Raw genomic sequence first — 72089 nt, 5'->3', positions numbered from 1 at the left:
TATGATGAGCTGTCAAATCATCTTCTTGAAAATGGTTTTCAAAGGGGAGCCGTTGACAAGACACTCTTCTACAAAAGAAAGGGATCAGATTTGCTGCTGTTACAAGTCTATGTGGATGATATCATCTTTGGTTCAAAAAATGAACAAATGTGTATGGATTTTAAGGGGTAATGAAATCCAAATACAGCATGAGCTCTATGGGAGAAATGAACTTCTTTCTTGGCCTGCAAGTTCAACGAAAGCTGAGGGGATTTTTATTTACCAAACTAAATATGTGCAGGACATTTTGAATAAGTTCAAATGTCATGAATACAAAACAGCTTCAACTCCAATGGACACAAAAGAAAAGATGATTGCTGATGAAAAGGGGGAGCCTGTGGATGAGCATGAATATAGAGCCAAAATTGGGTTCCTGATGTACCTAACTGCTACAAGGCTTGACATTATGTATGCTATGTGTGTCTTTGCAAGATTCCAGTCAAATTCAAAAGTCTCCCACATGAATGTTGTCAAAAGAATTTTTAGATATTTGAAGGGAAGACCAGACTTAGGAATTTTGTATCCAAAGAACCAGTCTTTTGATCTGATTGCCTACACATACAATGATTATGATGGCTGTAACATGAGCAGAAAGTCTACCTCAGGCGGATGTCAATTTTTGGGTGACAGGCTAGTGTCATGGCAATGCAAGAAGCAGACAACTGTCTCAATCTCAACTGCAAAAGCTGAATACATTGCTGCATCTACTTGCTGTGCACAAGTTCTCTGGATTCAGAACCAAATGCTGGACTATGGTTTGAATTTTCTGAATACCCCTATTTTTATTGATAATACTGCTGCATATTTTACTGTTAAAAATCCAGTTCAACATTCTAAGACTAAGCACATTGAAATCAGACATCACTTTATAAGAGATTGTAGTGAAAAATGTTTGATAGAAATGAAAAGAGTTGACACAAGTGATAATTTGGCAGACCTATTCACCAAACCACTTGATAGAACCGGGTTCAACTTTCTTCTGAAAGCCTGGGAATGATCAACTCTGATGAGGTCTAATTGATGACGTGTGCTATTTGTGTGCCTCTCTGTGCTAATTGATTATATAGTTAGAGATCCCACAAATTGAATGTTGTGTGAATGTGCATGAGTATGATACTTGTTATGTTGACTGATATGTGCTTTAATTGCCTATGTGTGCAAAGTTTGGTATCATTGTTGTTTATGAATGCTTATTAATTGATGTGTGCAAAGTCTGCTAGGTAAGTATTTTCCTTTGGAAAATACTCCAAGTAAAGCCTACTCGGAAACTGTTCCCGGGCACACTTCTAGGTTACCAAGTCTAAAGGAAGGCAGAGCACACAGTCTACTCGGAAAAGTTTACTGCTACAAGGCCTACCCGTAAGACTTGTTTTACACTTAGTATAGTTTTGAATATGTAATTTGAATGTGTTTTATTAATTTAGGGTTTCTAGAAGGAATGACAGTTGTTAAGTAGGTGTCAGGCCTATAAAAGGAATAATTTAGGGCATGCCTCCTGACGGACAACCTCATTAATTCAGAGAGAATATTTGTGAGTGTGACGGTTGTCCTAAAATCATACGGATATAACTTTCCCATCAAGAAACCCTAAATCGATTATCGTTTGTATGATTTATATTATATAAATGAAAATCTTTTGAGTGAATCTTGTGTGTTAGTTACCTTTGATTAATTGTTCAGCAACTGCATCGTTTGTTATTGATTCCGCCTTTCGCAAACGGTTTTCTTTCTAAAAATAGCAACCCGTCATTAACTCTTTTGTCAACACATTAATTTGTGTGAGTTATGACTTGATTTGTTTACGATCTACCAACAATCAGGGACCTGACATTCATTGTTTATTTATTTTTCATTGCAAGCTTCAATGGTGATCAGAACCATACCCTTTTTAGTTGGTTCAATATTTGAAGGACCATCATTCACTTTTTAGTATTTTCAAAGATAAAATTAATGTTGCATCAGTAGTCATAATTTTAAGATTATAACTTTTACCTACTTCAGTTTTCGTTGTCCTCCTCGGTATCAGTTAATGGAACATTATTATACAAGTAGTTATCCATGCTAGAAAGAGTTGTTGAGGTTATGTATCTAATTGCTGGTGTTCTGATTGGCTTCTCAAATGCTCCATGATGTTTCTGATACTCGTGTGTGTAAATCACTGCAAGCAATGCTGTCGGACCGTTGAATAGTTCTTGTTTTCCATTTTCTTTTATACCTTTCCAATCATTTTTTGTTCTTTTCAAATTATGAATCATGTAGCTGCACCAATTCATTTATGAGATTTTTGAAAAGTTATCAATCGATGTGATGAACATTAAATTGACTGTTGTAGATTTTGTTATCAACCCAATGCATGTGTTGAACGACACTAGGAAATTCAGTATAAACTCTTCTTTTTTTCCATTATGTTTTTTCATTCTATCCAACACGTTTTGAATACTTATCCTTGAATGTTCAAATTGATTTCTAAACATATCTGCACAAATGCTTGAGCCTATTCTTGGTTTGTTTTTTTCTACCACTGTTTCTCCACCAATTGGTATCCCAAAAGCCTCATGAACTAATTGTGGTGTTAGCTTAACAATATGGTTTCCCATATTCAATTCATTCTGATCAGGATCGTAGTTCATAACCAACCAATATGCCAATCGACCAGGTATTGTGGCAATCTTCATGGTTTCCCATATTCAATTCATTCTTCAACCCATTTTCTTTCTTTTTCATTCATCACTTAATTGCTTCAAAGATATTACCTGGTGCACACCTCATCCAAGGCTTTGTATCTATATATTCTTGAAAAGGTTTTCTACAACGTGTTGTTTGAGGGTTTGGCCTTTTGGCTTTTTACTTCGGTGTTTCAAAGTTTGAATCAGAATTGTGTAACTCAGTTTCTTTTCCCTTTTTTATTTCTTATTATCATGTTGCTTGTTTTCCACCTTTTTCTTTTTGAATTTCAATGATTTGATTGGTGTTTCAAAGTCGGAGTCGGAATTTCTTTCTTCAGCTTGTTTTGTTTTAACTTTCTTATTTGCATATTCATGCTCTTTTTCCACAGTTGCATCTGCATTTTTTTTTTCTTTTCAACACCTTCATACAAAAAAGTATAATCATTGTTGTCTAATACAATTTTTAATACGTTCTCATGAGTTCTATCTCCATTATTCCAACTTAAAAACACTTAAAATGTTTTAAATGCTCTCACACGTTCTGTCGATAATTTTTATTCACCCAACCACTTTTACTAAACAAAACTAACCATCAACACGTTCTGTTTCAAGTCAAAAAAAGTCTTAGTAACAACTTATGCTAATTTGTTTGTTGTTACATATAACAAACAACTAACAACTACAAACCTAATACAATATACGTTATAGGTTAACAAATTAGAAATGTATTACCAGATTTTTGTACGTTTTGATGTCTGTCGTTGATCGCTTTCGCCCTTCGTTCTTTATCCTTAACCATAAACTTCGTTAAATTAGGATTTCCGGCCGGGCTCGCATTCAACTCCATTTGTTTTAATGGTGTTTCGAGGTACTCCGTTTACTGCAAAAACGTATTGACGAATGGAATTGGGGGTTTTTGAAAACTGATTTGGGGGGAAATTGGAAAACTGATTCGTGGAAAGGGAGATTAAACTGAAATATTATTTGGAGGGAATTGCCCTTTTGATAACCGGTATATTGTCAATTTCCCTTTAATTACAAGTTTGCTACTGCGTTCTATTGTACGCTCTAGATTCTCGCGTACCTAATGTATGATAGTTTATTAGTGTACATTAATCACCCCTATATATATAATTCTAATATTATTAAATAGAACCACAGCCCATAAATTCAACACAACAGTAACACAAATACTATTTTTGATTTATGTATATGTATATATATGTGTATGTGTATATGTATATGTATATGTATATTTATATATTTGTATATAATATTATATCGGGTACTTCGGGTATATAATCAGGTAAATGGGTCTGTATTATCAGGTAATCGGGTATATTAGAAATCTCAGACCCGTCCAAAACCTATGAAAAACTTCAAAACCAATCCCAAACCCTAATGAGACGGGTAAGACTCGTCCCATTTATGTCGGGTTTTGGGTATTCTCATCGGATTTGGGTTTCACCATTATCCCTATTAGAATTGTAATGGAAGTTGTGCGCACTTATAATTGTATGTACATCCTATTCATGCTAGTAAGTGATTTAAACCTACTATTAGTTGCAATATTAAACCATGACCAACTATGGTATGCGTAAAGACAATCCGTGATGAAAATCAGTTGTAACAATAACTAATTACACAAAAATGATTAAACATAAATTAATGCATATAACTATTATGACTAAGCAAGAGTTGTTCTCTCTAGTTATGATTAACATTGTAGAATGTGGCCAAAAGATATGACTTCAACCTAATTTGTACATATGTTTTCACGTGATTGTGAATGGAGTTGTGAATGAAACTTAATTCTTCTTATCGTATTTTGCACGATCGTGAGCAGTGGCGAATTCAAAAATTTTTATGGGGGCGTAATTTTTAAGTGTCATTTGACTATCAATTTATAATATTTTTTTCCAGTCGTGTCATACTAAAAAATGATAATCAATCTAAATTTCATATAACTAACAAAAAGTATGTAAGACATCATTACAAATGCATAGTCAATGAAACAACTAGAAAACTTTAACCGAATAGTCATAGTGTTTGTTATCTTTTTAGGATCATAGTATAATAATAACTATTTCATCAATATAAAATAGATAGATGAAATAATAACGTAAAAAGAAAAAAACTAAATACAATAAGAAACTAAAAATGAATAAATGAAATGCAAAATCAAAGCAAAATAAAAGAGTTTATTTAAACTTTTTTTTTTATTATTATTAAATGTTTCACATTAAAAAGAAAAAAAATTGACATGGGATTTGAAAAAGAAAGAAAGAAAAGTATGTCACACCGCACAAGACAACGTCATTGCTTCTTGTAATGGCTTTGAATGGATTTGATTAAAAAAACGAAAAACCACTCACACTAACAAAATACACCAAAATGCCTCATCATATTCTTCGCAGCCTCCAGCCAGTGGTTTCATATTCTTCGCAGCCTCCAGCCAGTGCCGAAACCACTCGCTTTTAACTGGAGATCCGAACAAAAATTTTCTTTCAAATTTTACAATCGTAAGTTGGTAGCTCTTTTTAATAATGAATGTACAAAACATGATAATTGAATTGGTCTCTTTTAATATTATTTTAGTTTGTATTTAACGGATGTGATAATTAATGTTATGTTTTATCTATTAAAGTGTGTTTATATATTATTATAATAAAATAATAAAACTTATTATTATTAAATTTAATAAACCAAACAAGACGATAATAAATAGGAATATACTTTAATACGAATAGTTTATAAGATTAAATTAATAAGTAAAGGAAAATATAAACAATAAAATAAAAAAGTTATTTAAATTTGACTATTGATATATGTCAGCTTTTGCTTTTGTGAAGTTACTTTTACATGAAAGATTACTCATCTTCGTTTTTGATGGGGTTTATCAAAGAAAGATGCAGGTTTCTTAACACTCATCATCTTCATTGAAAAAAATTATGATCAATCAAAACTCACTATTTTCTTTTTCTCAATGGTTTCAAAAGTTTTAGGGGGGCGATTAAAACGTTTTATGGGGGTCCCTCGGAATTTTTACGTAGGATAACACTAAAAAGGAAAAACTTAATGTGGGCGGTTTCCCCCTTCACTGGACTTTAGGTCACCCCCTGATCCCGAGTCTCCTGTTCTGGAATGTCAAATTTCAATTAACGGTTAAGAGCTTAGCCGGGTGACATCATGGTGGCGGGTTGTTGTGGAGGGACTTTAAACCTCAAGTTAAGTGTCGCATTGTTACGGCCACGTAGGCAATGACGGTTTAACTAACACACCCCTTTAATGTCATGTTGTTGTTTAAAGTCTTGTTACCACATTAAAGCCCCATTTCCTTGTTAAAGTAATTACTTCCTACCATTTCCTTCTTAAAGGGGCGTTACCACATTACCTTTTCCCTCCTTTATGGCTAAGAGTTAAGCCTTATTACCACGCCACATCACTTTTGCAACCATTGTTGAAGCACCACAACCTGTTATGCCATTTGTTCATGAAGTTTTCTCCTTTCTAGTTCGCTTCTTGAAGTTGCTATCAAACCTAAAAAGTAGATAATAAGACCCTCCATAGTAGGCGTTTTGGACATCAATGACGTCCCATAGTGTAACATTCGACAATTTCTATAACCCGAAACATTGACATGTTTTATTTATATATTTTTCTTATGTAATTTGGATCTTCATTTATTATTAATTTATATTCTAAATTTAACATAGTGTTAATTTTATGTTAATGCATGGTTTTGTCGTCTCTGTCTATGTTTATCTTATGTAATTTATTATTATTAATGTAAAGGATATTTGATAATTGTGTTTTCGTTATGTTTATTGGCCATTCGTTAAGGATGTTTAACGAATGTGCCTATCCGTTATGTATTATGGTCATTCGTTATGGAATGTATAACGAATGAGCCCAATCGATAAAGTATTAATACCATTCGTTAAGGATGTTTAACGAATGAGGTATAACAATTGAGTCATTCGTTATACTTTAAGTTAGTAATAGGGAATGAAGACGAATGGTACCCATTCGTTATGAGATGTATTACGAATTTGTTCGTCTTCTATATATACTTGTATCTCTATTTCTAAATTAACAAGTGTGATTACAATTATTAACAAGCTGTTACTATGCCCGGTTATCCTCTCACACACACTTCACTTAAAATAATTCACAATCCGTTTAACGTATTGATCTATCACCTAATATATATCAAGAACTAGATCTACGAGAATGAACTGAAATGATCACATATTGGTTTCTCATTTTAATCACAAGTTTTATTTCATGTATTTACCTTTGTTGCATCTAAACCTAGTCCAAGTTCCCTTGGTCTATCGCAATGCGCGACATGCATACCTGTTTCGTTTTTCTTGTTTAATCTTTGCAATTACTCAAATTCATGTCCCATTTAGAATGTGTTATGTTTCGTGTTTACATTTTGTGATAATAGTAATCATCCTTGACCTTAAATCTTATGTTTCAACTCTTTTATTTTGATTAATTAGATGCTTTCAATGATAACATAATTAAATTATTTTAACCAATTGAAATGACTTGAAACACCCATGGGTGCAGTTCATTTATAAATTGGACTCTTCTCCCACTCGCTTAAACTCGCTTTTAAAATTTTTAGGCCTGTCTCAATTTTTTCTTTAAACGAGTTCGACTTTTTAACGTGACTAAGAAATATTGATACCCGACTCTTAATAAACAACTAAAATTAACCTAATTTTAAGTTTTATGACGAAAAGAATAAAATGCCTTTTCAGTCAAATATATTTTTTTTCTTTCAAAAGCTTAGAAACACTAATTCATAAACCAAACCATCTATTTCTTTGCTCGTTCATTCTTTTATCTTTTACATTTCATTGAATTTAGAAATACTTTACATTTTCTAGGTTCGCTTATCGAACCGAACTCGCCAGGTTTAGCCCGCTTAACGTTTATCTTCATCTTTTGCTTGCTTAAACTTTACCATGTGAGTTTTCATATCCCCTTTTCATCTTTTAACATTTTGGGGTGTAGCACGTTACAAAATTTTTATTGTTATTTCATGTTGTAAACCAAATTCACATGTCTCGTATGCATTGTTTCATATCATAATGCTTGTAAATTATGTGAATACGTGCTAGTTGTTTACTGTTTTGTTGATGGAAGTGACTCATATGCATACACATATATAATAGAGGGTCTAACGGGACGTGCCTGTGTTGCCTAATTTTTCTACTTATATTGGAATGCATTGTGGTTCTCATCTAATACTCCTAAATGTTTTCAACCCTCAAACGGTCATTCTCCTTTGTTAAACTATTAATCATGAGCTCTTGATTATCCACCTTATCCTTCAACTTATTGAATTCAACTCTTGATGGTCCATCCAATTGTAAGTAAACATCAGAAAAATTTCCAAAGGACTATTGTGATGCTTTAGGATCAACCTTTTGAGATTCTTCTTGCACACGCTCTTCAGTAATTGGAGTAGTTTTTGAAAACGTTTTAGCAATAGGAGTTTTTAAGAGTTTATTAATGGCATCATCCAAACTCACTACTAATTCAGGTGTCTTTTCATATTCTTTAGGCTGCCACCCTCCTTTACAGATATTATTTGGGGTATGCCACCCTCCTTCACAGATATTATTAGGATCTGCCACCCTCCTTCACATATATTCTTTGGGGTCTGCCACACACCTTCACAGATATTATTAGGGCCTGCCACCCTCTTACCGTCAATTCATACTTCCTTTTATTTTATGTTTATATACTTTCATACATACCCTTAACATTTCTATATCATTCATATATCCTGCATACATCATTCATACACACATTATTCACAAACATTCATATATCATACAATTACCACTTGAGGTAAGTGTCTTAACTAATCACATCGAGTATGCACACATCCCCGAAAACATAACAAGAAAATTGGGCTAGAAACTCACCTGAATGGGGTTACGTTCAGAGTTAATGGTAATCCCTTTCTCTAGTCGTGAATGGCTAACTGTATATTAATTGCATGTATCAATTAACTAATTTTATCCTTTTCATACTTTTAGATTTCATCAGAAGTTTGAGTCTGAACTAATCTGATTGAATTCTCACTTTTCTATTCAAATGGACTTTCTATTCGAATGGCAGGTTCTATTCGAATGAACTTTCTATTCGAATGGAAAATTCTAATCGTGTGACATTCTAATCAAATGACCATTCGATTCGATTACTTTTCTATTTGAATACTTATCTATTTGATTAATTTATATTCGATTACTTTCTAACATCTCCTTTAAACACGTTTTGCCCGTTTAAACGATAGAATGGGTTATGAGCCATAACGAGTTCTTTTTCTTCCTTTAACTTGGCCCAAACGTCATCCGTATTAACCATTTCATTCCAACATTTCGTTTACGTTGAATTTTATATTTTTCTTGTATAATAAGTCCCGGTTTACTATTCTACCAAGTTTCATGCAAAAACGACTTCGTTCACCCATCCTTTTTGCAAACCGAACACTACTCGTCTTACCCGAAACAAACTAACTAACCCTTTTACTATCAAGTTCATTACTTTATCAATAATCATGACCCGATCTATCATCCTACCAAGTTTCATGCAAATCTGTGCACGAAAAGTAAGCTTTTCTAACAAAAACGTACCTTTGAGGTTTATGTCTGAAATCACTCGAGAAGACCAAAACCATATCAAACGAACTCCGATTTGAGTGATTCAAGTGGCCACACGACCGGGTCACCGATCTTTCCCAGCTCCGCCCACTGCCGCCGCTGGAATCTCCTGCTACAGTCGCCGGAAAACCGAAACAGTTGCCGCAAAACTCCATTTTTAGCTGTTACGGTTTTGCTGATAAAAACCGGACTTCCCGACCTTCGATAGAAGATCTTATCAGTTTAAATCTTCATATTTATGTCATGAACACTCATTTAAAATTGAGACCGATCCGACGGTTAGATCTCCGGGAATCGTCATGTCTTTGTGGGATTTTTTCTCAAAAACGGGAATTGGAGAAGTGTGTGTTTTTGATGGTGTAGGCTATGATGTAGAAATGGATGAAAATGGAAAGGATTAGGGTTTAAGGGGTATTTATACTCCCTTAAGCCCATAGACCTTAGGCCCATATTTCCTTTCTGGTCCATAATTAATTCCATATAATTAGCCTACTTATCTTTTTATCTTTATTATTTTATTATTTCTTATATATTAAATATTATTCTTAGAAATTTTGGGATGTTACAAAAATGTGGGAAAGCTCATGGTGGGGAGTGCAGGCTTGGGTCTAATGCGTGTTATAAGTGCGGAAATGCAGGGCATTATGATAATGAGTGCAATGCAAAGCCCGCGTGTTACAAATGTGGTAAACGGGTCATATGGCAATGGAATGCACTGATGGTGAAGCTGGAGGAAGTGGAAAGAAGGATGTTGATCAATCCAGGCCAAGAACCAGGGCCTAAATGCTAACTCAGGAACAGGCCAAGCAGATCCCAGATGTCGTAATAGGTATGTTTCTAGTAAACGGTATTTCCGCGTCTGTGTTGTTTGATTCAGGTGCGAATAGAAGTTTTGTAGCTACAAAATTTAGTAAGTTAGAAAAAATGAAATATTGTCGTGTGCTTGAAACTTTTACGTAGAAACCGCTTATGAAACCTCGGTTAGGATAATGAGAATGGTTAAGGATTGTAAGATAGAGTTAGAGGGACGTGAGTTCCCTGTTACCCTGTATGTTATGATCTCAGGAGGGTTCGATGTGGTTTTGGGAATGGATTGGCTATCTGAGTTTAAGTCTCAGATAGTGTGTAAGAGTATGTTGATAAGGTTAAAGTCCTTGGATGGTGGTACGGTGACGGTTTATGCTGATAAAGAAAGTTCAGGGCTTGATGTCATTTCGATGATAAAAGCCGAAGGATTATTAAGGTGAGGGTGCGGTGCCTACCTGGCATATGATGTCAAATCTACTACTAAGACGAAAGAAGGAAAAGATGTTCTTGTTGTGCGCGACTACCCAGAAGTGTTCCCTAAGAAACTTCTGGGTTGCCACCAGAGCGAGAGGTAGAACTCCAGATAGACTTAATATCAGAAGCACAACCCGTCGCGAAAGCAAGTTACCGCCTGGCGCCATCTGAGATGAAAGAATTGATGTCCGAACTACAAGAACTCCTCGATAAAGGTTTTATAAGACCAAGTGTTTCCCCGTGGGGCGCACCGGTGTTGTTTCTTAAGAAGAAGGATGAAAGTATGAGAATGTGTATAGACTATCGTGAGTTGAACAAGCTTATGGTGAAGAACAGATATCTGTTGCCATGGATTAATGATTTGTTTAATCAACTACAAGGTTCGAGTTGGTTCTCACGAATAGACCTTAGATCATGCTATCATCAGTTGAATGTGAAAGAGGCAGGCATACCAAAGACAACGTTTCAGACGCGGTATGGATACTCCGAGTTCCTCGTGATATCGTTAGGTCTAACAAATGCTCCCGCAGCATTTATGGATATAATGAGTAGGGCATGTCGGCCGATGTTAGATAAGTCAGTCATCGTTTTCATTGACGATATATTGATTTATTCTAAGAGCGACTCTGAGAATGTTGAGCATCTAAGAGAGCTATTGGAGATTTTGAAGGAAGAAAAACTGTATGCTAAGTTTTCAAAGTGTGCATTCTGGTTGCGTGAGGTACAAATCCTGGGTCACGTAATCAATCTTGAAGGGGCTGTGGACCCAGCTAAGATTGAGGCAATAATGAATTGGAAAACTTCGCAGAACCCGACTGATATACACATCTTCTTAGGGTTGGCTGGCTATTATAGGAGATTCATTAAAGGCTTCTCCAAGATAGTCGCATCATTGACCGAAATGACCCATAAGTATTTTGTATTCAACTGGGGTTTGTTTCGGGATGAGGCTTTTGAGGAATTGAAGAAAAGACTCACACAAGCTCCAATCCTTGCTCTACCCGATGGTGACGAGGATTTGATTGTTTGTACTAATGCCTTGCATCGTGGGTTAGGTTGCGTGTTAATGCAACAAGGAAAAGTGATAGCTTATGCGTCCAGACAGTTAAATGTTCATGAAAGTACTTACCAGACGCATGACTTAGAGCTAGAAGTAGTAGTGCATGCTTTCAAGATATGGAGACATTAACTATATGGTACTAAGTGTATTATTTACACCGATCATAAGAGTTTGAAGTACTTCTTCGAGCGAAAGAGTAGAACATGAGACAAAGGAGATGGTGGGAGTTGATAAAAGACTATGACTGTGATATCAAATACTATACTGGTAACGCTAATGTGGTTGCCAACACACTAAGCCGTAAGAATGAAGAAGTCATTGTAACAGTGAAGTCATATAAGTTGATCATTAACTCAGATTACTTTGAATAGATCATCAAAGTACAGTCTGAGGTGATTATAAATGAAGGGCTAGTGAAGAAGGAAAGAATCTTCAGACAGAAAGACGAGCTAATGGAAAACAGTCATGGTGTGAAGAATAGGTTTGATCGCATGTGGATTCCTCGCCATGGAGATCTTAGGGGTCGAATCCTAGATGATGCTCATAAGTCAAGATACTTGATCCATCCAGGATCCATCAAGATGTATCAAGACCTAAATAGAGACTATTGGTGGCCGGGTATGAAGAATGATGAAGCAGATTATGTTAGTAAGTGCTTAACTTGTTTGCAAGTCAAAGCTGAACACCAGAAACCTTATGGGAAGATGCAGCCTTTGGAGATACCGCGTACAGCTAAAAATCATGATACCATTTGGGTGATAGTGGACCGTTTGACTAAAAGTGCTCACTTTCTGCCTATACAAGAGGCTATCTCGTCAGAAACGTTAGAAACTGTATTCATAAAAGAGGTTGTGACTAAACATGGAGTGCCGTTATCGATTCTGTCTGATAGAGATACCCGCTTTACTTCAAGATTCTGGAAGAAGTTCCATGATGCTATGGGAACAATATTGAACATCAGTACGACGTATCATCCTCAAAAGAATGGGGAGTCTGAAATGACTATTCAAACCCTTGATGATACGCTACGTGCTTGTGTTTTAGACTTTGGGAGAAGTTAGGATAATCATCTGCATCTTGCAGAATTCTCTTATAAAACAGCTACCATTCGAGTATTGGTATGCCGCCGATTGAGATGTTGTATGCTAGACGTTGTAGAACTCCTCTATGTTGGGGAATCTGTCACACCCTCAAAATCCACTAACGGAGTTTTACCGTCAGAGGGTGTGAACTAACAGGATCGGAATCATTAGTTATAATCAAACCATAAAACAAAGTTTCAAAACCATGAAAACGTTTACGAGTAATTAAATGCGGAAGCGTACAACCATAGAAAACAATGTTACGTCACGCAGGACGACTTAAAACCCAATGATAATAGTTTAAAATAAATTTTTCATAATTAGAATGTTTCAAGCAATGCATGTTCCTAAACCGCGCGCCCGCCTCGGCTACCTGAGAATAACATACTAAAAGTGTCAACACAAGGTTGGTGAGTTCACAAGTTTATATAAAATAAAGCGTTTAGCGTTTGCGTTCAGCGTTTTGCGTTACAGCGTTTTGCGTTACAGCGTTTTGTGTTACCAGATAGTGTTATGTCAATTATATATCTATAGGTAGCTAGCCTATAAAACAAGTATCACTAAGTGTTCGACACCGAAGCTGACTGTTTATCATTTGCCTTGCCACCAGGTCATCCAGACCATGGTATTTGTTTAGCCAAGATTACACCCACTCGACCTCAAGTCGAGTTTAGCGTTGGGTGGGGTTTGTCAAACCCAGTAGTACTACTCAACAATGACTCGCTATTATCCAATATTAAACGGTTCGATGTGAATGAAGGACATTAGTTATTGCGTTTGCCACTTAGTCTTTACAAGTGATATATAATCTATATTAACAAAATCTTAAATGCGTTTCGGAGTATGTTATCTCCCCCAAGTGAAAAGCGTTTAAAAAGTTTAAAAGGGGAAATTGAAACTCACTGTTTGCGAAGTATTCCCAAAATAATTCACCAAGATGTGCGTCACAGAAAAACTCTCTCTAGCGTTCTAAAACAACAAAGAGATTTTTCTAAGTGTCGGAATATTATCGAGTCTCTAGACCCGGCACATAATACCTATGCACATAACATGTTTCGTGTTTCGTTTGTGAATCGTGTGTGACTCTAACCAATGTATTTGTGATACGTTACATGTGTAAGCAATTAAATACATGTCATGTATTCATAAAGTACATCACTAGCAATTACTCCCCGTAAGGGCAATTTGGTCAACACATAACAATTAACTATCCATTATTCCCCATGAGGACAATTTGGTCAAATCATAACAATCAATTAGCAATTATTCCCCGCAAGGGCATTTTGGTCAAAACACGACAATTAATTAGCAATCATTCCCCTCAAGGGAAATTTGGTCAAAACACGATAATAAATTGGCAATCACGTTGTTTCATGCAACTTTCACAAAACTCAGCAACTAGTTTCTTAACGACAGAATTCTACTTGAAAAACTAGTCTATCTCACCGATCATAGCATCACAATTAATTTACCAAAAATCATCACAAAAGCATATATGTCTTAGGTTTCTAGAACATATTTTATTATATTTTTATTCCTCATAGGTTTCTCACAATCATCAAATCATTACAGCAAACTCATAACAGTCAAATTCATGCGCAACAGAATGTTATTTGAAATTCCCGTTAAATGAAAAATCCAATAAATGCAAGACCACTTGGGTTAGGTTCCTAACTCAATGAGTCAACTTCCAGAAGTGGAACCAACCCAATTGGTCTCGTAGTTCATGAGATATAACATTTACAAAACAACCTAACAGCAGGTCTAACAACTCAGCTTTGCACAACGTTTTTGTAAAATCATAAAAGTTAACTTTTACACGTCCAAAAATTACAAGTTTGGACTTTTTGAAAACTAGAACCCTGTAGTGTTAACAACCTCAACCAATTTCCACATTAACATTTATTTACAGTCGTCTAAACATCACTTACAATCTGTCCAGTACCAGTTTTGACCTTTAATCACAATTAAATCGTTTGACCAACCAAAACACCTCCAAATTTGGCGTGGTTGGACTTTCTGAAAACTAGGCTCAGAGTACTACATTGTAGATGCATAATTTGCTCAGTTTGCTTTTATATTCAACAAGTTACGCATCATTCAATCTTAACAATCACTGCTGTCAAAAACTCAGCAAGCCTAAACAATCATCTAACATGCATCCTAAGCATACGACATAACCCAAAACATGTAATACACATAATTAATCATAGAAAATCAGTAGCAACCCTCTAGGGTTTACAAACAATCAACGATTCATCAATCTTTCACCGTTCAAAATCATATATGATCCTCAATATCAACAACCAATACATAATCAATCATAAGAACACTTAATATGATATTCAATAGTTAGGGTTTCATATTTATACCTTAAAACGTAGGAATAAACCAAGGGAAACTTGAGGGGTGCTTAGAAACGAGTGTAAGATGCTCCGATTATGACGAACAATATCAAAACGAGGTGATATGTGGGTGTGTGTGAGCTGCCGATCGCAAGGATGAGGGAGAGAGAGGGCTGCCGATCGGGGTAGAGGAAAAGGAAAAGAAAAGTGAGTTTGGGTTTAGGTTTAGTATTATTTATAATAATAATATGTTACACTCAAGTCCCTCAACTTTCAATTGTTGCTTTTCTAGCTTAACTAACTAGTTCTAGTACATTGAGTTAACGTTTATAACGATGTTATCACATAACACATAAGTCTAACACATAATTATCACATAATTATTGTTTTGACGTTTTTCGTTTATTCACCAATCATTTGCGTCAACTCGTTTGCGTTTCGGTGCAATTCCCGAAAGGCTACACATGTAGTAAGTGTTAAGCGTCATTTAAACCATAGTTTAAATGTAATGAGGTAATGCGTTATAGATTCAGTGATCTTTAAGTTTGAATTGACGGAGTTGAGTTAACGGAGTTAACCTGAAATTGACGATTGTCACAGAGAGATTGGTTAGAAAGATATTGTAAGCTTGGAAGTTGTGCAAGAAACCTCTTCGAGGTTCGATCAGATCAAGGCAAGAATGAAAGCTGCTTAAGATCGTCAAAAGTCATATGCCGATAAGCGGCGATGACCAATTGAGTTTAACGTTGGTTACAATGTGATACTCAAGGTCTCTCCTTGGAAGGGAATTATTCTTTTCAGAATGAGAGGAAAGTTAAGTCCAAGGTGTATTGGACCGTTAGAATCATAGATCGCGTGGGCGAAGTAGCTTACAAATTAGATTTTCCTGAAGAGTTAGAAGGAATCCACACTACCTTTCATATTTCTCATTTGAGAATATACCTAGCTAATGACACGTCACATGTGCCATTAGTATACGTTGAGGTAGATTAACAGTTAAACTATATCGAGTATCCTGTAGAGATCATTGACCTCAAGGAGAAGCAACTTCGTTATAAAGTTATCCCTTTGGTGAAGGTGATATGGAAGCATCGTAGAGGATCAGATGCTACTTGGGAAGTTGAAGAAGAGATGCACAAGTTTTACCCAACTTTGTTTAAGTAATAGTTAGGTTTAGGAACGAAACCTCTTTAAGGAGGAAGACTTGTAACATCCTACTTTTGATAAAAACAAATAAAAGAAATTTGGTTTATTTAATAATGTGTCATTATTTCGTTTAGATAAATGGCTTGGACAATAAAAGATAAGGGATGGTGATGGGCCTTAGGTCCATGGGCTTAAGGATATATAAACCCTTAAACCAACCTAAAAACCTCATTCTTGTCTCTAAGTTTCTATGCACTCTCCAAAACACACACAAACACCTTCCTTTATCTCGGACCAAGATCCGGAGGAAAAGAACCGAGCTTGTGGGTGTTAGAGCATCGTGACGAGCAAGATATACACCAAGCTTAGATCGTGTTCGTGAAACTGATTTATTTTAGGTACATTCTATAACGAAAACTTGTTCGGCTCATTTAGTGTTCCTAGATCCAAATAGAAATAGTAAAAACAAATCAAATGCAACGTTTCCCATTGAAATTCATTAACATCTGTTGGGGGTAATTGATCAAAAATTGAGCTGTATACTTATGTCGATCAAATGCACCATTAAAACACGATGTTTGGATGTTTGGATGAGTACGGTTTTTAGTCGCTGGGTATACGAATCCATTGATACCAAATTCATTTTATTTCGTCAAGATTTGAAGGTTGCGTGCAAATATGTTATTAGTTGAATGTTTGGTGTTCTTGATGATTTTGACTTTGACAATCTGAGTCATAGATTGGATAAGCACTGATATACATTCGTTATGAATAGAGAATGACTAATCATTTGTTACGCAGTTATAACGAATAGGATACATTCGCGTATCTATATAATGAATGAACCTCTCGTTCGTCTTACAAAATTAACGAATGGCATTCGTCATTCGTTATCCATCCATTCGCCTTGAGAAGACAACGAATGGAACTATTCGTTATAGATACATTCATGTGCTCCTGTAACGAATGAGCCTTTCATTTGTCTCAAAGAAATAACAAATGGCCTAATTCAATCGTTACTCATTCATTCATCATCACGAATGTGATAACGAATGAGGCTTAACCAAAGGCCATTCGTTATAACAAATGAGTTAGCGAATAAAACAATAATTTAAGAATTCTAATGAAATTTGTGTTAAGAACCATTAATAAAAATAAATTTTTTCCAATCTGACCCCAGCCAGGGGCTCTGCCCCATGGGCCTTTCTAAGGGTTGCCTCCCCTAGAACCCGCTGCCAAGGGCGCTGCCCCCGGACCCTCGTTCGTTGAGGGTTATATTAAAATAGAAGTACGATATAGATAGTGATAGTTAATTGATACGTTTAATTGTTATGCAGTTAGCCGCGCCCAATTAAAGAGAGGAGTTACCATTAACTCGAAAAGGAACCGAGCTTAGGTGAGTTTCTAGCCCCATGTCCTTGTCATGTTTTCGGGACTGTGTGCATACTCGATGTGATTAGTTAATACACTTACCTTAAGTGGTAAGCGCATGATATGTGATTTTCTTATGTATGATGTATGAATGATTTGTGAATGCTATAGACAATATTGAGAGTATGTATGAAAGTTTATGCATATAAATATAAAGAAAGGTATGGTATGGTTGCACGGAATAAAGGGACCAGACCCTAATAATATATGTGAGGATGTGGACTAGACCCTAATAATATCTGTGAGGATAGGGACCAGACCTTAAAAATATCTGTGATGTTGGGGACCAGACCCTTATAATATATGTGGTGTTAGGGACCAGACCCTTACAATATCTGTGAGGTTATAGGGCGAAAGGCTATTTAGAATGTAACAATAGCTATGTATGTATCATGAAAGTAAAGAAAGTATGAAAGAATGAGCGTATGAATGTATGTATGAAATTAGGGTGAACAGTTAAGTATGTAAGGTGTACATACCTTCGGGTATGTATACAAGTATGTGAACGTATTGTATGTTGCTTGATTAACGGTAGAAATGGCCACATGATTATTTACTAGGTGTGACCATTGCATGTATAGAGCCACATGAATTCATGTTTTAGCCACATGAATTTTATAATAGAGTGGCAAATAGGGTTGTGGTAAGTGGCATTATGACCTATACAGTGTGGCTATAGAAAAGCAATGACCACATGAATTTAATAATAGTGTGGCTAATTATATCATATAGACACTAGATGTTATATTAAATGTGGCTAAAAATGTTTACTTGCCACTCAAACACTCCTTTATAAATTATAGTGTGGCTATTGTCTTACCTTTTGTCACACATAATGCTTTTCGTAATCTAAAGTGTGGCTACTGTCAATCTTTTCGTCACACATAGTGATGTATTGTGTGGCTAATCATATCATATAGACACTGGAGGTTATTTTCAATGTGGCTAAAAATTTGAACTTGCCACTGAAACACTCTTTTTTAGTTTGTGGGGTGACCATTGTCTTACCGTTTGTCACACATAATGATTTTGTAATATAATGTGTGGCTATTATCAAATTTTTGGTCACACATAGATAAATGTGGCTAAAGGGTAGCAATGACCACATCAATTTACTGTAAGTGTGACATTTTATATTATATAGTCACATGAATTTATTGTAAGTGTGGCTGATGGTTAATTTTAGCCACAGTTTTTTTTTCCAATTTTAAGTGTGATTATTGTCTAACCTTTAGTCACACATAATAATTTAAGTGCGGCTGTTGTATAAGCTTTGGTCACATATCACTACTAGATAACTGGGTTGTTTCCTACGCTCCTTTCCGTTGGAAACGCGACATACATTTCAACGCATGAATTTATAAATGTAACTAAACACATTAGTATAAATTCAAAACATATTTTTTCATAAGTTTAACAAACCCAATAACATAAATTCAAAACGGGTTTAAATTACCAAACCTTCACTAATAAGTTATAAATTCAAAATATTTGAAACTATTACTAATTACTGCCGACCTTAAACTTTCTCATAAACTCATCAAATTGTTTTTGCCTCATTTCTTCATTTTTCTTAAGTTCTTTTTCCATTCGTTCCATTCGTTGCACTCGTTCTTCCAACTCGTTTCTTGACTTCCTTTCATTTTCTAGTTCTTTTTCCATTTCGGCTCTAACGTTTTGAAACTAAAATTGTTAAAATATTAGCATCATAACTAGTAAAGGGTTAATGTGAGGCGAAACCTCAAAGCCAAGTAGGGGTGTTTACGGTCTGATTTTCGCGGTTTTTCGTCAAACTATATATAAACCAAACCGTTGGTAACGGTTTTTGACTTAAGTAAACCAAAACCAAACCGTATAACTTTTAAATCGAACCAAACCAAACCATTAGTAACGGTTTGGTTTCATGGACCTGAACCCAAACTGACCCATTTATATATTACACCCATCAGTATGTAATTTTCATTAAATTTTCAATTATAAACCGAACCAACCCGTTTATGAGTATTCCAAATGTATATTAAATTATAGTGTTAGCAGTTTTTATGTTACCACATGTATATGAAATTTGAAATGGTCTATTTCATTTGCTCGCCTCTGGTTGATATGTTATACCTAATTATATAAAAACCGAAAAATGATAAAGATAACTTACAAATGCGTGTTCTGACTTTTCTGACAAAAATCAAATCCCACAAGGCTATTAATGTCGAGCTCGCCCGCCCAATACTTTTTCTTGCTTTCTTTGCTGAGGTGGGTATCTAAGAATACTTCAATCTACTTAACTTTTCGACCATGTTCTTTTTCCTAATAAGAGGTAATGTAAAAAACGTTAAAGCACAAACAATTATAATTTTTGACCTAATTTTTTAAGATTGAATTTACAAATAAAACTAGCTTGCCAAGCGGATACGATGCTCATCAAACCCTATTGAACCACCCGTATGCCGAGATATACTGCCATCACTACCCTCTTTCGTGCGGTTTTCTCTCCTGCTCACGGGCTTCTTTAGCCATTTTTTTGTGTTCCGACCCTATAAAGAGAAAAAAATTATATGATACATATATTGCGTAAAATATATAAAAATAAAAACTTGAATCGACACATAGCACGACAACTATCACGCACAATCACATTAGACATAATGTGTACACAAACACAAACATGAATCGATGACTCGTTGGTGATAATAATCAATGTTAATTGTACTAAAAAGTCCTAACATGTATTCACACAACGTATCATGGCAAATCAACCAAACATTCATCATACAACTTAACTTATGAACACTTAGTTCACGAGACAGATTATAGCATGTACATAATGATTTTATTCACTAAGCAAAGACTAAGTATAAATTCTACCAAAATTTATCAGAGTAGAATATATCAATTAGGTTTCTCAAACAATTTTTATTATATTTTTCTCATGCATACAAAACTCACAATAATTCAACCATTACAGATATATACCAACAGTTCAGCAGATTGCACAACGAACGCTTGTTTTATGGTTCTATCAACTCATTAATCCAAATTGTGCAAGACCAATTGGGTTGTCTTCAAAACTCATGTTACTAACTTTCAGAACTGGATCCAACGCGTTTGGTTTTGTCATTAGGGATTTATGGTGTCGGAAAGACAGACCATAATATAACTCCCCGAATCAGCTTTGACCAATGTTTTTGTAAAATCATAAAAACTATTCAAAACTTGTCCAAAAATTACAAACTTAAATTTTCTGGAAACTAGACTCACAGTACTATATCTTAGAATCAACAATCATTCAACAATAATCGTTTCATATCAAGTTACATACCAATAAATAAACGAAAACGAATCTGTCAGCAAACTGTTGTTATCAAAACTCAAACCCTAACATATTTATGACATCTTTATGGTTCTAATTTATCAATTAATCTTTTAGCGCTGAAAGAAGATGCACTAACATTCAATTAAAAGTGAATACATACCTTTTTAGCAATGAAAGAAGATGTACTAAGCTTGAATTACAAGAAATAACACTTAAAATTGAAAATCCACAAACTTGATTCTTATGGTTCTTCACGCTCAACACGAATCCGAAAAAAATCGAGATAGAACTTATGGGAACGGACACCACACGTGAATTTCTCTCGCAAAAATAATAAGATTAGAGCCCGGAATAAAAGGATTTGGTTAAGAATTGAGTGATTTAGATAATTAAGGATGAAAGATTATGGTGGGTGTAGAGAGATGAAGAAGAAGAAGAATAAGAAGGAATGAAGAGAAAGAAAAAAAGGTAGGTTAAATATGTGGTCAAATTAAATTTAAGAATGAGGGGGTGAATTTAATTTGAAAATTTAAGGGAAGTGAAATTAATAGGAACTAAATAGAATTAATTTTTTTTATTTTTAATAATTAAAATAAAGAGTTGTTAGTGTGTGTGTATATATACACATATAACAACTAATTAAACATTAAATAATATAAGAAATTGTATTTTAAATATAAAAACATATAAAATAAATACAAGTGATATTTATAGTTGCTCTAAAAGAGTTGTATAAGAGTGTAGTAATCAGTGTTAACGCCCAATAAACCATACGCTCATTAGTGGGTCATATTAGTTTTGATCGGTGTTAGTGTCCCATTATAGAAACTATCATGTCACAGTTGCTCTAAAAGAGTTGTATAGGCGTGTCATTAGTCATGGTTAGGTGTTAACGCCTGAAACACACCATACTTTCGTCAATAGGCCTTCTTTGGCTATCATTAGTCATAGTTAGATGTTCGTGTCCCTTGGTTACGTCATAGTTGCTTTATGAAGTTTCTATAGGACTATCATTAGTCATAGTTAGATGTAAACGCCCAAAACATGTCATACATTCATCAATGGGCATTGATTGTTATTAGTGGCCATTATAGCATCTATCATGTCCCCGTTGCTACAAGAGGGTTGTATATGAGTGTGGTGAGCCATAAGCATGTGTCAATGCCCAATAACATGTCATACTTTTATTAATAGGCCATATTGGGCCTTGATTGTTGTTAATGGATAGTATGGTCTCTTACATGTTATAGTTATGTTAACAGGTTGTATAGGAGGGTAGTGAGTCATAGTTGGCCGTCATACTTTGCATTAATGGGCCGTCTTGGGCCTTGATTGTTGTTAGTGACCCATTGTAGTCTTTATCATATAATACTTGCTCTAAAAGGGTTGAATATGATTTTATTGAGTCATAGTTTGGTTAACGCCCAATGATATGTCATACTTTCATTAATAGGCCTTATTGGACCTTAACTGGTATTTGTGGCCCATTATAACATTTATCACATCATTGTTGCTCTAAAAAGGTTGTATAGGAATGTAATTAGTCATAGTTAGATTTTAATGGCTGATAACATGTAATACTTTCATCAATAGGTCTTATTGGTTCTTGTTGGTGTTAGTGGCCCATTATAGTCTTTTTCATGTCATGGTCGCTCTAATGGGCCATATTAGGGCTTGAAACCTCTTAGTGGCATATTATGGCATGTGATATGTACCAGTAGATATTTAAGGGTTATATCGTGTTATAGGGAGTCATATTAGACCATAATAAACAAAAACAAGTCATATCCTAATGGACCATATTGGGCCTTGAAATCTCTAATGGCCCATTATGCATATAATTTTAAATTGTGTCTTAAGAGGTATAACTCGCCTAACCCATCAATATACATTAAAGAAAGGGATGGCAAATGGGTTGGGTTGGGTCGAAATTGGTTATGGGACGGAACGGGTTATCGGTCGAAACGGGTCAGGGTCGGAACAGGTCAATGAAAAAAAGAGTTGTTATGGTTCGGGTCGGAACGGGTCAGGGTAAAAAGGTTCGGTTATAACGGGTCCGGGTCAAAAAGGGTCAAGGTTGGAAAGGGTCAAAACGGGTTTCGGGACGTTTTTTTTTAACAAGGACAACAGAGGAAATGTTTTTGTTTTTTTACTTTTTCCGTTTTTTATTTATATTTTGACTTTTGATTTTTTTTGTTTTTTATTTTTGAATATTTTTTTAAATTGTGTCTTAAGATGTACAACTCTCATAACCCGTCGATATATATTAAAAATAAGGGTGGCAAATGGGTTGGGTTGGGTCGAAACAGGTTATATGGGTCGAAATGGGTTATGGTCGAAACGGGCCAGGGTCGTAACGGGTCAATTAAAAAAATGGTTGTTATGGTTCGGGTCGGAACGGGTCAGGGTAAAAGGGTTCGGGTAATAACGGGTCCTGGTCAAAATGGGTCAAGGTCGGAACGGGTCAAAATGGGTTTGAAGTCGTTTTTTTTAATTTGAACAAGGACAACGAAGGAAATATTTTTTTTAATTGTGTCTTAAGAGGTACAACTCGCGTAATCCGTCGATATACCTTAAACATAGGGGTGGAAAATGGGTTGGGTTGGGTCAAAACGGGTTATGGGTCGGAACGGGTTAGGGTTGAAACGGGTCAGGGTCAGAACGGGTCAATTAAAAAAAGGGTTGTTATGGTTTGGGTAGGAACGGGTCAGGGTCAAAAGGTTCAGGTCATAACATGTCCGGGTCAAAATGGGTCAAGGTCGGAACGGGTCAAAACGGGTTTCGAGTTGTTTTCTGTTTTGAACAAGGACAATGGAGGAAATGTTTTAGTTTTTTTTTTTTACTTTTTTTTTATTTTTTATTTATATTTTGACTAAAGATTTTTTTTTAATTATTTTTGAATATTTTTTTAAATTGTGTCTTAAGAGTTACAACTAACATAACCCGTCAATATACATTAACTGGCAAATGGTTTGGGTTGGGTCGAAACGAGTTATGAGTCGGAACGGGGTAGGGTCGAAACGAGTCAGGGTCGGAACGGGTCAATTAAAAATAGTGTTGTTATGGTTCGGGTCGGAACGGGTCAGGGTCAAAAGGTTTGGGTCATAACGGGTCTGGGTCAAAATGGGTCAAGGTCGGAACGGGTCAAAACGGGTTTCGGGTCATTTTTTTTAACAAGGACAACGAAGAAAATGTTTTAGTTTTTTTACTTTTTTCATTTTTTATTTATATTTTGACTTAGGATTTTTTTTATTATTATTTTTGAATATTCTTTTGAGGATTTTTAATCTTAACATGTTAAACAACTCGTTTCAGCGAGTTTTCAGTTCGTTTCAGCACTTAACAGCTTGTTTTTATATCAAACAGCTCGTTTCAGCGAGTTTTCAGATCGTTTTAGCACTTAACAGCTCGTTTTTACAGCAAATAGCATGTTAAACAGCTCGTTTCAACGATTTTTTAGTCTGTTTCAGCACTCAACAGATCGTTTCAATGCATTTTGACAAGTTTTGCAGAAATTCGGCAAAAAAATCAGCAGTTCAGCTCGTTTCAGCAGGTTACATAACCAATACTTCAAAACGTTTTGTGTTTTCAATCTAGAAAACAAGTATAACAAACGTTTAGTCTTTTCAAAACCAGTATATAAGTATGTCTGTGTTTTCAATCCAAAACCTGGTGACGCGTGTAATAGAGTTTTCTTAAAACCAAATGAATACATTTGACTCGCTAACTGTTATACCTAGTACAAGTGTTTTAAGTTATGAGAGTATGTTCAACAACACATGACTCTAAAACCCACGTATGAACTCACACACAAACACAAACACAAACTTGACCCGACGAATCATTGGTGATAATAACTAATGTCAACAGTACCAAAAGTCCTAACATGTATCCATACATCATATCATGGAAAAGCAACCAAATATTTATCATACAACTTAACTTATGATCATTCAGTTCACGAGACAGATTCTGGCATGTACAAACTGATTTTATTCACAAAGAAACGAATAAGGATAAATTCTACAAAACTTACTATAGTAGGATATATGAATCAGGTTTCTCAAACCATTTTAGTAATATTTTTCTCATGCATATAAAACTCACAATAATTCAACCATTACAAATAGGTACTAACAGTTCAGCATAATGCGTAACAAAAACTAGTTTACTGGTTCTATGTACTCATTAAGCCAAATTGTGTAAGACCAATTGGCTATCTTTTAAACTCATAATACTAAGATCTTGAAGTATAACCAACCAGTTTGGGTTTGTCATTAGGGAGTTATGGTGTCCGAAAAATGGACCAAAATATAACTCCCCGAATCAGCTTTGACATATGTTTTTGTAAAATCATAAACAATATTCAACTCTCATCCAAAAATTACAAAATTTACCGTTCTGGAAACTAGACTCAGAATACTATATCATAAAATCAGGAATCGATCAATAGTCATTGTTTAAAATCGAGTTACAGACCAATCAATAAATGAGAACGAATCTGTCAGCCAACTGTTCTCAACAAAACTCAAACCCTAACATGTTTATGACATCTCTAGGGTTCTAATTAAACATGTTAAAAACCCCCGTTAGATTTGATCGCAGGATGGTTGATGAAGTTTGGAGCAAGAAGCAAAGTGATGAAGAAGAGTAATGAGCTTCAATCGATGTTTATGGATTAGGTTTGTAATTGGGAGGAGGTGAAGGTGATGGTCAAATGAAGCATAAAGTGTGGTCATTAACTAATAATAGTCACATTTGTTGTTTTTCTGTCACAATAATTCAACCATTACAGATAGGTACTAACAGTTCAACATAATGCGTAACAAAAACTAGTTTAATGGTTCTATGTACTCATTAAGCCAAATTGTGTAAGACCAATTGACTATCTTTTAAACTCATAATACTAAGATCTTGAAGTAGAACCAACCAGTTTGGGTTTGTCATTAGGGAGTTATGGTGTCCGAAAAATGGACCAAAATATAACTCCCCGAATCAGCTTTATGTTTTTGTAAAATCATAAACAATATTCAACTTTCGTCCAAAAATTACAAAATTTACCATTCTGGAAAATAGACTCAGAATACTATATCATAAAATCAAGAATCGATCAATAGTCATTGTTTAAAATCGAGTTACAGACCAATCAATAAACGAGAACGAATCTGTCAGCCAACTGTTCTCAACAAAACTCAAACCCTAACATGTTTATGACATCTCTAGGGTTCTAATTAATCATGTTAAAAACCCCCGTTAGATTTGATCGCAGGATGGTTGATGAAGTTTGGAGCAAGAAGCAAAGTGATGAAGAAGAGTAATGAGCTTCAATCGATGTTTATGGATTAGGTTTGTAATTGGGAGGAGGTGAAGGTGATGGTCACATGAAGCATAAAGTGTGGTCATTAACTAATAATAGTCACATTTGTTGTTTTTCTGTCACAATAATTCAACCATTACAGATAGGTACTAACAGTTCAACATAATGCGTAACAAAAACTAGTTTAATGGTTCTATGTACTCATTAAGCCAAATTGTGTAAGACCAATTGACTATCTTTTAAACTCATAATACTAAGATCTTGAAGTAGAACCAACCAGTTTGGGTTTGTCATTAGGGAGTTATGGTGTCCGAAAAATGGACCAAAATATAACTCCCCGAATCAGCTTTATGTTTTTGTAAAATCATAAACAATATTCAACTTTCGTCCAAAAATTACAAAATTTACCATTCTGGAAACTAGACTCAGAATACTATATCATAAAATCAAGAATCGATCAATAGTCATTGTTTAAAATCGAGTTACAGACCAATCAATAAACGAGAACGAATCTGTCAGCCAACTGTTCTCAACAAAACTCAAACCCTAACATGTTTATGACATCTCTAGGGTTCTAATTAATCATGTTTAAAACCCCCGTTAGATTTGATCGCAGGATGGTTGATGAAGTTTGGAGCAAGAAGCAAAGTGATGAAGAAGAGTAATGAGCTTCAATCGATGTTAATGGATTAGGTTTGTAATTGGGAGGAGGTGAAGGTGATGGTCACATGAAGCATAAAGTGTGGCCATTAACTAATAATAGTCACATTTGTTGTTTTGCTGTCACTATTAGCTTTTAGCTAAACATCAAATATTATAAGTGACTATCGAATAATGCTTTATGGTCACATAAACACGTAAGCGTGACCATATATATTAGCTTTTAGCCACTATTGAAGTGTGGCCATTAAATGTTAATAGTCACGCGTTTTGTTTTAATGTCATCGTTAGCTTTAAGTCACATATAGAAGTATATAAGTGGCTAACAAACAATGTTATATGGTCACATAAACCCGTAAGTGTCGCCATAGGTATTAGCTTTCAGCCACATTATTAAAGAACTATTGTGTCCGTAGATGACATTTGGCCTCACTTTTTCTAACTGTGGCTAGTGAATGTCACATTTTATTTGAAAGTGTGTTTAAAGGTTTCGACCAGCTGTGTATATGTATGTTTTTTAATCACACAACAAAACATGTGTGGCTAAAGCTCCGAACATGTGTGACTAAGGTTCAGAACATGTGTGTTTTTGTCACATGAACCAAACATGTGTGGCTAAAGGTTCTAGCATGTGTGTTTTTTGTCACACAAATAAAAGTTATATAACTAAAACTATGATTGGTGACCTTTAGCCACACATTTAATCTGAAGTGTGGCAAACCGATTTCAGCACATGTGTGGCTAAAGCCCTTTTTCACGTAGTGATAGATAATATCAAGACATTAAAAAATAAAGCTTATGGGTTATAAAGCAACCTTACGACCCATAAAGATTGTCGGTAGGAAACATGATCCTAAAAATCTGGAGTTGGAGATAAGATAAGATAAAAAGTTACTCATATGGGTCATAAGGATACTGTTGAAAAAATTACGACCCATAAGTGTTCCAGATTTTCAGCTACAAATTGCAGCCCGTGTTTCAGCCAAAGTCACACCATTTCTTACATTTCTTCTCTCTAATTAGATAAATAAACTCCATAGGAGTACCAAGGAGGTCCCAAGAGTCTCGAGGAGGTTTAAACCACTTCCTGGGAGTTCCGAAGTTCTTCCCGTACACCCCACGAGTAGTATGTCTTTACTTTGTAAGTTTACTTTGGTTATGTTAATTGCTATGTTAGGCTAATAATCTATTAGTTTCGACATTAAGGGCTCTATTTTGTATTATGATTCGAATGTGAAATAGTTATGTGATTTTATTGTTGAAAGGTTTCGTTTGTATAATTTCTTGAACTTTAAATCCGAAACTCTGTTAGGATTCAAATTAGTTTGTTAATGAACCTGGTCAATTTATTAATAGGCTAATGACGTTCTTCAAAGTTAAAATATGAAATATGATTTTAATCTTGATAAATAAGGAACAATTGACGGTTTTGCGTTTGTTTATGAATTCAATTTCGTTATAGAAATTATACAATGTGATTTAGTATTCCGAACGGCGTGAACACTGAATGATAATTAATACTTTCATCATATGCAACTCGCACGATAAGATTCGAATGACGTGAGCTAAGGGTAGCGAGTTGGCTCTAACTAACGAACTGCGCTTTGTTAGACACAGATGGATGGAAGGTCCGAACGGCGTGACGTTTAGTATTGATACAAATCTTTTGATATTTAAAATCATTGCACCATAATTATTGATGATCGTAACTCGAATCAGAAGTATGAAATACCCCTTGTGTCGGGAGTATTGTTTATTCTAAGTTAGCTATTTTTATCTCTTAGTTATATGCTAAATCATTTGTACTCCTACTATTTAGTTTTATGCTTATATAATTTATAATTTGCATAAAACCCCCCGTTACGAATACTAGTTCTAAATCGTTCTCGGTTATAATATTGTTAATACGCATTCCCTGTGGACACGAACCTTACTTCCACTCATACTATCCCTAATAGTGTGTAACATAGTTTGTTCACATTTATAAATTTATTTGCTGGAGCTGAGGACACCCAAAAAATTGGCGCCGTTGCCGGGGACTGCATCCAAAATTTCACTTTTATGCCAAGATCTTTAAGAACTGGTAACCCACTCGATATTGATCTAGAAATGGAAAAAACCGCGAAGAGATTAAGGAAAAAGGCAAAACTTCGAAAGCAGTTAGGAAATCCTTCAACTTCTACTCAATCACCATCGGTCGTTGATATTTGGGAAAACATTTCCTTGTCAAGTGACTCTGACTCAACTTCCACTCCCAAGTCACAAAACTCGACTTCGAACCAAGATTCGGACCCAATGGAAGTAGCGAACCCAGTCGAGCAAACCTTTCGAGAATGGGCGAACCGCGATGTTCCCCAACAACCTCTTGTATCAATTATCCCGCTATGCCAAATTTTTAGCTGAAATCAGGCCTTATCCATTTATTGCCAACCTTCCGAGCCCTGGAAAATGAAGACCCTCACAATTTCCTCAAAGAATTCCACATCGTGTGCACCGGTATGAAGCCAAATCATGTCACAGAAGATCAAATCTAACTTAGGGCATTCCCCTTTGCTTTGCAAGATTCAGCGAAACATTGGTTGTATACCCTACCGCCTGGGTTAGTGACAACCTGGAATGAACTTGCGAGAAATTTTCTTGACACATACTTCCCTGAAGCAAAGGCGTCCACTCTTCATAGAGAAATCACAGGAATCAAACAAGCGAAAAGAGAGCCTCTACATGCTTACTTGGAAAGATTCAAGGAGCTATGTAGTAAATGTCCTCAACATGGAGTCTCGGAGCATCAACTACTTCAATACTTCTGTCAAGGAATGGCACCCATGGAGAGACGATTACTGAGTGCCTCAAGTGGAGGAAACCTACTCGACAAAACTCTAAACCAAATTAGAGCCATAATCTAATCAGCTGCGGATGACATGAAACACTCGACACATGAAGAAGAATGGTATCTAGATGTACCACGTGCTGTGAAAGGAGTGAGCACTCCTCACATTGAAACTCAATTGGCTGAGTTAACAAAAGCATTCATGATGCTTACAAATAATAAAGTAGTTGCAGAACCACAACGAGCATATGGAATATGCTTAGAAACAGGACACCCCACTGATATGTATCCAATGCTGCAAGAAAATGTCAAACAAGCGAATGCAGTTGGCGGATATCCTGGACAAAACACAAGGCAATACGATTAACCACGAGGAAAACAGAATTGGGGACAACCCACCAACTTTGTCTACCAACAAAGACCACCTCAATATCAACCACATCAACACTTTCCAAACCCACAAAATTTCCAACATCGTCAACTACAAACACAACAACCAAGCAGCTCTGGAATGTCTTTAGAAGACATTGTGAAGAATCTGGCTGCCCGTACCCAAACGTTCCAACAAGAAACAAAAGCCAACATCAATAATCTGGAGCAACAGATGGCTCAATTAGCTAGTTCAATGAGTAGACTCGATTCTCAAGGAAAACTACCTGCATAAACAGAAGCAAACCTCAAGCACAATGCCTGTGCCATCACATTGAGAAGTGGAAAGAAGTACGACGGCCCAGAATTGCAAGAAGAGAAACAAGAGGTCGTTGTTGAAAAAAAGACTGAAGAAAAGGATACTTCAAAGTCAAGTGAAGTAGTACCTAAGTTCAAAGTCCCTCCTCCATTTCCCTCAAGATTTTTAAGCACAAAGAAAGAAAGAGAAGAGCATGAGATCATGGAGACATTTTGAAAGGTGGAAGTAAATATTCCCCTCCTTGATGCCATCAAGCAAGTCCCTCGATACGCTAAGTTCTAAAAAGAACTTTGTACTTCAAAGAAAAAGCTTAAAGGGAATGAAACCATCAAGGTCAACGAGAATGTCTCAGCCGTATTACAAAAGAGACTTCCACCAAAGTGCAAGGATCCTGGTGTTTTCACTCATTGTAAAATGGGAAATCTAAGCATACCAAGAGCTATGCTTGATATCGGAGCCTCTATCAACGTCTTACCATATTCCATTTTCAAAACTCTCAACATAGGACCGTTGAAAAGGACAGGGGTAGTCAGTCAATTGGCTGACAAATCCATGGTCCACCCAAAAGGTGTATTAGAGGACGAGTTAGTACAAGTGAATGTGCTGGTATTTCGTGCTGATTTCTATGTGCTAGACATGGAAGATGGTGACACTTCAGACTCAAGTTTCATCCTGTTAGGAAGGCCATTTCTGAAGACTGCTAAACAAATATTGATGTTTATAGTGGTACCCTCTCAATGGAATTTAATGGTGAGATCATAAATTTCAATATTTATGATGCTATGCGGTATCCAAGCGATGTTTTATCTATGAATTGGTTAGATGTAATCGATCCTTTAACTGATGATTACTTCGAGTTATCTTACCATGACACTCTAGCACTAATCTTGAACAAAAGCCTTGATGAAGCATCAACAAAAGAACTCACTGAAAACTTCAAACTTGAAGATGATATGATAGAGTTGGTATCCCTCATGGATACACAACCTAGGTATGAAACAACCAAGCTACAATTACAAGTTACTGAACAAAAGCTCCTACCATCCGTTGTGCAACCACCAGATCTAGAGTTAAAGACTCATCCTAATCATCATAAGTACGCTTATCTTGGAGATAATGACACATTGCCAGTAGTCATATCCAACAAACTGTCCAAGAACCAAAAGGATGAATTGGTCAACATGCTCAATCAATACAAGGAAGCAATCGGTTGGACCATAGCTGACATCAAGGCTTTGAGTCCATCCCTTTGTATGCACAAGATCCTCATGGAAGATTACTACAGGCCCACACGTGAAGCACAAAGAAGATTGAATCCTCCCATGATGGAAGTTGTCAAGAAAGAGATTCTGAAACTACTCAATGCAGGTATTATTTACCCAATCTCTGATAGCAAATGGATAAGTCCAGTTCAAGTTGTACCTAAAAAGACAGGTAAAATGTTTAAAGTAAATGGACACCGCCTAAAATTATTCTATGAAGGGTTCCAAAAAGAAAATCATTACATGATTGACTTGGAGAACCCGACATACACAAACTGAAAAAGTATGTCCACGTCTAGGCAAAGACGTTAAAGAAAGGCGTTGTACGGGAGGCAACCCGTAGTTTTTATTTTGTATCCTTTTATGTGAAACTGCTATTTTAACCTTTATCGAGGGATGCAAGAGCCTGATAATCGAAAAAGGACAAAATTTTTGGTAAGAAAAGAAAAATCAGGTACAATTCTTGATCTCGTGAACCATGGATGTTGTTAAAAATAAATGTGGTGATTTTATTTTAACAAACTTAAAAAGAAAAAAAAATTGTTATATAAAGCATTCTTATGGGCCATAAGTTTGTTCCCCTAACATCTTTATAACCCATAAGAAATCCCAGTTAAGTTTATGGGTGATATTTTTAAAGCAATTTTATGGGCCGTAAGTTTATTCTCCAAATATCTTTATGACCCATATGGAATTCCCCAACTAAACATATGGGTGACGTTTTTAAAGAAACATCTTATTTACACCCTACAACACACAAACGACACCCATGAGAGTGAACCAAGCCAAACACCAAATTCCAAGTTCGATTTTTGCTACTAGCGTCCGGTTAAAGGTTAGTCTAACAATCTTTTGTGTTCACTTTGTGATTTTTGAGTGTTTTAGATAGTTGCTTTTATTTGGTACTTATGTTATATATATATTTTGTTTCTTTTACTTACTCTTTGATAAAAGTATGACAGAACAACTGTGACAACAAATACTGCAGGAAAGACAAGTAATTTTGGAAATTCACAAAAGGTATCTTTAACTTGTTCTGCTCGTAGCACTTTGCATATTTCAAAAGAAAAATTTTATTTCTTTAATGACTACAATTAACATGAAAATTCATATACTCATTGCAATAGAGATAAAATACAGTGGTAAAACAACAAACAAATAAAAACCCACAAAAGGAAATATCTCATAAGGAGGGAGGTTGTAAATGAGAAAGGGGAGAATCACGATCATTATTCCGACAAACACTAGAACCAGATGCATCATTTTGAATGTATTCTTCGGAAACCTTGGAGAAGATAAAAATTGAGAATGTTTGTTGTGAATAAAATGAGATTGTTAAATGGGTATTTATAACCCTTTTTGCAACGACTATATAGAACCGTTGTATATAGCTGTTGTCCAACGGTCATTTTGTACACGGGTCATATATGAAAGCTTACGACCCGTATCTCTTGATAATTTAATTTTTAGAAAGATGAATTATACAGGTTGAACGAATGGAATTGATATTTCACGCCTACGACCCGTAATTTACAAGACTAGCAATAGGAACTCGTAACAATCTCTACCGCCCGAAAACCATCACAGTCCAACAAGGGGAGTTTTTCAGTTCCTTTCCACTCGTTATTACCTTTATTCTCACACATTGAGGACAATGTGTACTTTAAGTGTGGGGACGGGGAAATAGGGAACCGAAAAACATAAAAACAAATTTTCAAAAACGTAAAAACAAGGTCAAATTTTTGAAAATTTTAAGACAAATAGTTGCAATTTTAGTTGATTTTTTTACATATATGATTTATTATATATAATGATACAAATAAAAAACTCACCAAGTATTTGTTTTAAATGGAAACTTTCAATGCATACTAATTATTCATAAATTTGCATATAAAATACCCATTCAAAATCCAAGCGAGTTATTGAGCCTTTATCGAGCATTCATCATTATATGCTCATGATTCACTTGATTATGAGTGTGCCACATAAATGTATACTTGTTAGAACTTGCCATGGATATTCTCGTCAAAGTCATAAACTATAAACTATATAATGATAGAGGTTATATAACACACCCACTAAATTACCTTTTCCATTACATCACAAGCCAAATATTTCCCACTAGTAAACCAAGCCAAACCTAACCATGTTTCATTCATCATAACCCACACAGTTTATCATGATAAACCCTTTTCATCCTTTTCCAATTATATCCCCAACAGTGAACTCGGTTTAGTTAATTATCATCTTTTTAGACTAGTTGTGGTCTTTTACCGGCAAACCCTAAAGAACTAGAAATGCATTCCTTCGATTTCAATCTACTTTGTTGTCTACAGTTCGCAAAGCCTAGGTTGCCTACAGAACTTAGGGAGAGAATTTTTCTCTTATGCAATGAGGTGAGGAAAAAGTGCCGTCAAAAGGAGCAAAAGCCACCATTTTGTGGGATATCCAAAAGTGCTATGAAAAGAAGAGTAAAACATTACGAAAAATGCATGGTTGTGGAAATTGGTCTCACACTGGAAGACGTAGAAAATGTTAAACTGAATCCCAATACGAGTATACACTTCTAATGAGGGTGGGGGCTATAAGGCTCAATGCAGAAAGGTCTATTAGAGTTGGAAGTAATGTTCACTACAGGATTGAGGATGATTTAATCCACATCTTTGACAAAACTGGTCTTGATGATCTGACCTTAAAACAGTCAATTGGTTTGTAGATGGTAAAAAAAAATTAGTGTTTGTTTTTCTTCATTGGTAGAAAGTCAGGATAGTTAGCTAAACCGGGGTATCACTTCACACCCAAATAAACCTCCATATATTCCTACCACCAAATCCTAGGCCTCACTAAAACTTCCCGTTCTAGACTCCTCTTGATTTATATAACTTTTACATGTTAAATGTCAAGATACCAGTGCAAGCTTATGACAATGTTGCTTTATGGCTAGGCGTTTGAGCGATCACTAAAAAAATACTAGAACATTATTTGCTAGTTTACACAAAGATACCAAGTGAGAGCGAACGTGAGGGATGCAAAAGAGTGAATAATTGACTATCAAGAACTCCATCTAAAACAAATACACTTGGTTTAGTCTTTTTCCTATCGCTGCCATCTTTAAATATTTTTAAATCATCTATGTATATAAATCTCTACATTTGCCAATAATTTGTCTATCTTTGATGATCACCATGACCTCTCATTTTTACAGACTAAGGCATTGCTTGAGGATAATCAATTTTTTATGTGTGGGGGATATTTGATGTGTTCAAAATTATACACATTATTTATATCATTTATCCCCGATTTTATACACTTTTCATAACAAATCCATTGAGTTTGATACTAAATTATTCGTAACATGAATTTGTAGGTTCGAATGAAGAATTGGTCAAAAAAAAAGAAATAACAACTAAAAGGACGCAATTCAAAAACCAAACAAAACCGGGAATGAAGCAACTTGGTCCGAAGGAAAACTGATGAACAACCGATAGAAAGAACGAAGCTGGAAGAAATGAAGATCAAAAGCAAAGACAAGACTTGAAGATAAAAAGACTAACAAGACACTAGCAAAACATATGGGCTGTAAAGATTTGAAGACAAAAGACCAGCTGAAACTTATGACCCATAAAGATTTCCAGCATTAGTTGACACTTATGGGTTGTAAACACCTTTACGACCCATAAAGAACCGTCAATCATTATTGAATCACAAAAGTCGTCGTTGGTGCAACCAAGATCCAGAAAATCCGGAATAGATAATATCAAGACATTAAAAAATAAAACTTATGGGTCATAAAGCAACCTTACGACCCATAAAGACTGCCGGTAGGAAACATGATCCTAAAAATCTGGAGTATGAGATAAGATAAGATAAAAAGTTACTCTAATGGGTCATAAGGATACTGTTGAAAACATTACGACCCATAAGTGTTCCAGATTTTCAGCTATAAATAGCAGCCCGAGTTTCAGCCAAAGACACACTATTTCTTACATTTCTTCTCTCTAATTAGATAAATAAACTCCATAGGAGTGCCAAGGATGTTCCAAGAGTCTCGAGGAGGTTCAAACCACTTCCCGAGAGTTCTGAAGTTCTTCCCGAACACCCCACGAGTAGTATGTCTTTACGTTGTAAGTTTAATTTGGTTATGTTAATTGCTATGTTAGGCTAATAATCTATTAGTGTCGACATTAAGGGCTCTATTTTGTATTATGATTCTAATGTGAAATAGTGATTTTATTTTATTGTTGAAAGGTTTCGTATGTATAATTTCTTGAACTTTAAATCCGAAACTCTGTTAGGATTCAAATTAGTTTGTTAATGAACCTGATCAATTTATTAATAGGCTAATGACGTTCTTTAAAGTTAAAATATGAAATATGATTTTAATCTTGATAAATAAGGAACAAGTGACAGTTTTGCATTTGTCTATGAATTCAATTTCATTATAGAAATTGTACAATGTGATTTAGTATTCCGAATGGCGTGAAAACTAAATGATAATTAATACTTTCATCACATGCAACTCGCACGTTAAGATCCGAACGGCGTGAGCTTTGGGTAGCAAGTTGGCTCTAACCAACAAACTGTTCTTAGTTAGACACAGATGGAGGGAACGTCCGAACGACGTAAACTTTACTATTGATACAAATATTTTAATAATAAAAATCATTGCACCATAATTATTGATGATCGTAACTCGAGTCAAAAGTATGAAATACCCCTTGTGTCGGAACTATTGTTTATTCTAAGTTAGTTATTTTTATTTCTTAGTTATACGCTAAATCATTTGTACTCCTACTATTTAGTTTTATGCTTATATAATTTATAATTTGCACAAACCCCTCCCCCCGGTACGAATACTAGTTCTAAATCGTTCTCGGTTATGAAATGGTTAAAACGCATTCCCTGTGGACACGAACCTTACTTCCACTCATACTATCCCTAATAGTGTGTAACATAGTAAGTTCACATTTATAAATTTATTTGCTGGAGCTGACGACACCCAACAATAATGTTGGGAAACCTGTGAAAACTAATAAATATGTTGGTCCAAAATTTGTAAAAGAAGGTAAACTTGTAAATGCTCTTAGGTAAGGAAACAAATAAGGAAGAGGTTAAAAAATAGTAAGCAGGTTCATACAAACATATGAGACTAGGAGTTAACATCAATGACTTTTATTTAAAGAAGTAAACTTGCTTCTACTAAGGAACTCCTGGTCACGTAGCCAAAATTTGTCCATATGTTCCATATTATGGACGAAGACAAAGGAATATGCCTAGGTAAGGGTTTCAAAATCTATTTAACAGAAAACCCTCTAAAGAAAACTTCTCTGAGGGTGACTAGAACATCTGTAAACGTGTAGATAAGGTAACTAAGCATCTTAAACTGGAAATCGCAAAAAAAACCCTGATAAACGGCCTAGTTTGGCTCCAAAACCATACCGAGTCTGAAATCGACCAAGGGACCAAGAACTTATTTTTCATTTGTTCCTAAAGTCGAAGTCAAAAACTCATATGTGTTGATCATAGGTGGTCAAACCTGATTAGAGATGGTTTCCTAAAACTCTAACGGACAATTACCTTAAATCTTCTTGTGTTAACACTAGAAATTTATTTGAGAACAGGGAGAATATGACATGGAAACATGTGCTATGTATAGATACTTCAGGTTAACCAAGTGTTACTATGGACTGGGTACCTAAATCTAACTGATCTCTCACTTTGTGTAGGAATAGCTATGGAGGATTATAATCAGACCGTGGTATGTTGATAGTGGCTTGTTCAAGGCACATGACAGGAGACATCACCCAATTGCATGACATTCAAACCATTAATGGTGGGTATGTGTCCTTTGCGGGAGGAGAGAAAGGAAAGATCACACAAAATGGTAAATTAAGTAATGGTGTGTTAAAGTTCGATAATGTGAACTATATCCCTAAGTTGAAACACGGTCTGTTAAGTGTATCTCAGATTTGTGACCGAGGTTTTTCAACTCATTTAACAAACAATGAATGTCTCATTTTGAAACCAGGCATTGTCATCCCAAAAGAATGGGTTCTTGTTCGATCACAAAGAAAAGATAATGCATACGTAATTGACATGAACAAAAATGTTCCTAAACAAATTACCTTTTTATTTTCAAAAATGTCGGAACAAAATGCCATGCTTTGGAATCATTGTTTGGGTCATGCAAACGTCAAACACTTGAATCGTCTTGATAAAAACAATATTGTTTGTGGTTTGCCAATTAAAGATTTTGTAACCTTTAAAAAATGTGTGGCATGTGCTCAAGAAAAACATCACCGTAAATCTCACAAGCTTAAGATTTTGAACACTATTGAGTCTTTACTTTAATTTTTATAGCTTAGTTATTACCGAAGATTACTCACGTTATACTTGGGTTTTCTTATTGGCCAAAAAAAGTGAGACTTCGGAGCTAATTAAGAGATTTGTAGTGTTGATGGAAAATCAAACCAAATTGAAGGTCAAGGGATACGGTGTGAAAACAGTACTGAGTTCATAAATACTGTTTTGAATTACTTCGGTGCTGAAAAGGGTATACATCGTCAATATAGTGCTACAAGAACACCACAACAAAATGGAGTGGCGGAAAGAAGAAATCATACCTTGATTGAAGTTGCTCGCACGATGTTGTGTGATTCAAAGTTGCCTCTTTTGTTTTGGGCCGAGACAACGGAATGTTATATGCATAATAGGGTGATCATCAACATATGGCACATGAAGACACCCTATGAGTTTCTTTATAGACATATATCGACTGTTTCTCATTTTTGAGCTTTTGAGTGTCCTTGCATTCTCTTGCATTTGGAAGCAAAAATGAAGTTTGACTCAAAGTCCGATGACTGCTATTTTGTTGGATATGTTGGACGTACAGCTTATAGAGTTTACAACAAGGCAACAAAACAGGTTGTGGAATCATATGATGTGCGCTGGCTAGAAGAAAACGAGACCGATGCAAGGGTTGGTTCAGATTGGTTGTTTGACTCTCATGAACTATTTAAATCATTTAGTGTTTTCCCATATGTTGTTGAACATACTGCAAGTCCATTTCTCAACAAGGATGAAAAATATGAGGTTTTGACAACCACAAAAATACATAAGCCAACGGTGTTGAATATTGATCCAACCGGAATGCACGATGAAGCACCTGTCTTTTCAATTCCTACTCATGAGTCGGTTCCTGAAACAGAATCTCCTTTAATTTCTGTTGAGGAATCTGTGGAACCTACTATTTATGTTGAAACAATAAGTGTTAGCGAACCCGTTCGTCAAACATTTGGAAGTTATATTTCCCCGAAACCAATTTTGGAAGAATTATTGCAAGTTCTTCACACATGCACAATTCTTCCTTCATGGAGTATATTTCCACATATGGGATACACGATACGTTTTCAATTCTTCCAGTCATAGAACCGACATCAAATTATCATATTCCTTCAACATTTCAACGTGATCATCCAATTGGGAATGTTATTGGTCTACTCGAGGAAGGAGTTTCCACACGTAGTTAAATAGGGGAAATTAATGATTGTCTCTATTCTTATTTCATATCTCAAATTGAACCAAAGAGTGATGTTATGGCCTTACAAGAACCAAGTTGGGTTGAAGCCATGCATGAGGAATTGAATCAGTATGAACGGTTACAAGTATAGAAGTTGGTGGAACTTCGTGAAGGGTAAGAAATCATTGGATACGAGATGGGTCATCCGGAACAAACAGGATGACAATGCGATTATTATGCGAAATAAGTATAGATTGGTAGTTCGTGGATTTCATCAAGTTGAGGGTCTTAATTATACAGAGGTTTATGCTCCGGTGGCTCGGCTTGAAGCCATTCGCATTTTTTAATGTATGCCTCTTATTTGGGTTTCATTGTTTACAAGATGGATATCAACGACGTTTCTTTATGGATAAGTCAAGGAAGAAATTTAAGTGCATCAGCCACCTAGTTTTACTTATTCAATATAACAAAATCATGTTTTCAAATTGGATAAGGCTCTTTATGGCTTGCATCAGGCTCCTCGGGCCTGGTATGCTACCTTGACTGATCATTTGCTGGAACAAGGGTAATTGATCAGACTCTCTTAATCAAAAGAATCGAGAGTGATGTTATTCTAGTTCAAATCAAATTGGACGGTATCATCTTTGGTTCTACAAATCAATAGTTATGTGTTGAATTCAAAAAAAGTCATGACAAAGCGATTTAAGATGAATTCTCCGGGAGAAATAATGACTTTCTCGGGTCTTCAAGTTAGAGAAAGCTCAGATTGCATTTTTCTCCATGAAGGAAAGTATGTTGAAGATATGTTAGTCAAGTTTGAGATGCGAGATTCGAAAGCAGCTGCAACTCCCATGGCTAAAAGACCTTTACAGACATCAGAATCACTTGGGACATTTGTGGAGCAAACTAGTTATAGATCGGGTCACTGATGTATCTAACGGCTAGTCGTCCCTACATCATGTTTTCAATCTGTCAATGTGCACGATATTAGCCTAATCCTAAATTCTCATTTAACTTCTGTTAAAAGAATGTTTAGATATATGAAAAGGACCTCAGAGTTAGGTCTTTCGTATTCTAAAAATTCAGATTTTGACCTATATGCTTTTACTAACAGCAATTATGGAGGTTGTGATATTGACAGGAAATCTAACATCTGTTGGATGTCAGTTTTTGGGAGACAGGCTCATCTCATGGAAGTGCAAGAAACAACAAACAGTGTCGACATCCACTGTTGAGCCTGAATATGTGACAACATTTGCTTGTTGCTAACAAGTGATTTGGATGCAACATCAATTGCAGGATTACGGTTTGCATTTTCATGACACCCCTATATTTTGTGATAATGATGCGGCGATTGCCATTGTTTAATACCCAGTTCAACATTCTAAAACCAAGAACATAGACATTAAAATACATTTCATCAGAGATTGCTACGAACAAAAAACTGATTCATTTGAAAAAAGTCCACACTAATAATAATGTGGCGGACTTATTTACTAAGCCCGTTGGTACATCTCGGTTTAACGTGCTTGTAAGGTTCCTTAAAATGTTTCGTTTCGATGATTGATTTTTGAGTTTAATTTTGTGCATACAAGTTTTTTTACGCACAAATTTTGGGAGAGAAAAAGAAAAAAAAATACAAAAATAGCGTGCGTGTGTTTTAATTTAAAAAATTTAAGTATAAAATTAAAAGAAATTGTTCTCGTTGCATTGGGAGGTGATATGAATCTTCGTATGAATAGAAAGATCAACACACATAAGGTAATGTAGCAGAAACGCACAGACTCTGTAATCTATGTGTCGGTAGGCTCTCCCAAGAAAATTAAAAGTAGGTATGACTGCTGACTTTTCGGAACCAAATTGAACTTATTCTATGTGGGATACATCTTAAGGTCTTGTAAATTTAACTAAGTCTTGCATTAGGAAATGAATGAAAGGTAGAGTCATACACAAGCCCGTTGGTGTTTGGTCAGCCAAAAAAATGCAATATTTTAATTATGACAGTTCATTAAAGATTCAAAAAGTGTTAATAAATAAACCAAATGTTGATGTAAATTTACAAACTTAAGGGATTAAAGTTAAAACTACGGAGGTGGGTATCATTATAAGTCCTAACCACCTCGAATGTAAGGCATGTAAGTTCGTATTGCGTGGCATGTAATTCCAACATTCAACCTTAATGTTTGAATTTGAAAAATATTCCAAAGTTTTTATAATAGTACATAAATGTTCTGTCATCAAAAAGATTTTAGCCAACATCAGGGGGGTTGGAGTCAAGTTGAGGTGACCAGGTCCGACAAAACTATAAATGAAGCATGGAGAAGTGGTTTCTAGGCTTTTAAGTGTGAGCCCCGCTAGATCATATAAACCTAAATTGTGCCCGGTCTTATCTAACTAAGTAAGTATTAAGGGCATGGGTTTAACAGGACAACAATACCGATAATGGACCAGATGTTACAAAGTATGTGTGTGCTGAAAATTGTTTCTTGATTGAACCTAGAACGTTTGATCCCCAAAAGTCAACAAAGTTGTAAGATGCTTGTGTTTGTTAATTTTTTTTTAAAAATTATTGAAAATGTTTTTAATGGTTGTTTACCATTTGTAGCCACACTGACCGAGATCTCTATAGATTATTTTTGTCTCTTGAGTATCAAGTACTCATGATTTAAAGATATTTGGGGGAGTGTAAGTGTCAAATCAATGTTTCAAAAATTAAAATCATTCTCTCTAAAACCGAAGTCTCTAGAGTTTCTTTAACCCTCAATAAAATGTTTTCGGTTATTCATCATCATTTTCAAACTCCCTTATATCATCATCTTCATACTCACTATATTCCAATATAAGTTTTTGGTTCCTCGTCATCATCCTTATGTTCTTCATACATTGTCAAAGTTTATTGGTTCTTCATAGAAGGTAACAAAGCTCAAATTATTGCATTACTGACGTAACTAGTGTCATGTTTCCTGATTGCATAAGATTTCGGTTTGATTTTTGAAGAATTTGAAACTGATTCAGAGACCGAGAACTCTTGCATGTTAATGATTTTTGGTTTTTTGTTGACCAAATATATTTGTTGTTAACCGATAACCATACATGATGAATGTAATCTAGTTTGTGTTTCATTGATTGTTTATTACATATGAGGGTTAATCAGATGAAGTTTTGGATGATTCTCTTTAGAAATGGAGTAAAGATAAGACGACGTCAAAAGGAATGGATGTTATCATTTTGTGGGATTTCCAAAAGCGCCATAAAAGACGAGCAAAAAGAAATGACTCCAAGAAGATAGCAGGTTCAAAATCAACATGGGTTGTAAAGAGTGTAAAGGAACCTGAAAAAGTTTTTGGTGCATCGGCTTAGAATGGATAAGAAAGAAGATTGAGGTTGAAATGAGAAGGGTTCAAGTGCTTGAGTCAAGAAGATGCTGAAAAGAAATCGGGTTCATGGGGCTGGAACTGTAAAGCGGCGCAAAAACAGGACCAAGTGAAGCTCCAAGACCAAACGTACCGCTAACCGCAACAAGAAAATGTGTTGATTCAATCTTCAAAGTATTAAGAGAAGCTGTTACATTTTATTTGGCAAGAAATGATAAAGGAAAGCAGTAAACCAAGGGGGAGAATGTTAGTACTTATTTTGTGGTTTATGCTTTGTATAACGTTTACGGTTTTGTTTAGTATGAACCGAAATCCCTATGGTTTTCGGTGGGCTTGACGAGTATTGGGTTTATATTTACGCTTGGGCTGTGTGGCTTGTACTAACCTATAAAAGTTATAGTTTTATCTTTTGTTAGGTTAGACACTTTATATTATTCTATCTGAGAGTATAATCGGTTTTTGTATTATGGGATTAAGTACTCAACATTTAAAATAAATTTGTGCTTTGAATCTTGTGTTTGTATTCGTATTCTCTCAATATGTTTCTTGATTCACCACGTGTTTGGATTCCGCCCAATCACGTATTTGTTTGATATTGAGTCGTAGTGATCCAGATTCGGGACTTACATATAGGGAGAGGATTAAGAGAAAACACCTCCTTAAATAGAAAACTTAAAAACTTTTAAAGAAATTTTTTAATTATAAATAAAAAAAAATTCAAATTTGTTTCTTCTATTCTTCTTATATTTTTTTATTCTTCACCGTAAATAAAATAAAATAAAACGTCGATGTAGTATACATATGTATTACTGTGCAATATTTTTGTATTACACATGTGCAATAGTATGTATTTTTATGTTCAATAGTGTATAATTGGGTATACTATATTTGTGTATCGTATATGTGCAATACTGTTGTATTATATTTAAAAATATAAAATAAAATAACAGTTGATGTGGTGCATTAATGTTGTATTACACATACATACTAGTTTGTATTCAATGTGTGCATTAGTCTTATATTATATATATACAATAATGTGTATCAAATTTGTGTAATGGTGTTTTATTTTACGCAATACAACACTCTTGCATATATGCTATACACACTATTGCACAGATGCACTACATCGGTAAGATTTTTTTTTAACAATATCAAAATATAAGAATAATTGAAGAAAAAGAAACTACAAAATATTTAAAAAATGTTAAAATAATTCTATAAAAATTTTAAGTTTTATCTCCCCTCTCTCTCTCTCTCTCTATATATATATATATATATATATATGGTGAGGAACCTATGATAACTTTTTGAAATTTATAACTTTGAGAACCATTTTGAGCCAAACAAAAACGTCTTAAAAAATATAATAAAAACAATTTATAAAATGAAATTTTTTGAAAAATAAAAAACAAAATATTTTTATTTTTCATCCCAGTTTCATAAAAAACACGTAATTATACACATCTATATTTGTATTTAATCTCGATTTACATAATGTACATATATGTACATTATCAGTTATCTTAGTTGTACATATGTGTATAATTTTGCTAAACCTATTTTTTTAATAATTTTTTATGAAACCGAGATGAAAAATAAAATTTTTGGTTTATTTACTTTTTTTATTTTCGCGTTTTTTTGTATCATAAATTGTTTTATTTTTTTAAAGAGTTTTTTTTGTTGGAAATGGTTCTCAAAGTTTTAAATTTCAAAATGGTTCTCACATGATATATATATATATATATATATATAGAGAGAGAGAGAGAGCAAGGTTAAAATAAGAAGTAAAACTATCCTAAGAAGTGTTTTTTACCCTTAAAAAAATAAAGCATACCGAACAAAAAACACACTTCTTATTCTAACCCCACACTATATATATATATATATATATATATATATATATATATATATATATTATAAATAAAATTTTTGAGATCCAAACTTGTGAATTACAACAGTTTCTTTGAAAAAGAAAAAAAGAAAGTTTCCACTAAAATGAGAGTTGTTACAATACGTCGGGTCAGCTTAAGTTGCAAAATAATTTATGAGAAAATTTGAAATAAGTCTACCCGCATAACGTAAAGTCGTTCTTGAAATGCTTAAAATTAAGTAGTGGGAAGTATCATGAAAAACTAAGATAATAAAGTTTGCTTAATTCAATGTTTATTGTGAAAATGAAAGTAGATTGTCATGAGGAACCAAAATAAATTTCATAAGGATAAAAATAAAATTTTGCTTATGAGGAAATTAAAATAAGTGTATTGAATGTCAAAAATTTATTATGAGGTATCCATATGAATGATGAATGTCGTTTTGGGAATACAAATTTGCGAAATGAAAAATTTTACCAAGTTTGTTATTTAATATCATGTAACGAAAAAAGTATCATGGTAAGTTAAAATGATCGTCATTGCAAATCGAGAAATCAAAAATAAACGATTTTTGTCTTTAAAATGGAATTTCTATGAAGTTTTGCATGAGAATTTCAAGAAAATTTCAAGCTATAAGTTTGTGGATTTCTTGAAAAATCTGTAACATCCCAAAATTTCAAATAATAATATTTTATATATTATTTTCTATGATAGACAAGTTTACTTAAGTTGATAAGGAAATAATAAAATAATAAAGATGGGAAAGTAGTAGGCTATTTAAATGGAATTAATTATGGACTAAAAAGGAAAGATGGGCCTTAGGTCCATGGGCTTAAGGGAGTATAAATACCCCTTAAACCCTAATTCTTTCCATTTCCATCCATCTTATCCATATTATTCTCTAAACACTCAAAACACACACACACACCTAAACACCCTCTTATGGCCGCGAGCTAGAGAAAGAAATTCGAGACTCGAATCAAGCCAAATATAGATAGATCTTCATTATACAAGATAGATACAAGATCCTAGTTCATAAACGAGCTAACCGAATCCTAAAGCCGCTTAAAGGTACGTGCTCTAATCTTAAAGGTTACGTTTTTATGAACGGTTTGCCATGAAACCTAACCCTAGAGTAGATCGCGTCTAGATGTTTCATAAAAATGCAAACTTGATGTTAAAGATGAACTCAATCAACTTGCTACCTAAAGACCTAGCTAAAACGGGTTTGAAATTGATAAAATTTAAACTTTATACCTAAAGTAGGGTTGAATCTCGTTAAGGAAATGCTAACGGGTAGGATGAATAGAAATGGTGGTTAAAGTTCATGATATGAACCATAAAACAGGTAACTGAGCTAGGTAAAAATGATAACGATAGAAATATGAGCTGAACACACCTAATTTGAGGGTTCTCGGCCACTCTATGGAGTTCTCGGTCAACCCACGTTCTCTATAACAAGGGTTTTCGGTCAAATATGAGATCTCGGTCAATCTCGAGTTCTCAGTCAGGCCAGAATTCTCGGCCAGAACAGGTTCTCGGTCATCATGGTTCTCTGCCGTGCGTTCTCGGCCACAGTTTCTGTTGGGCTTTGGGCCTTAACCCGGTTGGGCCATATAATGGATAGTTGGGCCTGACTTAACTAAGTCCACAAGAATGCTAACCCATATCTAATTTAACACAAGACTAGGCCATCTTCATGAACTAAATAAACAAGCCCCACTTAGAAACCCCGTTGGTTAACTAAAATACCGACTTAAATAATTAGAAGAGACGAGGAAGGAGTGAGGGAGGCCTCGAGCGGGGTTAAGTCTATAAAGGTCGATGACAAGAAAAGAGGCCGAGGTAGGTGCAACTATAAGTCCTTCAAGGGATGCGACCCGCCGAAGCTGACTGGTCTGGGAGACGCAATCGCTACTCTCCAATGGATAACCACTATGGAAAAGGTTATCTGCATTAGCGAGTGCCGTCCCGACCAAGCTGTCGGTTATGCCACCCAATCGTTTGGTGATGAGGCGATGTATTAGTGGGAATCGATTGAGCAGAGGAAAAGCTAAGAGAAAATCAAGGCTATGAGGTGGGAGGATCTGAAAGAACTGGTTATGAAAAAATTCTATGCTGACGCCGAAGTTGAAAGGGCGGAGATGAAGTTCCTGAACTTGAAAGCTGGGACGATGACACATCGTGAGTACACCATCGAGTTCAACCGAATGTCTAGGTTGGTGCCCAATATGGTCAATACTGAGGCTAAGAGAATCAAGTTCTATGTGAGGGGATTGCCACAGAAAGTCCGCAAACTGGTCAGGGCGAATAAACCTGCTACTTTTGACTCTGCTGTCGAACTCGCGGAGATGGTTTATGAGGACCTGGCTGCAGATGATGTTGTTGTGGGGGAAGAGAAGAAGGATAAGAAGTGGGTCTCTCCTGTTAAATGACACGGTACTCAGTTATGGAACTCCAGGGATAAGAAGCCTAAAGTGTGGGAGAATAGATCATGCAAGACGTGTGGTAAAATGCACGGTGGTGAGTGCAAATGGGGTAAGGGATCCAATGTTTGTTATAAATGTGGAAAGGCACATGGAGGATAGTGCATGGTAGGGTCAGACGCCTGTTATAAGTGCAGAAAGGTGGGGCACTTTGCTCATGAATGCAGTGAGAAGCCGACATGTTTCCGGTGTGGCAAGACGGGCCACATGGCCAGAGAGTGTACTGAAGCTGGAGGAAGCGGAAAGAAAGATGCTGAACCAACAAGGCCAAAGACCAGAGGCTACAGGCTGACTCAAAAACAAGCCAAGCAGATTCTAGATGTCGTCACAGGTACGTTTCTAGTGAACGGTATTTCAGCTTCTGTATTGTTTGATTCTGGTGCGAACAAAAGATTCGTAGATACGCCCTTTAGTAAATTAGCTAAACTGAAATGTTTCCGAGTGTTTGAAACTTTTATAGTAGAAACCGCTAGTGACAAATCGTTTAAGATAACAAAAATGGTTAAAGGCTCTAAGATAGAGTTAGAGGGACATGAGTTCCCTGTTACTTTGTATGTTATAACCTTAGGAGGGTTCGATGTGGTTTTGAGAATGGATTGGTTGTCTGAGTATGAGGCTCAGATAGTGTGTAAGAGTAGGATGATAAGGTTAAAGTCCTTGGATAGTAGTGCGGTGACGGTCTATGGTGATAAGGAAAGTTTTGGGCTTAATGTCATTTCATTGATAAAAGCCGAGGGATTGTTAAGGCGAGGTTGCGGTTCCTACCTGGCTTATGTTGTTAACGCTACGGCCGAGACGAAAGAATTGAAAAATGTTCCTATCGTGCGCGACTACCCAGAAGTATTCCCTAAGGATCTTCCGGGGTAGCCACCGGAGTGAGAGATAGAATTTTAGATATAATTAGTTCTAGGAGCCCAACCTGTCGTGAAAGCTCCTTACCGTCTAGGGTCGTTCGAGATGAAAGAATTGATGTCCCAACTGCAGTAGCTCCTCGACAAGGGTTTTATTAGACCAAGTGATTCCCTTTGGGTCCACCAGTGTTATTTGTGAAGACGAAGGATGGGAGCATGAGAATGTGCATAGATTATCGAGAGTTGAATAAGCTTACAGTAAAGAATAGATATCCTTTGCCAAGGATTGATGATCTGTTTGACCAACTGCAAGGTTCAAGTTGGTTCTCACGGATAGATCTCAGGTCAGGCTATCACCAGCTAAAGGTGAAGGAGGTAGACATCCCTAAGACAGCGTTTCGAACGCGCTATGGACACTATGAGTTCCTCGTAATGTCATTCGGTCTAACGAATGCTCCCGCGGCATTTATGGACATGATGAATAGGGTGTGTTGGCCAATGTTAGATAAGTCAGTTATCGTTTTCATCGATGACATATTGATTTATTCAAAGAGTGAGTCTGATAATGCTGAGCACTTGAGAGAGGTATTGAAGACTCTGAAGGAAGAAAAGTTGTATGTTTAGTTTTCGAAATACGCGTTCTGGTTATGAGAAGTACAATTTCTAGGTCACGTGATTAATCCTGAAGGGATTACCGTGGACCCAGCTAAGATTGAAGCAATAACGAATTGGAAGACTCCACATAATCCGACTGATATACGAAGCTTCTTAGGGTTAGCTGGCTACTATAGGAGATTCATCGAAGGTTTCTCCAAGATAGCCACACTGTTGACCGGTATGACCCGAAATTCGGTAGTATTCAGTTGGGGAAAGTTCCAAGAAGAAGCTTTTGAGGAATTAAAGAAAAGACTCACGCAAGCTCTAATCCTTGCTTTACCCGACGGTGACGAGGATTTGGTTGTTTGTAATGATGCTTCGTATCGTGGGTTAGGTTGCATGTTGATGCAACGAGGTAAAGCAATAGCTTACGCGTCTAGACAGTTGAAAGTCCGTGAGAGTACTTATCTGACGCATGATTTAGAGCTAGCAGCTGTAGTGCATGCTCTTAAGATATGGAGACATTATTTGTATGGTACTAAGTGTACCATCTACACAGTTCATAAGAGTTTAAAGTTTTTCTTCGAGCAGAATGAATTGAACATGAGACAGAGGAGATGGTTGGATTTGATTAAGGGATACGACTGCGACATTAAAAACCATCCTGGTAAAGCTAATATGGTCGCCGACGCGCTAAGTCGTAAGAATGAGGAAGTCATTGCAACCGTGAAGTCATACCAGCTGACTATGAATTCAAGTCTTTTTGAAGACATCATCAAAGTACAGTCAAAGGTGTTATTAGATGAAGGGTTAGTAAAGAAAGAGAGAATGTACGACCAGCAAGATGAGTTGACGGAAAACACTCATGGTGTTTAGACAAGGTTTGACCGTATGTGGATCCCACGCCATGGACATCTTAGAGGTCGAATCTTAGATGAGGCTCATAAGTCAAGATACTCAATTCATCCCGGAGCTACAAAGATGTATTAAGATTTAAAAAGGGATTATTGGTGGCTAGGGATGAAAAATGATGTGGTGGATTATATAAGTGAATGCTTAACTTGTTTACAAGTCAAAGCCAAACATCAAAAGCCATATGGGAAGATGCAACCGCTTGTGGACCGTTTGACCAAGAGTGCTCACTTTCTGCCTATACGAGAGGCTATCTCATCAGAAACATTGGCAAGCTTGTTCATAAAAGATGTGGTATCTAAGTATGGTGTACCATTATCGATCATGTCTGATAGAGATACTCGGTTTACTTCAAGGTTTTAGAAAAGGTTCCATGAAGCTATGGGAACGAGATTGAACATCAGTACGGCGTATCATCCTCAAACAGATGGACAGTCCGAAAGGACGATCCAAACCCTTGAGGATATGCTACTTGCTTGTGTTTAGATTTTGGTGGAAGTTGGGATGATCACCTGCATCTAGCAAAATTCTCCTATAACAACAGTTACCATTCAAGTATTGGTATGCCACCATTTGAAATGCTTTATGGTAGACGATGTAGAACTCCCGTGTGTTGGGGAGAGATTGGTCAGAAAAATATGGGAAGCCTAGAGGTTGTTCAAGAAACATCTTCGAAGTTTGATCATATTAAGGCAAGAATGAAAGCTGCTCAGGACAGACAGAAGTCGTATGCTGATAAGCGACGACGACCGATTGAGTTTAACGTTGATGACAATGTGATGCTCAAGGTATCACCTTGAAAAGGAATCATTCGATTAAAGAGAGGAAAGTTGAGTCCAAGGTACATTGGACCATTTAAGATTTTTGATCGTGTGGGTGAAGTAGCCAATAAGCTGGATTTGCCCGAAGAGTAAGAAGGAATTCATTCAACCTTCCATGTTTCTCATATGAGAAAGTGTTTGGCTGATGACACGTCGCAAGTGCCATTGATGGACATTGAGGTTGATGAACATATAACTATATTGAGCAACCGATCGAGATAGTTGACCGCAAGGAGAAGAGACTTCGTCATAAGGTTATACCCTTAGTGAAAGTTATATGGAAGCACCGCAAGGGATCGGATGCCACTTGGGAAGCTGAGGAAGAGATGCGCAAGTTTTACCCTGCTTTGTTTAGATGATAGTTAGGTTTTGGGGACGAAACCTCTTTAAGGAGGGAAGAATTGGAACATCCCAAAATTTCAAATAATATTATTTTATATATTATTTCCTATGATAGACAAGTTTACTTAAGTTGATAAGGAAATAATAAAGATGGGAAGGTAGTAGGCTATTAAAATGGGATTAATTATGGACTAAAAAGGAAAGATGGGCCTTAGGTCCATGGGCTTAAGGGAGTATAAATACCCCTTAAACCCTAATTCTTTTCATTTCCATCCATCTTATCCATATTATTCTCTACACACTTAAAACACACACACCTAAACACCCTCTTACAGCCGCGAGCTAGAGAAAGAAATTCAAGACTCGAATCAAGCCAAATTTAGGTAGATCTTCATTATACAAGATAGATACAAGATCCCAGTTCATAAACGAGCTAACCCGAAGCCTAAAGACGCTTAAAGGTACGTACTTTAACCTCAAAGGTTACGTTTTTATGAACGGTTTCCCATGAAACCTAACCCTAGAGTAGATCGGGTCTAGATGTTTTATAAAATGAAAACTTGATGTTAAAGATGAACTCAATCAACTTGCTACCTAAAGACCTAGCTAAAACGGGTTTGAAATTGATAAAGGTTTAAACTTTAAACCTAAAGTCGGGTTGAATCTCGTTAAGGAAATGCTAACGGGTAGGATGAATAGAAAGGGTGGTTAAAGTTCATGATATGAACCATAAAACAGGTAACTGAGCTAGGTAAAAATGATAAAGAAAGAAAGATGAGCTAAACACACCTAATCTGAGGGTTCTCGGCTACTCTATGGAGTTCTCGGTCAACCCAAGTTCTCGGTAACAAGGGTTTTCGGTCAAATATGAGATCTCGGTCAAACCCTAGTTCTCGGTCAGACTAGGGTTCTCGTCTAGAACAGGTTCTCGGTCATCATGGTTCTCTGCCGTGAGTTCTCGGCCACACAGTTTCTGTTGGGCTTTGGGCCTGGACCCGGTTGGGCTATATAATGGACAGTTGGGCTTGACTTAACTAAGTCCACAAGAATGCTAAGCCCATATCTAATTTAACACAATACTAGCCTATCTTCATGAACTAAATAAACAAGCCTAACTTAGAAACCACGTTGGTTAACTAAAATACCGACTTTAATAATTTTACGGTTAATTAACAAATACATATTTAACAGTTAGCCGGGCTCAATTAAAGAAGGGGATAACGATAAACGAAGAAAGAAACAGAATCCGGGTGAGTTTCTCGATATGTTTTGTTTAATACATTTATCCTAAGTGATAAATGTATACCTTACGTGATTATGTGAAAAGTATGAATGATTGCCTGTCAGTACGTGAACGATCTTCGGATATTGCACGCATTGTCAAGTTGTAATGTTATGTTAATTTATGGTACGATATGTATGTATGTTATGAATGGATGTAATAATGGGGATGATAATAAAAGGAAAATTAAGGATAAAGAGTTGCATACCTTAATAATATATGCGAAGGTTATAGGGTGAAATGCTCTCTAAAACGTAATGTATGAATATGAAAGAAAGAAAGTAGGCAGGTAAGTAAGTATATTGCAACAATAGTGTAATGATATAACGTATGTATGAAAGTATATAAGTATGCATGTAATGTATGTTATGTGATTAACCAGAATTCACTCCGCGTAGCTGACTTTTAGTATGCACGCATGTGAGTAGGATGAGGTAACTCGCTTAAGGGGTACATGTGGCAAACAAATAAGAGACTGTCATCGGAAGACTCAAGACGTTTTACGTTTAATTACTTAGTTATGGAAAGACAAGTTGTTTGTTTATGAAAAGTTTTGGATTGTTATGAAATGTTTTGTGAAGGTTTTTATATTCCGCGAATGTTTTATTAACTCTGATGATTAGAACTATGTTAATGAGTAAATCCAACGTCCAAACGTAGGGCACCTGCAACGCGGCCTTACAAAATCAAGGCGAAATTAACATAAGAAATTTAAAACGAGGAAAATTGTAGGATGCAAACTTTATTTGTGAAAATTTATAATGAACCAAAGATTGCATAACGAGAGTTGTTAAGAAAATAAATTCGGGTAACGAAAATTCTACCATGTATATTATATAATATAGTGTAATTAAAAATGTCGTGAGAAAATTTAAATAATCGATATTGTGAAATGATAGTTCCAAAATAAACGAGATCGTTATAAAAATAAAGATTTTATGGAAACTTGCATGAAAACTTTGAAGGCAAGTTAAAATCTATATAATGGGAGTTTACTTGAGAATTTAAGGTAAAATTTATCATAAAACCTTTATAATATGATGAAATTCATATGATAAAAATTGGGTTTATAAATAGTCTTAATGAACAAGGATGACACATTAAAAATCATCATGAATAGATCAAACCATATGTTTGTGTGTGTGTGTGTGTATATATATATATATATATATATATTCCCTTTTTTTAACTTTTATTGAAGAAATCGCAATGAACAAAATTTTGTAAATAATATCGTTGTGAAAACAAAATGAGAAAATTGTGTAGAAATTTTACCATATAAAATAAAGATATAAAAGATTTATTCACAATAAAAATAAAATTTATAAATGAGAACTTGTGATAAGAATTCATATGACAATACAAAAGAAAAAATTGTTTAAATCCTTGAAATGTAATAATAATGTTTGATGATATAAAGGCGGAAAAATCGTGCATGAACCACCATGACTTGATATTCCGACACTAAAAACCTTTTTACAAAAATACCATGTTAGAGTCTAAACATGTGCACGAACCACCACGCATTTTTCCTGTTTTCGACCCAAATAACGATTGTGACAAACATAATAATTCGGAATTCAACGTCATGTCAAATCACTAGTCCACGAACCACCGTGGTTCTATTGTTTTAACACCGAAAATTAGGATGGCTACCGGAATGCTCGCATTCGACAACTTAAAGTGGTCATCTCATATGAGACAATATTTAAGGAGATTTGAAACAACGGGATCCAAGTCAAACACTCGTGATCCATAAAACACAAAAAAACTAATGTTTTTGTGGTAAGGTAAGGATACCTTAAATTATTATGAAAGTGCATGTATGTGTATATATAAAATTAAACAAAAGCAAGGTAAGGATACCTTAGAATGTTTCGAGTGTTTGTTTATATTTACGATTTAATGAGATAAATGAGCATATAAATAAATAAGTGTATTGAACAATCAAGTAGGGTAAACATGTATAGGCAACACGTATAAGGACCCTAAAGTAAAGACTATACTAGGTCGTTATGTCGAATCACCTATCCTATTGTCTTGTGGCTTTGATACCAATCTGTCACACCCCGACCAAAGGTGGCGGAACATGCCGAGGTGCAACGTGATTGGACAAATACACAAGACACTATTTAAAGTGACAATATTTAATCAACTCATTTTATTTCATAAAATCAACAAACAACACATCTTGTTCATACAAATCAAATTGAATACAAGTGTATATATATATATATATATTATTCGTTTTGCTAATATCCTAATAGTCTTGGTAACGTTTTTCTTCAAGTCCTCAAGTCAACAAAAGTCAAACCTGTAACATTGCATAAAATAAAGTTTGTCAACACAAAGGTCGATGAGCAATTTCATAGTTTTTGAACAATATGTATATAATAAGAAATGCCACAATCTTGTATACAAAACAATAAATAAAAGCAACAATTTCATGGATAGTAGTGAGATCGCTAACACATTAGCGACACATGCCATAAGATAATACCAAATGGTTTAGGAATTTTATATGAGGTCGTTAATAAGAATGCATTAACAGCACCGTCTATAAGAGAATACCAAATAGATTCGGATTTCATGAGGTCGTTAATAAGAATACATTAACGGCACCGTGCAATAAGAGAATACCAGATAGTTCATGGATTTATGAATCAACCAACCAAAAGCGGTAAACACATAAGCACATAAGCATGTAAGCATAGAACACCAAATCGAGCATTTATTTAAGTAAAGTTTACAATAAAGTTTGTGGTTTAAGACTCAAGTATAAAACATTTAGATTGAAATAAGTATGCAATATCACCCCCAAAACGAAAGATGGAAAACAGGGAAATGAAAGTACTTAAATTCAAGTATAAAACTTGGTCTATAAAAGACGGGAAAACGGAAGGACAAGTCTAACGAGCAAGGCCTAAATAAAAGTAAAAGCCTTGAATTAGTAAGCTTGTCTTGAAGATCTTTAAATAAAATAATTGTTGCGAAAAGTAAACAATTAAAGTTCAATGTTTAAAATGCAACTATTTAAGAATTTATAATAATAACCCTTTAAAAATGTAAGTTTACTCGAAACCGGGTTAAAGTATATAAGGTGGGAAAAGTGCAAAAATGCAAGTTCCTTTGGGATAAAGATACTAAAACGGGTCTTTAATGAGTGTTCGGGTTGTTGGTTCGGGTCTTGGTAATTGGTTAAACCCAAAGTCAACTTTCCAAAATAATGAATGTTATGAGATAACTCAATAAAACTTAATAAGACTTAACTTAGTATGCAGTTCTATTGTATTAGAACTAACAACGCACGTCAAGCAAGTGTTCAGTTTTGTCGGTCCAAACCATGTTATGAGATCAAGTTGGATCCAACATTTCCATGTACTTAAGAAAATAATTAAAATCAGTTTGTAAACTATTTTTAAAGAAATATACAAGTCTTGATAGCTAAAAACACACTTGTGTGTCGTAAGCGAGTAAAAATCGGATTGGTTCGGTTTCCATCTCACAATACGTTCCTTGATGGTCTCCACATGCCAAATAACCAAGAACTTGTATAATAAGGTACAATTGAAAATACTTAAGTTTTACAACCAAAAAGTTAACAACAATATCTTTAAACAAAAGTTCGGTTTACAGTCTAGAGTTATTTACTGTTAAACCGAAGCATAGACTCTTAGAACTCATAACCATGGAACTTGTAAATAAACTAAAATGAGCAGAAGTTAAACATGAATAATATGTATAAACAAGTTATATAAGTATATATATATATATACATACATATATATATATCAAGGACACAAAATCCGACATATATATACAAGGTCCGAAACCTCACCGACCGGAATCGAAGAAGTAACTACCAAAGGTAACAACGGGTATTATATTATATATATATATACATATATATATATATATATATATATATATATATATATATATATGTTGTGCCACCATAAACAAGTATTAATAAGACCATATGAACAAGTTAGAATAAAAGATTATGGTTAGTTTGACTTGAGAAGTCAACTACTAAGAATATGAAGAACAACCTTTGAATCTTAAGAATTAAGAGAGAATTTGGAGTAAAGATGAAGTGAGAGCAAGGATGAATGAAGGGAAGGGTCTTGATAATAGGAGATAAGGATGAGAGGATAAGCAAGAGGTATAATTGGTAGAAAATTCGGATTGGGTAAAGTGATATAAACCACACACAACAACAAACAAATATACTTGCAGACATGAGGCCGCCACGCACGACCCCTGACCCTTAGTGGTCGTGCGGCACGGCACCCCCTAGGGGTGGGGTTGGTCAGCTCGTCTTGCGTGGTTCGTTACACGTCCCGGAAGTTCGTTTTTGATGTAGTTTGCTCGTTTTAAAGGCGTTTTCGAATCCGTAAAGGGGTTTCTCAAATTGAACACGTGGGAATGATTTAGTAACATAATATCCAATATTTTATAAATTTGAAATGTTCGGGATATAAATTGGGTCGGTTTACATGATAAACGAATACACAAACTAATACAAATAGCTCCTGAAATTGACGAATGTCACACCCCATCCCATGTTTGACTAATGAAAAATAAAAAACTTTTCTAAGGCATTTGGAGAGAGTGGAAGCTCAACCAAGGAAGATGCACCACCGAAGGCATTTATGGCAAATAAAATGGATTATGATGAATAGGTGGTGGACTCAGGTTGTACCGAGCACATTACCCACAACATCAACATCCTTGAAAACATAACTAAATGTTCTAATGAACGTCCGGTTGTTATTCAAAACGGTGACTCCATACCCATTGAAGGGATAGGAGAGTGTACCTTACAAGGGGGACAAAAATAAAAGATGATTTAAGGCCCCATTACCGGTAGCCCTACTTTAACATTGGATTTACTCATAAAAGCAGTTCTATATATCAGAGTTATTTAAAACTTTACGCGGAATAATAAAACTTCAACCATAACATTTTACATAACCATCAAATCATGTCTTATAAAACATTCGTAGTCAATTAAAACAAAACGTAGTCTTTAAAAAACCACAACATTTCTTCAAGATGCCAGTATCTTCGATTTCCATGCCATGTGTCTTCAGTCACGCGAGCTGCCTCAACCTATTTGCCTGCGTGCATACTAAAAGTCAGCTATGCTGAGTGAGTTCTAGTTAATCATATAACTTACTGTTCATACACATATACGTGCCCGAAGGTACGCATCACAACATATCAAGATCAGCATTCGTCCATACACATTCATATATAACCATACATTATAAAGGGCGTTTCACCCTACATACCTCAGATAATTTTTAGGGTCCGGTACCCTCCATCATTGGATATTATTAGGGTCCGGTCACCCTTCATCCTCGGATATTATTAGGGTCCGGTCACCCTTCATCCTCGGATATTATTAGGGTCCGGTAGCCTTCATCCTCGGATATTATTAGGGTCCGGTACCCTTCATCCTCGGATATTATTAGGGTCTGGTACCCTTTCTTCCATAGCTTCACACTATACTTGTCCTTAAATATTTTTCCTGACAATACGTGCAATCTCCGAAGAGCGTTCACGTACCATTAACTTATCATACGTACATTATGCATACATCATAAATATTCATACATGCATCTTATCTTACATCATACATAGCAATCACATCTTTAGCTACCACCTGACGGTACATGCAATATCCGAAGATCGTTCACGCACCGTCAAGCAATCATCATACATACATCATACAAGGCATACACTTACCACTTAAGGTAAGTGTATTAACTATCACATCGAGTATGCACACAGCCCCGAAAACATAACAAGGAAGTGGGGCTAGAAACTCACCTGAAGTCGGTTACGTTCACCGTTAATTGTTATTCCTTTCCTCAGTTGGGCACGGCTAACTGTATAACAATGGAATATCAAATACTACTCTAGTCATACTCTTGGCTACTTAATTCATTTCACATTTCTAAGTTGGTTTTACTTCATTGAATCATTACCGGTTAGTTAATCGTTACTCGTTACTCTTTAAAAGGTATCTTTCATAAATCATTAAAGTCCAAGGGTCCATTATGTAGTTATCTAATTCTCTCTAAGTTCAGGGACCATTCTGTCATTATGTTAAACTTCTAATTCGTCCCAGTCCTTTAATGAATGGGGTTCATAACGAATGAACCCATTCGTTACCTTATAACGAAGCAGGCCTTATTCGTTTGGTCTGGTTAGCGAATTGAACCCTATGACGAATTGAACTCTTAGCGAAACAGTCCACATAACGAATTAGTCCATCTAATTCGTTCTCTCTTCTAACGAACTGGCTATAACGAATCAAGGGTGATTCGTCATCCCTTTCCCTTAACGAATTGAACACGAATTGTAATCAGTTCGCTATGTTCCCATGGACGAACTAGCTAGCGAATCACCTTTAATTCGCTATATTCATGTAGCGAACTAGGGTTAGGTCAGGAATGTCAGAACATTCCCTGACATCCCCCCTTAACCTCGTACCACTTTCCGGCGCCATATATTCATTTAGCGAACTAGGGTTAGGTCAGGAATGTCAGAACATTCCCTGACATCCCCCCTTAACCTCGTACCACTTTCCGGCGCCGCCTTTCCGGCGCCGTCATTGCCGGAAAGTCGCCGGAAAAACGCGATTTTGCCGGAAAAAACGGGTTTTAGCTCGTTTTTCACCGTTTTTCGTTCCGTTCGATCCAGATCTGAGCTAGGGTGACCCCTAAACTCATCATAGGTTCGGTTTATACCCGATTCCATCCGGATCTCGTGACTTAACGGTTTAACGGTATCGGCTCGTCGTTTCGTGACTATATCTAACGGGTTTATGCTAATAAAACATCATACTAGTATTACCTCGGGTCGGTGCTCGGTTTCCTTCTTGGTTTCGGTGTAGATAGGGAAGAACTAGAGAGAAATCTTAAGTGTGTGTTTTGGGTGGTGTATGGAATGTGTGAGAATGAATTAAATGAGGGATTAATGGTTTATATAATTATGGATCATGGGCTTAAGCCCATGGTCTTTCCTTCTTTCATTCATAACCCAAGTCCATAACCCATATCCATTTACCCAACACTAGCCCAACTCGTATTCTATATCTCTAAACCGATAACGACCCACTATAAAATAGACGATATTTATTTTATTAATAAAACCGAAATTAGGATGTTACAAGTCTTCCCTCCTTAAAGAGGTTTCGTTCCCGAAACCTAACTATTACATAAACAAATTCGGGTAAAACTTGCGCATCTCTTCTTCAACTTCCCATGCAGCGTCTGATCCTTTGTGATGCTTCCATATCACTTTCACTAAAGGTATAACCTTGTGACGAAGTTGTTTCTCTTTGCAATCGACAATCCCTATCGGTTGCTCAATGTAGTTCAGCTGTTCATCAACCTCAATGTCCATCAATGGCACGTGCGACGTGTCATCAGCTAGACACTTCCTTAGATGAGAAACATTGAAGGTTGAATGAATTCCTTCTAACTCACCGGGTAAATCCAGCTTATAAGTTACTTCCCCCATACGATCTAAAATCTTAAACGGTCCAATGTACCTCGGACTCAACTTTCCTCTCTTCCTAAAATGAATAATTCATTTCCAAGGCGAGACCTTGAGCATCACATTGTCACCAACGTTAAACTCAATCGGTCGTCGCCGCTTATCAGCATACGACTTCTGTCTGTCTTGAGCAGCTTTCATCCTTGCCTTAATCTGATCAAACTTTGAAGAAGTTTCTTGAACAACTTCTAGGCTTCCCATCTCCTTCTGACCAATCTCTCCCCAGCATAATGGAGTTCTACAGCGTCTTCCATACAACATCTCGAATGGTGGCATACCAATACTTGAATGGTAGCTGTTGTTATAGGAGAACTCTGCTAGATGCAGATGATCATCCCAACTTCCTCCAAAGTATAAAACACAAGCACGTAGCATATCCTCAAGGGTTTGGATCGTCCTTTCAGACTGTCCATCAGTTTGAGGATGATACGCCGTACTGATGTTCAATCTTGTTCCCATAGCCTCATGGAACTTCTTCCAAAATCTTGAAGTAAACCGTGTATCTCTATCGGACACAATCGCTAACGGCACTCCATGCTTAGATACAACCTCTTTAATGAACAAGCTTGCCAACGTTTCTGACGAGATAGCCTCTCGTATAGGCAGAAAGTGAGCACTCTTGGTCAAACGGTCCACAATCACCCAGATGGTATCATGATGCTTAGCTGTACGAGGTAGCTTCGTTATGAAATCCATGGTGATGTGTTCCCATTTCCATTCTGGTATCTCTAAAGGCTGCATTTTCCCATAAGGCTTCTGATGCTCTGCCTTGACTTGTAAACAAGTTAAGCACCTACTGACGTAATCTACCACATCATTCTTCATTCCTGGCCACCAGTAGTCTCTTTTCAAATCTTGGTACATCTTCGTAGCTCCTGGATGAATAGAATATCTTGACTTATGAGCTTCATCTAAGATTCGACCTCTGAGATCTCCATGGCGTGGAATCCACATGCAGTCAAACCTAGTCTTAACACCATGCGTGTTTTCCATCAACTCGTCTTGCTGACCAAAAATCCTTTCTTTCTTTACTAGCCCTTCATCTACCAGCACTTCAGACTGCACCTTGATGATTTCTTCAAATAAGCTTGAGTTCATAACTAGCTGATATGACTTTACTGTTGCAATGACTTCCTCATTCATACGGCTTAGTGCATCAGCGACCACGTTAGCTTTACCAGGGTAGTACTTAATATCGCAGTCATAATCCTTTATCAATTCTAACCATCTTCTCTGCCTCATGTTCAATTCCTTCTGCTCGAAGAAGTACATTAAACTCTTATGATCTGTGTAAATGGTACACTTAGTACCATACAGATAATGTCTCCATATCTTGAGAGCATGCACTACTGCTGCTAGCTTCAAATCATGCGTCGGATAAGTACTCTCATGGACCTTCAATTGTCTAGACGCGTAAGCTATCACCTTTCCTCGTTGCATCAACACGCAACCTAACCCACGATGCGAAGCATCAGTACAAACAACCAAATCCTCGTCACCATCGGGTAAAGCAAGGATTGGAGCTTGCGTGAGTCTCTTCTTTAACTCCTGGAAAGCCTCTTCCTGAAACTTACCCCAACTGAATACTATCGACTTTCGGGTCATGCCGGTCAACGGTGCGGCTATCTTGGAGAAACGTTCGATGAATCTCCTATAGTAGTCAGCTAACCCTAAGAAGCTTCGTATATCAGTCGGATTCTGCGAAGTCTTCCAGTTTGTTATCGCATCAATCTTAGCTGGGTCCACGGTAATCCCTTCAGGATTGATCACGTGACCTAGAAATTGCACTTCTCGCAACCAGAACGCGCATTTCGAAAACTTAGCATACAACTTCTCTTTCTTTAGAGTCTCCAATACTTCTCGCAGATGCTCAGCATGATCGGACTTGCTTTTGGAATAAATCAATATATCGTCGATGAACACAATAACCGACTTGTCCAACATTGGCCGACATACCCTATTCATCATGTCCATAAATGCTGCGGGAGCATTCGTTAGACCGAATGACATTACGAGGAACTCGTTGTGTCCATACCGCGTCCGAAACGATGTTTTAAGGATGTCTGCCTCTTTCACCTTCAACTGATGATAGCCTGATCTGAGATTTATTCGTGAGAACCAGCTTGACCCTTGCAGTTGGTCAAACAGATCGTCAATCCTTGGCAAAGGATATCTATTCTTTACCGTAAGCTTGTTCAACTCGCGATAGTCTATGCACATTCTCATACTTCCATCCTTCTTCTTCACGAACAACACTGGTGCGCCCCACGGGGAAACACTTGGTCTAATAAAACCCGTGTCGAGGAGTTCTTGCAGTTGGGACATTAGTTCCTTCATCTCGAACGGAGCTAGACGGTAAGGCGCTTTCGTGACGGGCTGGGCTCCTGGTACTAAATCTATCTGAAATTCTATTTCTCGCTCCGGTGGCAACCCTGGAAGATCCTTGGGGAACACTTCTGGGTAGTCGTGCACGATAGGAACATCTTTCATTTCTTTCGACTCGGACGTAGCGTTAACAACATACGCTAGGTAGGCACCGCATCCACGTCGTAATAAACCTTCGGCTTTGATCATCGAAATGAATTTAAGGCCGGAACTTTCCTTATCACCATAAACAGTCACTTCACTACCATCCAAAGACCTTAACCTTATTATCCTACTCTTGCATACTATCTGAGCTTCAAACTCAGATAACCAATCCATCCCCAGAACTACATCGAACCCTCCTAAGGTCATAACATACAAGGTAACAGGGAACTCATGTCCCTCTAATGCTATCTTACACAGTTTTTAACCTTTCTCATTATTTTAACCGAATCGTCACTTGCGGTTTCTACTATAAAAGTTTCAGACACTCGGCAACATTTCATCTTGGCTAACTAACTAAACGGTGTAGCTACGAAACTTCTATTCGCACCCGAATCAAATAATACTAAAGCAGAAATACCGTTTACTAAAAACGTACCAGTCACAACATCCGGAATCAGCTTAGCCTGTTCCTGGGTCAGCATGTAGGCCCTAGTCCTTGGCCTAGTTTGATCAGCATCTTTCTTCCCACTACCCCCAGCTCCACCATCAGTACACTCTCTTGCCATATGACCCGTCTTACCACACTTGTAGCATGCGGGTTTTATATAACACTCGTTAGCATAGTGCCCCACCTTCCCACACTTATAGCAGGCATTCGTCCCGAGCCTACACTCTCCACCATGAGCCTTTCCACATTTACGACACACATCCGAACCAGTACCCCACTTGCACTCTCCACCGTGCACTTTCCCACATGTCTTGCACGTCTTTCTCTCCCACACCTTCTGCTTCTTGTCCTTCGAGTTCCACAACTGAGTACACGGTCGCTTGACATTGACCCACTTCTTATCTTTCTTCTCATCTTCCACCACAATATCATCCGCAGCCAGGTCTGCATAAACTATCTCTGCGAGCTCGACGGCAGAGTCAAAGGTAGCAGGCTTACTTGTCCTGACTAGCATGCGGACTTTCTGTGGCAATCCCCGCACATAACACTTGATTCTCTTTGCCTCAGTGTTAACCATATCGGGTACCAACCTATACATTCGGTTGAACTCGGTGGTATACTCACGATGTGTCATCGTTCCAGCTTTCAAGTTCAGGAACTTCATCTCCGCTCTCTCAACTTCGGCGTCAGCACAGAATTTCTTCATAACTAGCTCCTTCAGATCATCCCACCTCATAGCCTTAATCTCCTCCCGACTCTTCATTTGCTCAACCGAATCCCACCAGTACATTGCTTCTTCTTTAAACGATTGGGTGGCATAACCGACAACTTGATCGGGACGACACTCGCTAATGCGGATAATTTTATCCATGGTGGTTATCCATTGAAGAGTAACGATTGCGTCTCCCAAACCAGTCAGCTTTGGCGGGCCACAACCCTTGAAGGACTTATAGTTGCAACCGCCGCGGCCTCTCTTCCTATCGTCAACTTTCACAGACTTAACCATACTCGAGGCCTCTCTCTCCTATTCATCATCCTTCCTACCATCACCACCTGCCCCTCCAGCAGTTCTGTCACGGCTTCCACCAGGCCTCTCCGGATTCATGTTCTTCACAGCAGTGGCTACAGCTTGAACGATAGCTGCTTGAATTAAGGGATCTAGCTGAACCCCTTCATTGTTGTTAAGGTTTCCTCCAGCTACGCTTCCCTCAGCTTCGGTGTTGAAGGTGTTTCTTCCGAAGGTCGTTGGGCACGACGAGGCCTGCCACGTCGTCTAGCGGGGCCCTCAGTTCTCGCAATTACTCCAGCTCCTTCATCGCCTCTCGTTCCAGCCATCGTATTCTAAAAGGGAAAACACAAACGTCATCACTTAAGGAACTATTTAGTACAAGGATAGTAAGGCTAACAGGTAATAACAGTGGCCAATTGTGATTAGCTGATCACGTTACTTTCCGTGTCCTATACACCTCCTCTTATGAGTCTATTTGTGCTGGTTCTATCCTAAACAGTTAATCAATCAAGTAATCCTATCCCTAACATTCACATATCCTTTCTTTAGCAATTTAGCTAACATTTACATTCATATTCAATCATACATTTTACCGTTCCGGAACTTGCTTGAGTGACACATGGCTATCTCGAACTGGCATCTTATTTCTTTTCTTACTTTTATCACATTCTCAGTTCGAGTCTAAGCATATAGGATGCTTAAATCTCTCGAACTTTGCTCTGATACCAACTTGTATGACCCCGTTACCGGTAGCCCTACTTTAACGTTGGATTTACTCATAAACGCAGTTCTATATATCAGAGTTATTTAAAACTTTACGCGGAATAATAAAACTTCAACCATAACATTTTACATAACCATCAAATCATGTCTTATAAAACATTCGTAGTCAATTAAAACAAAACGTAGTCTTTAAAACATCACAACATTTCTTCGAGATGCCAGTATCTTCGATTTCCATGCCATGTGTCTTCAGTCACGCGAGCTGCCTCAACCTATTTGCCTGCGTACATACTAAAAGTTAGCTATGCTGAGTGAGTTCTAGTTAATCACATAACTTACTTTTCATACACATATACGTGCCCGAAGGTACGCATTACAACATATCAAGATCAGCATTCGTCCATACACATTCATATCTAACCATACATTATAAAGGGCGTTTCACCCTACATACCTCGGAAAATTTTTAGGGTCCGGTACCCTCTATCCTCGGATATTATTAGGGTCCGGTCACCCTTCATCCTCGGATATTATTAGGCTGGTACCCTTCATCCTCGGATATTATTAGGGTCCGGTACCCTTCATCCTCGGATATTATTAGGGTCCGGTACCCTTTCTTCCATAGCTTCACATTATACCTGTCCTTAAATATTTTTCCTGACAATACGTGCAATCTCCGAAGAGCGTTCACGTACCATTAACTTATCATACGTACATTATGCATACATCATAAATATTCATACATGCATCTTATCTTACATCATACATAGCAATCACGTCTTTAGCTACCACCTGCAATATCCGGAGATCGTTTACGCACCGTCAAGAAATCATCATACATACATCATACAAGGCATACACTTACCACTTAAGATAAGTGTATTAACTATCACATCGAGTATGCACACAGCCCCAGAAACATAACAAGGAAGTGGGGCTAGAAACTCACCTGAAGTCGGTTACGTTCACCGTTAATTGTTATTCCTTTCCTAAGTTGGGCACGGCTAACTGTATAACAATGGAATATCAAATGCTACTCTAGTCATACTCTTGGCAACTTAATTCATCTCACATTTCTAAGCCGGTTTTACTTCATTGAATCATTACCGGTTAGGTAATCGTTACTCGTTACTCTTTAAAAGGTATCTTTCATAAATCATTAAAGTCCAAAGGTCCATTATGTAGTTATCTCATTCTCTCTAAGTTCAGGGACCATTCTGTCATTATTTTAAACTTATAATTCGTCCCAGTCCTTTCACGAATGGGGTTCATAACGAATGAACCCATTCGTTACCTTATAACAAAGCAGGCCTTATTCGTTTGGTCTGGTTAGCGAATTGAACCCTATGACGAATTGAACTCTTAGCGAAACAGTCCACATAACGAATTAGTCCATCTAATTCGTTCTCTCTTCTAACGAACTGGCTATAACGAATCAAGGGTGATTCGTCATCCCTTTCCCTTAACGAATTGAACACGAATTGTAATCAGTTCTCTATGTTCCCATGGACGAACTAGCTAGCGAATCACCTTTAATTCGCTATGTTCCCATGGACGAATTAGTCCAACCTTTTGTTAGTAAGTTGGTTGAGTAATGATTTGCAATCTGCTATAACATTTTTCCCTGATTTTTGTGTAATGCAGAAACTATACAAGAGGAGCTTGATTGGTGAGGGTGAGTGCAGAAAAGTTTTATACCAAATGGGGATGTTTGGAACCAAAAGAATGGCTATGATGACGACCATGGAAACATCGCACAATAGATTGGGTCAAACTTCTGGTGATAAACTTACTCAGATTGACTTTCTTAAAAACGTTTCTTTCAATAAGTTGTGTGATTCCTGTTCTAAGGCAAAACACACAAAACTTACCTTTTCAAATAGTGATATTAAGACGAATGATTGTTTTGAGTTATTACACTGTGATATTTGGGAAAAATATCGTACCCGCTCTTTTTCGGGAACCAATTGTTTTTTAACTGTGGTTGATGATTTAAGTAGATCTGTTTGGGTTTTTCTATTAAAGATTAAATATGAGGCAAGCAAGTGTTTGATAAATCTTTGTAAAATGATACAAAATCAATTTGGAAGGAATTCTAAGAAAATTAGATGTGATAATGGTGGGGAGTTCACGTCTATGAATGATAAGTTTTTACAATGACCTCGGTATCCTATTAGAGACGACTTTTCCTAATACCCCACAACAAAATGGGGTTGTGGAACAAAAGCATAGGAATCTACTTGAGACCGCTCGCGCACTTAGGTTTGAGGCTAATCTTCCCAAAATGTTTTGGGGAGAATGTGATTTTACCACCACAAATATTATAAATCGTTTGCCTTCTGCTATAGTTGGGAATAAAACCCATATGAATTTATCTTTAACCGAAACCAGATTATGATTTTATGAGGGTGTTCAGTTGTTTGGCTTATTATAGAAGAACGAAACAAAGGGTGACAAATTTGAAGTAAGAGGGAGACCCGGGGTGTTTTTAGGGTATCCACAAGGGACAAAGGGGTATAAGATTTTTGATATTGAAAATAAAAAAGTAGTTGTCTAGAGAGATGTCCATTTTCATGAAGATCATTTTCCCTTTGATAAAATGGCCACATACCCAAAATAATCTGACCGTTTTTAACTCCAAGTTGGACCGATTTGTGATGAACCATGCTCAAATGCACCAGATCAGCATGTTCCTTTTGGTGAAACACAAATCGAACACCGAGAAATAGACCATTATCATGGCCCAAATAATAATAATTCGGACCAAAGTGTTGAATGCCAACTGTCCTCACAAAGTTATAACACGGGCCCAGAAGAACAAACCCAACTAGCCTAAGAGTCTCACCACAACCTGTGGTTGAATCGATCCGACAACCAAGAAATCGATCACGACCAAAGCATTTTGATGAATATGAAGTCCAATTTATCCCATTGGTCGACCCTGCACAAACCTGACCAAATCAAGGATCCTCACAGGTAAATCTTTTATCTAATTTTGTTTCATATAAAAATTTCTCTAACTCTCACAAGTCATTCTTAGCGGCTATCGACTCGAACGATGAGCCGAAATTTTTTTATTGGGCCGTTAAGAGCGAAAATTGGAGAGAAGCTATGAAACAAGAGATATGAGCATTAGAAAAGAATGGTACTTGGACCTTGGAGAACTTACCTGAAGGAAAGCGTGCTATAGACTCGAAGTGGATATATAAATTCAAGTACCTCCCAAATGGAGAAATCGAGAGATACAAAGCCCGTCTCGTCTCAAAGGGTTTTACTCAAACGGATGGAATAGACTACCATGACACCTTTTCCCCCGTGGCGAAAATAGTCACAGTTCGAATCCTCTTAGCCGTTGCAGTTAAGAGAGATAGGGATATACATCAACTCGACGTCAATAATGCTTTTCTACACGGGGACTTACATGTAGAAGTTTACATGAAGCTCCCACAAGGTTTTGCAAAGGAAGAAGAAACTAGGGTGTGTAGGTCACGGAAGTCTTTGTACGGATTGAAACAAGCTTTGCGTAATTGATACCATAAATTCACTGACTCGCTTCTTGATCGATTTTAAACAATCCAAGGAAGATCATTCACTTTTCACTTACAAGAAAGACAAAAGTTTTGTGGCAGCCTTAATTTACGTCGATGATGTCGTTATGGTTGGCAATGACAAGATCAAAATACAAGACACTAAGGATTAACTTCACAAAAGGTTTAGCATAAAAGGCCTTGGCAACCTCAAATATTTCCTTGGTATCGAAGTAAGCCGGATATCTCAAGGTTTGGTGTTGAGTCAACGAAAATACGTCCTCGATATTCTTGCCGATTGCGGGTTAGAAGGATGTAAACCAAGCTTGTTTCCAATCGAGCAAAAACACAAGTTGGACAAAGCCGAAAATTCTCCTCGGGTAGACGCGGGTCGATATCGTCGCATAGTGGAACGGCTTCTGTATTTGCAAGACACACGGCCAGATAATACTTATTCAGTTAATATCTTGAGCCAGTTTGTTGATGACTCGAGACAACCACACATGGAGGCCATGCATCGAGTCCTAAGATATCTAAAAGGGACACCGGGACAAGGTATTCTTCTCCCACGAGAAGGAGGTTGTACCCTCATCGCATATTGTGACTCGGATTAGCTCGGGTGCCCCTATACCAGCAAGTCACGAACTGGATATTTACTACTTCTATGGGAGCTCTGATTTCTTGGAAAACGAAAAAGCAGTCGGTTGTTTCTCGCTTCTCTGCCGAAGTAGAATATAGGTCCATGGCATCCACCGTTAGTGAAGTACTTTGGGTTCCATGACTTTTAAAGGAATTAGAAGTTCCCTCAACCAAACCAACCCCATTGTTTTATGACAATCAGGCCGCACGAAACATGTTGAGATGGACTGTTATTTTGTGTGTGAGAGGGTAGAGTCACATGAGGTTGAACCATTTCAGATCAGAACCAACATGCAAATCGCTGATTTACTCACCAAAGGTCTTGGTACACAGCAATTCAAGTTTCTCCTTGACAAGTTGGGCACTAAGGACTTACATGCTCCAACTTGAGAGGAAGTATTGGAAACAAATATATTTTATTATTTTGCTCCTATATTGTTTCCATTTTTTAGCCTCTATTTCATTATTTATATTAAGTTTTGTTAATTCATTCAAATCAATAAACTAACTATATTGATACCATCGTATTCTAGAGAGTACCAATTGAAAAACACAATAACCAAAATATATAACACAAGACATAGAAAAACCCAATTAAAAACACAGTGAAAAACCAATAAAACAATATAAAAACCCACTACTTTTTTTTATTTTTATATAACAAAATGATATTCATTTTAAAGATAAAAAAAACATTTGTTATTATGGTGAATTTCTCCTAAAAAAATGTTGTATAAAAAATTATATTCGTTTTAAAATGATTGAGTAATTGACATGTGTCTTGCATGTGAAGAGAGAAAGTCAACATATGTGGGTTATTACATTTATGCTCTTCTCATCAATTTTTATTATTAAATTAATCTCCACTATTTCATTCTAAGATCAATATATTAGATTCATTTTCACATTTCTCCTTTTCATTTCATTGTTCTTTATATTTTAACCTTATCCTATTAAATAATATTAAAAATCAATAAAAAAATAATTATTTTATTAAAGGTCATAACCATAAAACTAGCTACAATATTATTAAACATTAATAATCCAATCAATAACTGATGTGAACCGTGAACGGTACTACAATTGATAATCGTCGATCACAAAATTCGTAAACTCTTCGAACTAGCTAACAAGTTGGTTCAACATGGTGTGTCGTTATATCATGTTTAAATTTCCGACTCACATGGATCAACCTTCACTTCTATGATAACTGATCAATGGAACGGTACCTTTCCCAACCCACACAGGTATGAATACTGCCACAAACATTTAACCAAAACCGAAGAATGTTACCGGTTATTGAACCATTGATAGTACTGACCCACGCCATCGACAGTGATGCTTCCTCCACGGTTTTCATGAACCATTGTAAAAGCCCACTTGATTGCATTAATGTTTTGGTTCACTAGGTTGTTTGGATTAAAAGTATTTACTTTTAAAATAGAGAGAAATATAGTAGGAAATGCTATAATATTTGTTGTAATATTACCATTGAACGGTAACAAATCCACCATGTAGCTCTAAGTTCTACTACCCGCCATCCTTGCTCAATCCTAATAGACTTTGGAGTGTGGTGTGCTCGCCTTACTCGCAAGTACTCTCGTGGGGCTAATTGTAAGGTGCTATTTGTTTTTTAAGAGGTAAAATATCAGCATTCTGCGGACCACATCTGTAGTAGAAAAGGTGGACCAAACCTCTACAGTCTCCAAGAAAAAAGACTTTTTGTTTTTTAACTTCTGCAGACTGCCAAAATAAACTGAAATTTAAATAAACTGATTTCATTATACCTAAACTTTCTACAAACTTTATTCAATAAAAAAACTAATAATAATTGAACAAATGCAACAAAAAACAAGCAATAACAACATCTATACTATATTAAAATAGATATAGGAAGGATAGAAAGGTAATTGCACACAAACTCTAAATTTAAGAGTTTTATAACTAATAATGCTTGAGTTACAACTCACTCCTGCATACAAAAATTAAGCGCGAAGTGGTTATTTGAGTTTTCGTTTCAAATTTTTAATTCACCTGATTTTTATTCTTCCTCTTTTAGTTTACTCATAACTGAAGTCTGAAAGAGGAGTCCAGGATATAGGAAGAGAAAAGGAGAGGAGCATGTAGATCGGCTCTGCAATTTTTTTCAAGGAAGCCCCAAATTCGTCCAACCTCGAATCAAGGAATGAGTCTTCTTCAGTAGCTCTGTTGGGTTTCAACGGTGGTTCGGAACGAAAACGGTCAAGTTATTTTAACCCGTTTTATTTAATTATTTTTGTTTCAATAAATATTAATCAATATTAATATATATGCTTAAACAAACTATAAAACGCATCGGAAAGTAAAACGATTAAGCGAACCAAAAACTGAAACCCAAAACCCGGATCCGATTAAAACGTTAAACGAGTATGATAAAATAATAATAAAGCAACTATAGTTAAAATAGTCGATATACCTCGGTTATCGAAACCCGGAAGACACAGAGGGCTTAACGAATGAAGCTATATGACACAATAAAGAACCAAGAACTCCGGCAACTCAACAGCGGCGGTGCGGCGGCTGACTGTGGCGGCGGACGGCAGCTGGTGGCGTCGGACAGCAGCTTGTCGTCGGACGGCAGTGGACAGCGGTGGACAGCAACAGACGACAACAACGAGCAACAACAAGTCACCGGAATTACAATCGCCGGAAAAAACGAGACTTAAGGTCTCAACAATACCGGAGCTAATATGGAGTTGCGGTGGTCTTGCGGTGACTGGAGAATAGTTAGAGGTGGCTGTGTTATGTGTGTGGCGGCCGGAAAATGCCTCAACGGAAAACCGGGTAGCCAGAATCTGCGCCGGAATGGCGGCTGGTGGTTAAGATGGTGATTTAGGGTTTGTTGTGTCAAGGTCTCTCTAATAATACTAATCATATACTATATATAGTAGTATCATTAGGGTTTAATCAAATTAAACCAGTTGGGCTTGAGCCCAATTAACCAAACAAAGCCTTTAATCAACATCCAATCCATCTAATAGATTGTGTCGGGCCCAATTAACATTTAAGTGGGTTAATACATCGTGACCCCCGGTGTAACTCATACCGGGTCACATTCGGGTCCGTCCGCGTTGACTTGACCCGAACCAACCATTAAATCCAACAGTCTCCCACTTGGACGGATTTGGGTCAAGTATCACAACGCTAACAGTTGGAGGCGTTCTAGCTACACATAGTTGTCCCCAACCAAATATGACATTTTAAATACGTAACCAAAGTATCTTGGAATACCTTATTGCAAGTTAATGAATTTATAGTAATCGTTGTCATTTATCCTTTCTATATAAGACATTAATTGAACAATGAGACATGGATCAAATCAATCTCATATAGTGTTCAATTATTGTAGTTCTCGATATAAAGTCAAATTGGTCCAATCAAACACACAGTAAGTTTGGGTGAGGCCTCACACTTTACCAGTTTGAATCAACGAGGGCGCCAATATGTCTAACTGTTACATTTTAATGTAAGAGTACAAAATCCCATCTTGACTACATACAACTCCCACTGAACTCCGGAACATTCCCAACCAATGCCTTTATGGCTGGCAGTTACGCAACAGCGGTTGACATGATCAAAGAATATTCATCGGTAAACGAAAGTTCTAATATGTATCTCAGGTCTAAGGATACTAAATGAGCATACTATTATCAAAACATCTTATGATCAAGATCCATGAAGATGATTTGATGCGAGTTACATCCAACGTCATTCATAATGAGGTCTGTGAGTTTGGAAGTCAACT

General features: G+C 36.4%; 1 protein-coding gene across 1 annotated transcript; it reads left to right on the top strand.

The window, feature by feature from the left end:
- Nucleotides 1-40047: 40047 nt before the first annotated feature.
- Nucleotides 40048-40687, top strand: LOC143579608 (uncharacterized). The gene is made up of 3 exons (XM_077062860.1): nt 40048-40240; nt 40434-40564; nt 40619-40687. Exons 1-3 carry the CDS (start codon nt 40048-40050, stop codon nt 40685-40687), a joined length of 393 nt encoding a protein of 130 aa, XP_076918975.1.
- The last annotated feature ends 31402 nt before the right edge of the window (nt 40688-72089 follow it).

Source organism: Bidens hawaiensis, unplaced genomic scaffold (assembly GCF_021521415.1).
Source record: "Bidens hawaiensis isolate Kalapana, Puna unplaced genomic scaffold, B.hawaiensis_p1.1 tig00029885_1, whole genome shotgun sequence".
Taxonomy (NCBI): domain Eukaryota; kingdom Viridiplantae; phylum Streptophyta; class Magnoliopsida; order Asterales; family Asteraceae; genus Bidens; species Bidens hawaiensis.
Note: the sequence above shows the minus strand (reverse complement) of the source record. Positions and strands in the feature narration are given on the sequence as shown.

Coding starts and splice junctions, on each gene's coding strand:
- LOC143579608 (XM_077062860.1), top strand. CDS start 40,048: ATGACTTTCTCGGGTCTTCAAGTTAGAGAAAGCTCAGATTGCATTTTT. Junction 40,241..40,433: donor GCAAACTAGTTATAGATCGG/GTCACTGATGTA, acceptor TTTTACTAACAG/CAATTATGGAGGTTGTGATA. Junction 40,565..40,618: donor CCACTGTTGAGCCTGAATAT/GTGACAACATTT, acceptor CATCAATTGCAG/GATTACGGTTTGCATTTTCA.